Source organism: Silene latifolia, chromosome 6, assembly GCF_048544455.1.
Source record: "Silene latifolia isolate original U9 population chromosome 6, ASM4854445v1, whole genome shotgun sequence".
NCBI lineage: Eukaryota > Viridiplantae > Streptophyta > Magnoliopsida > Caryophyllales > Caryophyllaceae > Silene > Silene latifolia.
The window spans coordinates 83,272,649-83,344,737 of NC_133531.1; the positions used below are offsets into that span (position 1 = coordinate 83,272,649).

Here is a 72,089-nt window from a genome sequence, read left to right on the forward strand (position 1 = left end):
TCCCATGAACTCGTGTGCCTTAAAGGTCGCCATAAGCGGATAGTCGGTTATTGTACACAATAACATCGCTCTCAAATTGAAAGTTTCGTTCTTATATGCATCAAATACTTCTATCCCACTATCCCACAACAATCGCAAATCATCTAGAAGAGGTTCCAAATATACATCTATATCATTTCCAGGTTGTTTAGGGCCTGAAATTAACAACGACAACATCAAATACTTTCTTTTCATGCACACATATGGAGGTAAGTTATAAATAGCCAACACACTCGCCAAGTACTATGTTGGCTACTCATGTTTCCGTGTGGGTTCATTCCATCGGTGGACAGCGCTAGACGTAAGTTTCTAGGTTCATTGCCGAACTCGGGATACTTAGCGTCGAACGATTTCCATTGCTTACCATCTGACGGGTGTCTTAGCTTTCCATCATTTATTCTTCCTGTTTCATGCCAAGTCAACATTTTTGCATCATCGGGATTCGCATAAATCCTTATGACTCTTGGTATCAATGGAAAATACCACAACACCTTAGCGGGGATCCCTTCCTTATCCTTATAACGCCACTCCAAACATTTAGGGCAATTGGTTAAGTTTTGATATAATTTCCGATACAATATGCAATCATTTGGACATGCATGTATTTTCTCATATTTCATACCCACTCCTCTTATTAGTTTTTTCGCCTCATATGTCTTAACGGGTAGAACATTACCATCTGGAAGCAACTCCTTTATCAAGGCTAAAAAACTAGTGAAACACGTGTCACTCACCCCATTTGCCCCCTTGATATTATACAACTTCACCACAAACGACATTTTTGTGAACTTACAACCCGGAGGATACGAGAGGTGCTTGAGACTCACACAACTTCTCATACATGTTGTTAAGGTCATCCCAATTACTAGTGTCATCACCTACATCTTCAAAAGCAATGGACTCATCATCATTCTCTTCATTATCTATAGACCCAACATTCAACTTCTCTACTTCCAACTCTTCCAACTCAAAAAACTCGGCAAACTCAGGATCATCAGTTAGCCTTTCGTGTACCTCAACATCATCTTCTTCAGAGTTACTCTCTTCCTCTAATGATTCCCCATGAAAAATCCAAAGTGTATAGGATCGACTAAATCTCCACTTTTCTAGGTATATTTTAACGTCCGGAAAAGCCATATAGCTAATATTACCACATCTTTCACAAGGACATGCAATACTAGAAGAACCTTTCAAATTGTTCGAAACGAATTCATAAAATTCAGGTAAACCATCCTTGTAGGTGCGGTCACTCATATTTGCATCAATCATCCAAGTTCGAGTCATTATTCTACATTCGTAATAATAGGCAACTAATTCAGAAAATCCAATAATAGGCAAACAAATAAACGAAATTCAGGAAAGCAATTAAGCTAAATTATCAACAAATTAGATAATAACCCAAAAATCCTATATCTATAAGCGTTGCTAAGAAACATATATATACCTGATTGAGAAACACGCGCGATGAGGGAGAGAAGACGTGACAACAGTGACGGAGATGAAGACAGAGAGACGATCAGGGAGGAATGGAGGATGATATAGTAGCAGTATTAGCTTGTGTTTGTGTTTGTAGCGTATAGCAGAATAAAGAAATATGTTGTTCTTAAGACTTTCATAATATTAATAACAACGGTTATTGAGTCTACAACCGTTGTTAAAAAGTATTAAAAACGGGTTCTAATATAACCGTTGTGATTACTTTTCACTAATTTGGCGCCAAACCATTAACAACGGTTAAAATTTAACCGTTGTTATTAGTTTTTTCATTAACAACGGTTGTTTAAGTATGACCCGTTGTTAAAACAAATAACAACGGCTAACAACACATAACCGTTGTAATTAAGTTTGGTAAAATTCGCGGAATAAATTCTACAACGTGTTTTGATGATTTTCGTGAATAAGCGTTGTTAAAGGGCCGTTGTGGTTGCCTGTATTTGTAGTAGTGATTCTAAACTACGATCTGGTTTGATTTCACTTCACGTGAATACGTAGGCAGTCCTTCAAGGACACAACCATACACCTCAAAATCACTTAAGGTCCTAACAACTCGCTTAGGCACACACATTCATAACTACGATCTGGTTTGATTTCGCACACACGCGAATACGTAGGCAGTTCTATTACTAGGACACAATCACACCCCCACACACATTCAATTTTCACACCTTCAATTTGCAACCCATTGCACACACACACGCAGAACTACGATCTGGTTTGATTTTTCAAACACGCGAATACATAGGCAGTCCTATTACAAGGACACAACCGCATACTCCTTTCACAACATTTCCAATTTCAATCCTCAATAACCAGCTCAGAACTACGATCTGGTTTGATTTCGCAAACATGCGAATACGTAGGCAGTCCCCCAACAAGGACACAACCGCACACCCGTTTCAATCTCAACCATCAACATCAATCCTCAAAAGCAGCCCACCCAGCTGCAAAAATTAATCTTATACCTCTTTATTGGGGGCTTCTTCCTTAAGACGTCGCCCATTCTTCCTTTTGCCAAATTCCAGTCTTCTCACTCTGGGGGCTTCTCTTTCAAGACGCCACCCGTCCTTTATCCTCAAACATCTTTTGAGTCTCAACCACAGTCCAAAATAAAATCGCCCATAGCCTAGTGCTCGGTTCGAACGATGATAGGGTCTTGGTTTCGCTCTCCGAATCATCATACCTCGAGAAGAGATCTCAAACTAGCAAATGGCGGCAAAGATGTCTGGAGAAGATAATTGTTTTGGCAGGGATTTTACTGAATAAGAATGCCCTGCCAGGGGTGTATAAGTAGGGTGATCTAACTCAAATAACTTGCCTGACTAGTATAGTTGAAGTGAAAGAACAAATAATAAATAAGGACACAAAGATTTTATACGTGGAAAAACCCTGAGAATAAGGGAAAAAACCACGGGCACCAAGCCAGGAGTGATTGTTACTAAGATTTTAGATAGTCTAACAGAGTGTTGATATATCAGGCGCGACAGGCAAAATTATATTGCTTAAGAATACAAGAGTAAAAGTGAGAGTGAGAGTGTGTTGATTGTCCTTTCTGATTTTGTCTTCTCTTGCATTTATACTCGTTCTCCAAGTCCCTTTTCTGCCGTTTAGGGTTTCCTGGTAAATAGGGCTTGTGCCCTATTTACCCGGAGGTGGTTGCCATTTATCTAGCCGTTGCTTTTGACTATTCTCCATATCTTTTCCTTCTGAATTGGTCTTCCTCATTTGTAGGGAGCATATATAAACTGCTTGGTTGTTGCCTGCCATGCTTGTTCAACGTTTGTTTTATACCTGACGTGTTCTCCTTTCAGGCTGCTGGTTAGATATTGCCTGCCTTACATCAACTCATGTTTGGTGCCTATCCATAATTGATAAATACATGGTTTCAGGTGTCTTTAGCTTGGAACTTGGTTTTGGTTATTGCTTGGCCTCTGTCAGCTCAGGCAAGATAATTCTGGGCCCAACAATTGCCCCTTATCTGCTTATTCCATTATTGGGTCTGGCCAGGAATAAGGAGATAAAAATTTGGGCCAGGTAAAGAATTGTGCAGGAATCTTTTATCGGATCAGAGTTTATGCTTGATTCAGCTTCTTGTGCTATTTATCATAAATAGGGTAGGTTCACAAAACCCTAGGAGAGTCATGATTAACCTCAACCACTTGTTTTCTAGCCGTTTTTAGATTTGCGGCTATAAATACCTTGCCTTGCAGCATTTTGTTTTCATATTCCAATCTCCAAATTTCTTCTTTCTCTCAAAATTCCCTCTTTGCAAAAAATCGTTCTTCAGGAAAAAATAAAATATGGCTGGTGGTAGAAGAAATACGGCAGCTTCCAAGGCTTCTGCAGAGGCTGAGAAAGTTCCTGTTGAGGTAGAAATGGTTCCTGCTGAGAGTGAGAAAGTTCCTGATGTTATTCCTGAGGATGATGTGGTGGAAGTTGTTGCTGCCCCAGAGATTCTATCCATGTCATGTAAGGGGGTTGAATATACTCCTGTTAAGGCAATGGCAGCTTCTTTCCATGAAGCCAATCAGCTAAAACCGACTTTTGAGCATTATATAAAGGGTAAGGGCCCTATTCCCAGTGGGGCTGAAGTTTGGATTCCTGAGAGTGGTCCAGTCAGGGCTAATTGGGGTAGTCCAGGCTGGTTCTGTATTTTTGAATGGGAATTCAGGGGTGGATGTCAGCTTCCCCTTTCTCCTTTCATGACTGAGGTGATCAGGGCTATCAAGGTTCCCCCGTTTCAACTTATGCCAATGGTCTGGAAGATCGTTCTTTCAGTTGAGCACTTGTGTTCTAAGCATAAGTTGGTTATTACCCTGGATGACTTCAAGAATGTCTATCACCTGAAGAGTCATTCTACTGGACGGTTTAACCTTCGAGTCAGGTCGAAGATGGCTCACCTGATTACCAACTTTGATTCAGGGGATGATAAGGGATGGGCTCAAACCTATATGTTTATCAAGGCTGATTCAATTGCCCCTGATCTGGACTATCTCAACTATCCAGCTGTTGAAGGAGGTAACTTTCTATTCTATTGTATTTTGGTTTGGCAGTGATATATTTTGGGAAATTTACTTACTTTGCCTTTGTTTCTTGTAGTAAATGACTGGGTGAATAATCCACGATCTTTGAGGGTCGGTGACCGAATAGCAGCATTCATGGCGTTGCTCGAAGAGGAGAGGGCGTGGCCTGCTGCCTGCGGGGCAAGCCTTTATGCCTCGTTTTAAGAAGGCCAAATTGAGTACGTATAAGCCAGTAAAGAGTGCTAAGGCTTCAGGAGCTTCTTCGTCAGGGAGTAAGTTTTTGCTTTCTTTTGTCTTACTGTTTCATGTGTTGGACATGTGTTTATATTGCTGATTTAGGGCCTCGTCGTGCAGCCACCAGGGCTTCTGCTAGGATTGCTAGCTTTAGTTTGTCCTTGGTGAAGGCAGGGGTTTCCCAGATCACAGGGGAGAAGTCTAAGAGTAGTGAGGCCACAGGGAGTGATAATGCTGTTCAGATTCAGGAGCATGTGCAGGAGGTTCAGTTGGTGTCGCCTGAGAAGGTTGTGGATGAGAGTGATCGTCCTGAGAAGAGGAAAAGAGTAGATGAATCTTTAGGAGGGGTTCATGAGGTCAGGGGGGTTAGGGCTCGGCTGGATGAGGTTCAATTTGCTAAAGAATAAATCCAGGCCCAGGCTTTTATGGTTGACGACCCTTATTATCAGTATCAGGCAGAGGATTCTTCTGCCCGTGCTTTGGCTGCTATGTATCGTACTAGGGATTATGCTGCCAATCTGATCACCATGCTTCAGGAGGTATATATTTTGTCTAACTTTGTGTGGGTGTTTTTGTGTGTTTAGTTGTTTTTGTTTTATGGCTTAGATAGGTATATTTTCTTTGTTAGAATGTAAATGACATGCTGAGGAGCGCCTGTCAATTGGATTCAGTCCACAGCCTGAAAAATACCCTGGATTGGGAGGTACAGATTTTGAAAAAAGATATTGCAAAGTTTAATTTGAGTTGGAGGTGTCTAAGGTGAGAATCATTCTTTAAAGGAGGATAATGAGGCGGAAGGCTCGGTTGGTGGTGGAGTCTTCTAAGTGAAATCGCTCGGGGATGCTCGAAGGCTCTTGAGACCAAGTTTGATCTTTGTTGGGGGAAGAGTTGAAGGTGAAAAGTAGGCCATGCGGGAGAGCGATTGAAGGTGAATGAGGAATTGGCGTGGAGAGGATCAGTACAGGCCAGGTATAAGGATCTTGCACTTTACTTCTTCGGCAGGGGTCGTGTGGATGCCATGAAGGAGCCTGTTGAAGTCAGGCCTTTTTGGAATCCTGACCAGGAACTGGCTAATCTCAACACTACTTACCCTGAGCTTTGCAAACTGCATGCTGATGATGAAGTGGACTCTCCACCATCCAAGGAGAAAAGTGGTGATGCTGAAGGGGAAGGAGGTGAAGATGAAGAAGAAGAGGAAGCTGCTAATGAGGGAATTGGTTCTGCTACAGCTTCCAAGGCAGGCTAATTGTTGTTTTTGCTGTTTTTGTGGGGTTTTGTTTTGTGTAGTTTTGGCCTATCCAGGGGAGATGTTCCCTGGACAAACAATTGGTTTTTGGATTGTTTTTGTGGGTTTGTTTTTTCTTGCCCTGGGAAGGATATATTCCTGGGTAAACAAAGTATATCATTTTCTCCTCTTGATTTCCTTGCTTTGCTTGACTGGCTTGATTTGTACCAGTAAATAATCCATTTGCGTTTTTTTTGTTAGAATAATGCCTGTCAGGAGGGCTTATGGCCCTCATTCCTGTATTTTGGGAAATGGTGGCTCTGTTGCCTGTCAGGAGGGCTTGTTTCTAAAATGAGGGTGGTTGCCAGTCGGAAGGGCTTATGGCCCTCAGCCTGTCAAGAGGGCTTATTTTGACAAGTAGTCTGGTCTATTCCACCATTGTACTTGTCTTTTATGTACTGAGCTTAGTTTAGTTTTTAGGTCAGGCAGGCAGGTGCCAAACTATAGAGCATTTCAGGAATGCTTTTCGGGTTGGGTGGAGTGGCCCTCAATCCTGAATATTTGTTTAAGGCTTAAGTGCAGCATATAATAAATAAAAAGAAGGCGTGAAACAAGTTTTCAGGATTTGGTAAAAAATAATTTGAATAAACATTCTAGGCAGAGCTAAAAGTAATAGGCATGCTTCAGGCAATTTGGCACATAGCAGGAAGGCAGATTTCTTATATACTTTTCTATAAGATTCTATTGACACGTATGTGGAGTGGATAGTTTTACCTGTTTTTGATTTAAACATGAAATAATTTTAAGTGGGAAATGTTCCAGGATCTGGGGATCATTTCTCCTTCCAGAGTTTGCAGCCTCTATGCTCCTTGTCCTACTATTGAGTCAATTAGGTATGGTCCTTCCCATGTGGGAGCTAACTTGCCTGCATTTTTCTCTCTGGTGTTAGGGAAGACTTTTCTTAGGACTAGGTCTCCTTCCTTGAACACTCTGATGTTGACATTCTTGTTGTAACTTCTGGCTACTGCCTGTTGGTAGAAGGCTATCCTGACTTTGGCTGCATCCCTTAGTTCTTCGGTTAGGATCAGGTTATCTTGCAATAGGGGTCTGTTTTCCTCTATGGTATTCGAGGCTATACGGTGCTTGGTACATGAATTTCTTTGGAATTCTTTGCTTCACGGCCATAGACCAGGGAATATGGTGTCGGCCTGCGGGTGTTTTGGGTGTAGTCTGTATCCCCACAGGACTAAGGGGAGTTCTTCAGCCCATCTTCCTTTTCTCCTTTTTAGCTTTTTCTTCAGGCAGCTGATTACTACTTTGTTGCTTGATTCTGCCTTACCATTGGCTTTTGGATAGCCTGGTGTGGATGTGATTAGGTTGATATTTCATTGTGCATAGAAGTATGCTGTCCTCTTTCCCACAAATTGTGTACCGTTGTCACAGACTATTTCTGAAGGTATTCCATATCTGCATATGATATTCCGTTTGATGAATGATATGACATCCTTCTCTTTGATTTGCCTGTAAGAGTCTGCCTCTATCCACTTGGAAAAGTAGTCAGTCATTGCTAGCATGAAAACTTTTTGTCCAGGCGCTTGAGGTAATTTGCCTACTATGTCCATGCCCCATTTCATGAATGGCCAGGGAGCTGAGATGGAGTGTAGTAGCTCTGACGGTTGGTGGATATAAGGAGAATGAATTTGACAGGCTTCACATTTAGAGTTGTATGCTATCTGATCGGCTCTCGGGGTTGGCCAAAAATAGCCATCCGAGAACTTTGCTTCACCTGTGCTTCGCCACCTTTGTGATTTCCACAATATCCGTCATGTATATCTTCTATAACTTGTTTGGCTTCATATGGTTCCAGGCAACGTAGATAAGGTCCAGCCTGAGACTTTTTAAACAACGTGTTATTGATAATGGTATAAGTAGAGGCTTTGATTTTTAGGGCCCTTGCTTCGTTTTTGTCATTAGGGAGTGTCCCCTGTAAGAACCAATCATAGTATGGCTTGGTCCAGGAGGTTGTGTCCTCATGGATTGGACAAGTTTGGTCAGGCCTTTCTATGGTTGGTTCCAACAGGTGGATAATGGGTATCTTATCAAACACAACAGGGTTGAAGTTTGATCCCAGGCTGGCTAAGGCATCAGCCTGGGTGTTTAGGTCCCTTGGTATTTGGTCAATGTCAAAGGTTTTGAACTTTTTGCAAATATTTTTGACATATTCTAGATAAAGCATCATTTTTGAATCTTTTGCTGCATATATTCCTTTGACTTGATTAGAAATTAAGAGAGAGTCAGTTTTTACCTTGAGGTTTGCTACACCAAGTTCTATGCATACCTTAAGTCCAGCTATCAGGGCTTCATACTCAGCTTCATTATTTGTGGCTTTGAATTCACAACTAATAGCCTGTGCAATTAGGTCTCCCTGTGGTGATTTCAGGACAAGTCCTAGACCAGTTCCTGTTATATTTGTTGCTCCATCTACATGTAGGGTCCATTCCTGGTCTGTCTTATGTGTGTCAAGGTGATTGACCTCTTTTATGAGGTCTGGTTCTAGGGTGGGGCTGAATTCAGCCACGAAGTTTCCTAATGCCTGAGACTTAATTGATGTCCTGGGTTCAAAGGTTATGTCAAAGGTGCTAATTTGTACTGACCATTTTGCCATTCTGCCTGATAACTCAGGCTTTCTCAGGACAGATTTGATAGGCATGTTGGTTCTTACAATAATTGTGTGGCTTTCAAATAAGGTCGAAGTTTGGTGCAGGACATGACTAAAGCAAGTACATATTTTTCAAGTAAGCCATACCTGGTTTCTGCATCTAGGAGACTCTTACTTACATAGTAGACTGGATGCTGTTGGCCGTCAATTTCTTTAGTCAGGACTCCACTTACTGCTGTCTCCGTGACAGATAGGTAGACCGTCACGGGTTCTCCTTTGTCAGGTTTGGCAAGCAGTGGAGGTGTGGTCAGGTATGTTTTAAGATCTTGGAAGGCTGTCTCATGTTCAGGTAACCATTTGAATGTCTTGTTTTTCCTGGGTAGGTCATAGAATGCCTTGCACCTTTCCGATGATCTGGATATGAATCTATTCAGGGCTGCAACTCGTCCTGTCAGCTTTTGAATGTCTTTGACTGACTTAGAGGATTCCAGTTCCAGTATGGCTTTTATTTGTTCTAGGCTGGCTTCTATTCCTCTTTTGGTCACCATGTAACCTAGGAATTTGCCTGAAGAGACTCCAAAGTGGCATTTAGAAGGGTTAAGCTTCATGTTGAATTCTTCCAGGATCTTGAAGGCTGTTTCCAAGTCCCTGACATGGTCTTCAGCCTTTTTTTATTTGACCACCATGTCATCAATATAAACTTCCATTGTGTCCCCTATTTGGTCCTTGAACATTGTATTGACCAGGCGTTGGTATGTTGCCCCTGCATTTTTCGTGCCAAAGGGCATTCTTTGTGTAGCAAGATATGCCTCTTTCCGTGATGAATGCAGTATGTTCCTGGTCAGATGGGTGCATCTTGATTTGGTTGAATCCACTTGAAGCATCCATGAACGTTAGGAGTTCATGCCCTGCTGTAGCATCTACCATTGTGTCTATGTGAGGGAGTGGAAATGGATCTTTTGGGCAGGCTTTATTGAGGTCTGTGTAATCTACACAAACTCTCCACTTGTCATTCTTCTTTTGTACTACCACTACATTGGCTAGTCATTCAGGGTACATGACTTCTCTTATCATCCCCATATCCAATAGTTTGTCCACTTCTTCATTAATAATAGCATTTCGTTCAGCGGCAAACTTTCTTCTTTTCTGTTGGACTTGCTTATAAGATTTGTCTATATTTAGTTTATGTGTAATAATATTGGCATCTATACCATTCATATCAAAATGTGACCAGGCAAAACATGAAGATTTACTTTTGAGAAAGCTTACTAATTCTGGCCTGATGTTGTCGGGACATCGATCCTACTACCGACATGCTGTCAAGATACTCAGGATCTAAAATTACTTGATCGTTTTCCATTTTGGTTTCTGCCACATGAGTTGTCTTGACAGGGTACTGTAATTGCTAGGCTAGAGACTTACCTGCTTTGGAAGGTTTCAGTGACTCAGTATAGCATTCCTGGGTGGATTTTTGTTCACCTTTTATGGTTGCTACTCCCCATTCTGTTGGTATCTTGATGCACTGGTGGTAGGTGGAGGGTATGGCCCTTACATTGTGGATCCATGGTCTTCCTAGTATGGCGTTGTAGGATGACAGGCAGTCCAGGACTCGAAATTTTTCGTATGAGGATACTCCTTCCACATATGTGGGCAGGTGTATTTCTCCCAGTGTGTTCCTTGTTTCGCCACTGAATCCTACCAGGACATTAGACTTCTTTATGATTTGGCTTTCATCAATCTTCATTGCTTTAAGGACATTAAGCATGATCAGGTTCACTGAACTGCCTCCATCTACCAGGATTGTCATGACACGTGCAGTTCCTATTTGCATGGTGATGACCAGGCTGTCGTGGTGGAGGTGGAATGCCCGCATATCGTGTCGTCAAAAGTAATTTGAGGTAAATTGTTAGGTTTAAAAGGAGATTTCATTTTTGACTCCCTGGCAATTTTCTTTGCAGCTGAACTGGTCAGGCCACAAATCTCTGATCCTCCATTGATGAATTTGACCTCATAGATGGGTGGTGCAGGGGGTAAGTCACGTTGTTGCCTTTCTGTGTTCTTTCTTGTTCCATCATCTTCCCTATTCTTTGTTGGCATCAGGTCTTTCAGATATCCTTTCTTTAGCAGGTAAGCCACTTGTCTGCGCAATCCCAGGCATTCTTCTGTTGTGTGCCCTATATCCATGTGAAATTCACACCACCTGGTGGTATCCTTTCTTGAGTTGGGGTTGTCTGACTTCTTTGGCCACTTGACAATGTCTCCCATATGGTCAAGTCTCTTGATCAATCCTGCAATGTCAACAGAGAAGTTATATTCTTGGATAGGAGGATAGGTATAGGAGTTACCTCGTTGTTCATGTGTATAGTTGACTTCTGATCTGTTAGGTCTTGTGTAAGGAGATGGCCTGGAACTGCTTCCTCTGTGGTTGGAACTTTTTCTGTTGACTTATATATCCTAAATTCTTTGTCAGCATTGTCGCCTTGTAGCCTTTGTCTTCTTCGACCTAATATAGCCTATGGCTAATGCCTGGACATCTTCAAAGGTATGACAGGGTTTCATGGTCATTGCGTCATAGAAGTCACATCCGGGGTAACCCTTGCTGAAAGCTTCCACTACTGTTCCAACATCACATCCGGGGATTGAAACCTTTTCTTTGTTGAATCTTATCATGTAGGATCTGATTGATTCTCCAGGCTTTTGTTTGATCTGTATAGGTCATGGATCTCTTTTCTAATTCCTGCTGGCGACGACAAACTGATGATTGAAAGAATTGACCAGGTCAGCAAAGGACTTGATGCTTCCATTTGGCAGGTTTATGTACCATTGCAGGGCAGGTCCGTTCAGGGTTCCAAATCCTTTACACATGCAGACTTGGCGTAGTTCACTGGGAATTGATGCTACCAACATCCTTTGCTTGTAGTAGGCCACATGATTTTGTGGATCTGTGGTCCCATCATAGATTCTCATTGAGGGAACCACAAATTTTTTTGGCAGGTCTATTTTTGCTATTTCATCCACAAAGGGTGAATCAGCATAACTCTCTGGATTTGCTTCTTCAATTGGGGTAGGAACTCCAGGAATCTTTTCAAATATTTCATGGAGTTTTTGGATTTCCTGGAGCATAGCCATCATGATAGCTGTGTTGGTTTGATCTGGTGAAGTTTCTTCATTTTGGAATTCTTCTGAATCTGTTTCTTCTCCTGATTTTGACTTTGGTGGGGTTGGAGTGCCAATATTGGAGAAGTTAATGTTCCTGATAATTGAAGAGAATGGCGTGCCATGCTGAACTTTCAACTTTGATCCTGAAGCTTTTTCCCACAGTTTTAGCTTCAGGCTGGATTCTGATTCTTTTAATTTTGCAACTTCTGCTTCAGCCTGGGCCATTTTCTGTTTCAGCTGTTCCATTTCCAACAATTGTTGTTGGGCGGCAGCCAATTGTTGCTCGATGCTATCTCCTGTCATTTCTCAAGTTTTTTTTTTGTGGTGTTTGGTTACGGGTTTTGATTATTTTTGAGCTAGATGCCCCACGGTGGGTGCCAATTGTTTTGGCAGGGATTTTACTGAATAAGAATGCCCTGCCAGGGGTGTATAAGTAGGGTGATCTAAGTCAAATAACTTGCCTGACTAGTATAGTTTAAGTAAAAGAACAAATAATAAATAAGGACACAAAGATTTTATACGTGGAAAGACCTTGGGAATAAGGGAAAAAACCACGGGCACCAAGCCAGGAGTGATTGTTACTAAGATTTTAGATAGTCTGACAGAGTGTTGATATATCAGGCGCGACAGGCAAAATTATATTGCTTAAGAATACAAGAGTAAAAGTGAGAGTGAGAGTGTGTTGATTGTCCTTTCTGATTTTGTCTTCTCTTGCATTTATACTCGTTCTCCAAGTCCCTTTTCTACCGTTTAGGGTTTCCTGGTAAATAGGGTTTGTGCCCTATTTACCCGGAGGTGGTTGCCATTTATCTAGCCGTTGCTTTTGACTATTCTACATATCTTTTCCTTCTAAATTGGTCTTCCTTGTTTGTAGGGAGCATATATAAACTGCTTGGTTGTTGCCTGGCATGCTTGTTCAACGTTTGTTTTATACCTGACGTGTTCTCCTTTCAGGCTGCTGGTTAGATATTGTCTGCCTTACATCAACTCCTGTTTGGTGCCTATCCATAATTGATAAATGTCTGGTTTCAGGTGTCTTTAGCTTGGAACTTGGTTTTGGTTATTGCTTGGCCTCTGTCAGGTCAGGCAGGATAATTCAGGGCCCAACAATAATCAATTCATGTTCCCCAGCCGAGCGAACCTTCTACTCCAGGGATTTGATACGCGTTGTCACCCTTTCTTGGCTATGAGTTGCACTTACATGTGCAAAGTCTGTCAGAGTCACCCCCGTGTCGTGTCGATACTGAGTTGGCATCACGTTCACGACTGCCCATTTGTCAGTCTATCAGTATGCGTCCGTGTGAGTCAATGTCGCAACGGTCACGTGTCTCCAATATATCAAATCACAGATCTACGAGTAACAAGACTCGCCTTTAAGCTTCACAACATTCAAAACTTCTATCTCCCTTCGCGTGAGATATTACATGCTAGCTGCTTATATGCTAACTGCTCACATGCTTATGTGCCTACGTGCTTATATGCTTGTGTGCTTGTTGCTTATATGTTAACTGCTCACATGCTTATGTACTTACGTGCTTATATGCTTGCATTCAACGTGTTTGTCTATGAGACTGCGAATTTGTGTGGTCACTAACCATGCAGGTAATCTTGAGAAGACAAACTCACTCCAACTGAATACTGGGTTCTTCCCAACAAACGGCGACCCATCAAATCCAAGAGCTTTAACCCCGCCGATTACATGGCTTACGCTACCTCCCAGCGAGTAGCAACTCATATTCCCGGCGAGTCCTAAGAAGTTTTTAACTCCCCAGCGAGTGCCGATTTTTAAATGGATATCACACATGCTATTTTCCACAGTCGATCATTCGACCATAGATGGCTGGCGAGCCTTACAACACATATGGCTGGCGAGCCTTTGTCCGCAAACAAGATACAACTCAAGGACGTATCCCGAAGATGCCTCGGGTACAACTCATTTTCACAAGCTGGCGAGCCTTTGTCCGCAAACAAGGTACAACTCAAGGACGTATCCAGAAGATGCCTTGGGTATGACTCCTTATCACAGCTGGCGAGCCTTTGCACGCACACAAGATACAACTCAAGGACATATCCCGAAGATGCCTCAGGTATGACTCCTTCCTATGGCTGGCGAGCCTAAAAACGCACCGCCTTCAACATTGGCTGGCGAGCCTTTGCGCGCAAAAGATTCAAGGACATATCCCGAAGATGCCTCAGGTATGACTCCTTCTTATGGCTGGCGAGCCTTTATACGTAGTTTAGTGGACTTTAAACGACCCGAATCGGAAGTCGACAGACTCTAAAATGTTCCCGACGACAGGTCCTTGACTCGAATCCTCGAGTCGCCTCGACGTCGCCCTTCCCGACGGTAGGTCCTTGACTAAACCTTTTTGAGTCGCCTCAACGTCGCAATAGTCTTCAGGTTGTAATCTTCGATTGACCTGGAGGCCATACTTTGACTTTCGCCCTGTCCAAGCCTCAGTCAAAGTGGGGGCTTTGTAGATATCCAGTATCTGCACCTTCCAAAAAACCACCCGATGATGATCGGACTATAACGTGTTTTTGATATGCGTGCGTGGATTGGCTATACATGATACGGTTTAATGCACTACTCGAATATGAAAAATGATTTCAAAAGTTTTCTAACTTCATTTGCATTAAAATAACACTATTTAGAGTTAAAACCGTCTTCGGGCCCAAAACCGACTTAGAAACCCGCAACTCGAGTCAACCTGAGTCAAATCGAGTCAAACCAAATCTCAAATGTCAAAAATAATGCCATGAATGTCTTTATCATGTCATTTCCATCAAAATGACCCTAATTAGAGTCAAAACCGACACCGGGCCAAAAACCGACTCGAAATTCAAATCCCGACTCACACTGGTCAAACCCGAGTCAAAGACACAAAATACCTACCCCAAATATCACCCAAGAGGAAGCTTACATGGCTAAGCAACCATCAAAGACCACAAATCACAACCAACAAAACATTGGTTAGAACAAATGCAAAATCCAAATTTGCGAAAAGGACAATACACCCATTTCCATCACGAGGTAGCTCTCGCCTCTTTAGGCATGCCCTTGGCCAGCAAGCAAACTTAACCGACTTGCTACCACCCCCATTTCTCTATAAATACCAACCTTCACACACCATAAAACACACGCGAGATTCCGCCCCCTCCTTCTCCCCTAAACTTCTAGACCCGACTTCTTAAGTCACGAAATCGACACGTGTTTACGACCTACCGATCGTAAACACAAGCCTTACACATTTTGTTTGGTACCGTCGCCGTGCATTCGACCGACCTATTCGACCAACTCAATTCATCAATCAACATGTTTTAATTAACATATTTTCAACATATTTTCAAAACAAAAATCCTTTTTTAAGGCACTCTTTTAAACTTCTTTGATCGTGAGTAGTCGCTACGAGAAAACCGGCTCTAACGTCGTCTACATCGCAAACATCAATACACGTAAGTTTGAGGGTGTAAACAACTCATTTAATTCGTGTCTTTACCGTTTTGATGAGTTTATAAGCATGAACAATGCATAACACGATTCAATTATAGGTTAGACGAGCCAAAACCGAGTTTTGGCCCGAGACAGAAGCCCTTTGCTATGCAAAGAGGCTCGCGCCTCTTGTGGGTTCTCGGGTCAGACTCAAACGTTTTTGTTCTCGTCGTTCCTCTTTATTTCATTTCTTATTTGTAATCGGTTTTTACCATTTCAAATGTTCCAAATCATTTTTATGACAAACCTTTTAACCCTAAATTATAATCACCCTTGGTTCCATATACCATGACGGTTTAATCCGTGACTCGGTGATATTAATTGGTTAATTACATTTTAAAGGAAATCCTTTTCTTTTATTTACCATTTTAATTCATTTTTATGATAAACATATTTTGACCATTACAAAAATCATCCTTGGTTCTTTATACCATGACGGTTTCTTCCGTGACTCGGTGATATTAATTGGTTAATTACACTTTAGTGGGTATTTTAACATCCTTTTTCTTTATTTAGCTTTTTTCTCATTTATTTACATTTGCAAACATATTAGTCATAATTCATAATCATCATTGGTTCTTTATACCGTGTCGGTTTAATCCGAGTACGATGACAAACTTGACTAATTACAAATAATTGAACTTAACATAATTAGTTCAAATCAAAGATTTTACATTTTTATTTGCAAACTATGTTTTTCAAACATGCAAATCCGACAACGAATGTTACTAACACAATAGTAATCATTCTGAGTCATGTAAACAACATTTGCAAATCTTTCATCATAAATATGGTTATGAATAACCTTTTCAACAACCAGGAGACGCCCCCTTGGGTCGGCTCATTGCTCGAGCCCCAAGAGGCCGTCTGTTTTCATATTTTAAAAACCTGGGCAGAGCCCCTTCTCTCGCCAATAGGCTCGCGCCCCAATGGGGCTGCCTGGCACTGTTCTGTCTCATTTTGGTACTTGTCTAGGACGATCCCGATTACGGTTTATCCGAATACGTGACGGATCAGATTGACAAGTTTGCATTTTATACTTTGTCTTTTAAACACACTTTTTCAAATAAATGGAATCGCGTTAAGCATCGTAATCCGAATTTGATAAATGGATGTTTAATTTCCGTCTCATATGCAAATCAATCTAAATCCAACTTTGACACCAATTTCTTGGTACATGCATAAACAACCGACTTAGAAAATATTCACATGTTAGGTTAAGACTTTTGGATGTGCATTCATGCATTTACACCGTTTTATCAACTCTTGCACTTAAACAACCACGATCGATCAGTAGAGGCTGCTAACGCGGGCGGGATTGGGTGTCCGATTAAAGGGCTTCCCAATACGTACCCTCACCCCTTGCTCAGAATCTTTGAATAATGGATGGCCTTATTCAGAGCGTACGAGAGTCATTTTAGGCATAGAATGCCAAAAGGGGGACGAGTCCTTATCTTTAGTACCTATGTCAAACACCGCTTTTTGCCTTGATTGACCTAGGTATAAAGTGGATTTCGAACGGGTTCCAAGCATCCCACAAATGCTTGGTGGCGACTCCGAACATCTCTACATCGTTTCGTGACCCTAACCGAGACGAAACCGACCGATCTAAAACGATCCGGTCGAAAACATTTTTACGCCACCGAGCGTGGCTTTCAAAAGATCGCTGCCATTGTCCACAGATCGGCTGGGCATATACAGGTGGGCCCACGTCCACACTTAGAGAACGCTTGGAAGAGGCGTATTGTATGTAATCATAGATAACAGTTTAAATGAGTTTTATAGAACACCTTGCGTTCTCTTTTCCTAAGAAAAGAGAACGCTTGGGTAAGCTAAAAGTTCTCTACTCTCTTGCTTTTTTTAAAAAAAAAATTGATAAAAATTAATATATTCATTTTTAATAAAATTAAAAACAAAATACCAATACACTTGTTTTACAACCAGAGCCAAAACAACCAACAAATTAACTATTAACTAAGTTCTATTACATAACTTCAGATCAATAACATAGCACTACATGCACACATAATCTCATCTTTAATTCATGTTGCAACTTCACCCGCACATCTTACAGCAACGTCGATTGATCACTTGGAAGAAAGGAGAGATAAAAGGGTAAAATGTTTTCAATGATAACCAGCCACTAATAACAAGAACATCCATACTTAAGAGCAGTGAGTACGATAAAGATATAAGTACACATGGATAGTTCTAAAAGGTATTGTCATTTGTCAAATGTCAATGTGAGCGAAGACGATAAATAATTCCACAATGAGATTTAAGAGAACTAAAAATAAACAAATGATAAATACTAGGAAAACTTGACAAGAAAGATGCCTGGTTGCCACCACGGAGGTTATGCATTGTTTAGACGACTAATGGTGGATGCTACTAAATCATAAGGTACGAACATGTATCTTGAATGGTCATTTTATACTTCCCCTAGAATCACACCTTAGATATTTACAGCATTCATGGATTCCTTCCAGCTGAACTGGAATATTGATAATTTTATCATTCATGCTGCTTTTACAGCCTGATGAGATATTCCTTAGACTATTGTCTACCATTTAGAGTTGTATGAATATTTATGTTGAGCATCACATATTTTATCTCAAGGAATTTATATCTTAATTACGTGGCTAGTTGATGCAAATTCAAGGTTTTAAGCTACGAAATTCAAATTTCTAATAAGATAAGGAAGGTTCGTACTTGTCCTCTCAAGCCACCTGAGAGTCGACAGTTGTCGCTCGCAGCTAGTTTGCCATCCACCGTAGCTCGTCATGCCTCGACGGCGCCACCTGAATTTTAAAAAGAAAGTTGCAATTTATTACCATGTTCATACAAAAGAAAAGATTACAAACGAAAGACAGGTTGGGATTACTAAGGTTGGGAGTGTGATCTATGCTGTGCTACAATTTAAACTAATGAGCACCTGTTTTTTTAATGCTCCTACAGTAAAAGATGTTTAAAGATGGTGAGTGATTGGTTGGGTATGGACATTCCATGTCTGAACACTATTCAGTGGTGCAGGGAACAAAAAGGGAAGTCTCTCATGCAGAAATAGACAATATCAGCAACTGTACTAGCATTAATATATCAGCTGTGGATGGTCAGGAACAAAATCAGGGTTGAAATGTCAATTCTGCAACCTGAACTGGTGGAGAAGCAAGTGTAGCAACAAATTAGAGCACGGGTAGCTAGAAAACTATGGAGTGTGAAGCACAAGGTAGATAGTCAATGATGTATTAGGTTGGGGATACAAATCTGATGTAATGAATTGAGTCGTAGCGTGTATATAGGATGTTTATGTCCTATGCAGCGTAAAAGGATGGTGTTGTATTTCAATTTGATATTAATACAAATGTTTTAACATTTCACCAAAAAAAAAGCAAGTCTAAAGAATTCGATGTAGAGGTTTAATCCACAACACTTCTCACAAAACCTAGTGGCACAAGGGTTATGATTGGGGGAGCTTCTGAGGACGAGAGAGCTTGCTTGCGTTACAAAGTGGAACTTCTTTTGAAACTTTGTTCAGGTTATTAGAGATTAAATATTTTGTATAATATGCAACTAGAAACTCTAGCCTATACCCATTGCAAAGTATTCAGATAACTATTAAGGTATTAATAGGATGTTGAACACCATACACCCGATCTTATAAGAGAATCATTGTTTGGTATAAAAAAAAAGTAAAAACTTACTGGCTCATTAGAGTTTGATACTTGTGCCATCTTTAGTCCCTTCTCTAATCTGTCATACGCAAATTTACAAGTAGAAAATTATAGCAGATTGAATTAAGAGATGTCTGGTAAGAATAAACTAAATTGATCAGAATTCGAAGAAATTTAAGAAATTTTCAGAAGTACATGAATTTTTTAGAGATGTCATGCTGTAACAATAAACTAGACCTTCAAATTTATCCGACCCTTCGCAAGAGGACATATTCAGAAGATGCACAGAATGCAATGCTTACTGTATCCATTACTCGATAATGAAATGCTGATGAAACATACAGTTGTACATAGTACGTAGTGTAGGCACCGTGCACCATACATACAGGTAAAATTATACCCTAAACGTGGTTAACAGTATGTAAACTGATTATTTATTTGTTTATTTGATCGGTATATAAGCTCACTATTATACCCAACAACTAAAATGTTCAAGTAATCACAAGTTTAAGGATAATCAACAATTTTAGAGATAGTTGAGAAATAATAATCAGTAGAGATTCTAAAGGAAATTAGAGTAATTAGAAGATTATAATCTAACTAAAGGAAATCATAGCTGAATAAGAGATGTGATTACCATGAGAAAGAATCAGTATCACAGTTAGCAGTGAAAAACATATACCAAACAGCTTAGTGAAAACCTTCTTCATTTGTTCCACAAGTTCATTCCTCATGCTTAACAACTCCCGATGCAGCAATCACCTGTAAAATATGACATAAATATTCATACATAAACGGTACAATTACGATCAACGAGGTCGTGGTGAGCGTAGGATATAATTCTAGTGAGCAACCCCAATGAGTATCTTACAATTACAGTGAACAGTATGGTGAAAATCGCGAATCACGATAAGTACTTGACCACAATAATTCAAGCTTAGAAAATTAGGGTTTAGAATTGAAGATAAAATCAGAATCAGTCCTATAAAACTATAAGAAAAGTGCGAGGCAGCACGGGTACTTGATAATCTCATATCTAGAGATACAATGAGCATTAATCCCATCAATTAACCTCCAATTACGCACATCGTGAAACGAAAATGTTAATCGAGTAATACAAATGCAACTAAAATGTAAATCAACAAATTCTCAACTAATTCAGCTACAAAAACAGAAATTCGAATCGCGATAATTGAAAAGAAGAAAGTTTATACCCATTGTAGGAGAATAAACAAGGAGATCGATAATTGTTTCTGAAGAAATTGGCATGCGCATGTGTGTTGATGCCATACTTGTTCGATTTGGAGGATTTAACAGTTGTAACAATGCACGGTAGAGATCCGAAGACGAGGTAGTAGAACATCTCCATTGTTGTTCTTCATTGTTCTTCATAAGAGAGAGAGTTGTAGAGAGCGGAGGTGAGAAAAGGGAAATAGGGATAGGTTTAGGAATTAGGAAAACTGTAGAAATTGAAATATTGAATGTGTAAATTATCAAGATCTAGATAATTTTAATATTTAATAAATTAATTAATGACAAGAGAACAGTTAAATTGAATGTGCGTTATCTTTATTTTCTTATAAAACGCCTATGTAAACAAACGTTCTCTATTATAAAAGATAGAGAACAGTTGGGTAGGATGACCATTTTCTTTGTTTCTTGAAAACGCCTATTTAATTTAACCGTTCTTTATTAAGGGGGTGTTTGGTTGGGAGGTTTGGAATGGAATGGAATGGAATGGATTTTAGTCATTCTAGTGTTTGGTTGGGGTATTTTGGAATGGAGTTAGAATCCTGATCATTCCACCCCAACCCCTTGGAATCCCATACCCACCTCCTCCCCATGGATTCAAACTCTATTCCTTCATGTTTATTTTTCTAATGAACCAAACATGTTTTGGAAGGTATGGAATTGGAACCCCATACTCCTATGGTTTCTCATTCCAAACCATTCCATTCCTAAGTAGTGAACCAAACGACCCCTAAGTGTTACGTATTGTGATATTTGTAGTAGTGCGATATACAGTATTAATTTTCTTCCGCTATTGACGTTATATGAAAAATTATGTTAAAACATTAATTTTTAGGTTCTCCTATGCATCCAATTTATTAAAATTAAGGAGGTATACAACCAAAAAGGGGATAACATTACAACCTAAAATATAGAGTGATATAATATGATTCTATTTGTCGTATAATTGATTTTGACAAAAAAAAGCAAGAATTTTTAATTTTATTTTTATTTTAGTGTTGTATAATATACTTTAAAAATAAAAAACCAAATTTTAATATTTATTATGCTCTAATTTGTATTTAATAGTACGACGTCTTTAATTAACTTTTTCTTTTTCTTTATTTTTTAAATAATAAATGGTAATAATGTGGTTTACTAGACTAGATATGTTGATGTGGCAATTAGATGTGTTTAGTTTGTATTTTAATTATTATATATAGATATGAAAAGATGTTAACTATTTAACTTGTAATATTCCACTATATTTTGAATTTGAAGTTATAACTTGGTAACATGCTTAAGAGTAGACCTAGCAAACGGATAAATCGGGTGAGGTTTGAGTCGGGTCAGTTCGGGTCTCTCATTGATTTCTGGTTAATTCGGGTCGGGTCAGGTCATTTCAGGTTTTGGGTCTATTTCGGGTTGGTTGGTCGGGTCTGTTTCGAGTTAATCGGGTAAGGTTATTTTGGGTCGGATCATATTCGGGTCGAGGAATAAAAGAGAAAAAGTCATCTTAAATCCTTTATGTCTAATCAAAGTTATGTTTTATCAGGTTATATTCAAGTTAAGTGATTTCGAATCGAGTTATTTTAGGATTGGGTCAGTTACAGATTAAATTGACCCAAACTTCCGCGTTAAATTTCGAGTTATATTATCCTTTCTACATCTCAAAATTTAACGCGGCCATATCATGATTACTGATATTTTAGTGCAATATTAGTGGGTTGGAAACTTGGTAAATGTTGTGGATAAACTTTGGATGAGCCTATATAATCATGCATTCCAATGCCGACATGGTGAACAAATATAACGTGCTGCAACTGTGATCATTGAGAATACCAAGAAGCCACCCATCACCCATTATCGAGTGCCAACGCGCATGCATAAACAAAGTCAAAACTTATAAAAAAGCACGTGAACTTCATGCTACATACACATTTTCCCACCATTTTTTTAATCAATGGCTTTCATGATGAAAAAAAATATATCCGTTTGAAGAATAAATGATAACACGTGAGACAAACCTTTTTCTAATTTCAATACATTGAGTTTTTGTTGTATGTGTATTACCTTATTGGTGTTAATCATTAAGACGAATATGCATATCTAAATGAAATTTTTTTTGTTTTTTTTTAAATTAATAATTTGTCACCACAACCTTGGCTATATAACCTCTTTCAATTCCTCCTTTCTCCTCAAACATTTAAACATCTATCAATAGTACAACATGAGGTCTCTAGTTACTCTAGTCTTGCTCACTTTATTTTCATTTTCTTCCAACACTTGTTTTTCCGAAGCTGCTTCAGCCTCGCCAAAACAACTTATTTTACCGATACGCCAAGATGCAGGTACTAGACTCCTAGTAGCAGACATCTATGGGCGTACTCCACTCGTCTCAAACGGCTTTATCGTCGACCTCACTGCGGAACACTTATGGGCAAATTGCGAGACCAATTACCAATCCTCAACATTTAGTCAGCCCAAGTGTGGTTCGCCCCAATGTATAACCGCCAACACAAGCTATTGTTTCAATTTTTGTAGCAAATTCACTAGACCATTTTGCCATAACAATACTTGTGGACGTTATTTGGAAAATCCAGCAAGTCACCAAACCACCATTGGTGAGGTGTCTCAAGATATCATCTCTTTCCGGTCCACTGACGGATCCAAACCCGGTCCAGCCGTCCAAATCCCCAACTTCCTCTTCACTTGTGCGCCATCGGCCTTAGTCGATATAGGCCTACCCAAGGGCGTACAAGGTGTAGCTGGACTAGCCCAAGGGTCAATTGCTTTACACAACCAGCTCGCGTCTAGAGTCGGGTTCAAGCCTATTTTCACATTATGCATTCCATCCACCTCAACAGGTAATGGACTGATCTTTTTCGGGTCGAATGGACCCTACATTTTCTCAGGCGTTGATGCATCTAAAAACTTGGTATACACACCAATAATCATAGACCCATTTCGTCAGTACTATATTCATGTCAAGTCCATTAGCGTCGACCGAAAACCCGTCCCAATTAACAAATCATTGCTCTCAGTGAGTAACATTGGTACCGGAGGTGGGACAACAATAAACACATTACTCCCTTACACTATCCTAGAAGGGTCAATCTACAAGGCCTTACTCACTTCATTTGCAAAGCAGCTCCCCAATATTCATCCCGTAAAGCCAATAGCACCATTTGGGCTATGCTACGAATCGAAAAGCTTTGCACCATCGCCATTGTGGCCGGTGGTGCCTAGCATCGATTTTGAGCTCGAGGGGAAGGGGAAAGTGTGGTCAATACTAGGGGTGAACTCAATGGTGGAAGCCAAGCCGGGGGTGTTATGTTTGGCGTTTGTGAATGGTGGGAATGAGTATAGAGCTGCAGTGAATGTAGGAAGTCACCAAATGAAGGATGTTATAATGGAATTTGATTTGAGTCAATCAAGGTTGGGTATTGGGTACCCACTTGGTGGATACCGTACAGGTTGTCACTACTTCAACTTCAACAATGCTGCTTGATTTTACGAGTAACACGAGGGATTTGCAACCGATAATGTATAGGTTGCTTATGTTATTTTTGAAACTATTTGTAATGATCGTCACAATTTTCCGTTGTAACAACGCCTATTTCTTGCATTTATAATTTTCCTTGGAATAAACAAATTCGTTTTCCTAATACTTTGGGGAACTTTGAACCTGTGATATATATTGTTCACATTATTATTGTCGAGTTGCTATAAGAGGGCTAACACGACGCTAGAATAGAATAGCAATATAGCCAATTTTGTAGCGTGTATTTGGCCTACCTTTTCAAAGTATTTTAAAATTTTAAAACCACTTTCTAGCTAAATAAAAGTTAAAAATAAATTCTCGGAAGCTCAAAAACATCTTTTTGGCCATAAATATAGAAACACCAAATTAGTGTTTCTAACTTCTGAAAACTACTTTTAAAAAAGGATTTTTTCCATCTGTGCACCTGAAATTTTAACTTCTCCTAACTGTACACTTGCATATGGCATGATACGAATTGCACCCCTAAACTTAATTAGTTGTTCCCAACTGTGACTAAGGTCATGTTCTTTTGGACTAAAATTGTCTGAACTTAACTGAATTGAACTTAACTTAACTTAATGGAGCTGAACTGAACTTAATATAGCTGAACTGAACTTAATATAGCTGAACTGAACTGAAATGAACTGATCTGATCTGATCTGATCTGAACTGAACTGAATTTTTTGTGTCTCAGGATGTCAGGGCGCGCGCGGCTGCTTTTATTTTTACTAGACTTAGCTTTACTATAGCTAGGGGAGTGGGAGCCCAGATTGTATCTCGGCTGCCCACTAATTTCTTGTAGAAATTTGTTTGATCTTAATAAAAGTTCCTGTTTTTATATAAATAATAATAATAATAATAATAATAATAATGGGGACCACGCTGTTTCTAGTATTCACGGTATCTAGGGCTTGTCCTGCTTGCTCTCGGGTTTTGCTGATGATGTTTATGAGGACCACGCTTTTTTTTGTACTGGTACTGTGGGTGTTAAGCATCGGCATAACCTCGTTCGTGACACCTTTTTCGACATCTGCTATAGTTCTGGTATTTCTACGGGTAAGGAGGTTGATATCGGTTTGGTTGACATACATGGTGTGTAGATACCCGTATCCGTCGATATTGAAATTTATAGAAAACCCGACAAACACCCGATGATGATAGGACGACATATATTCACTAGTTGGCATTGTCATTATTTGGAGTTCGTTTTACGAAGTAGAATGGAAGTCGTCGATGAAGCGTTTTATTAATGATATTTAATTTAAACGTTTTAATTCTTCATTTAATTTAAATGATGTTTAAATTAAGTTTTAATTCATTTGATTTATTTAAATTGAATTTATTTTCTCAAGTTTATTTTATTGAAAATAAAATAAATATTTGATTTGAAAAATCATTTTATGAGTGTATTTGATTTGAAAAATCATTTATTTTAATGTGTTATTTGATTTGAAAAATCGACTTCGAAAGTTGAAAACTCGTTTTAATCACACGGTTTGTGAGCGCGTTTTATGCTTGAATTGGGCTCGATTTCCGACGCACTTTCGACCCAATCTCTTCCCCTCATAGCCTGGTGTTCGAACCTCCATAAACCCAGCCAAGTCCTCTCCTTAACCTAGCCCTAAACCACGACCAAAACGGCCCAAACACCACCCGCGCTGCTCTGTTTTGGACAGCACCAAACCCGACTTTCCAAGCCCCAAACCCACTCCAAAATATTAGAAAACCCGTACCCATCAACACCCTACCATACCCTAGTATCCCTAACATATTCCCATGCCTTGCCCACCAAGAAAAACCCTCATACAAACCCTAACAAACCCCCAAAAAGCTGCTGGACAGCAGCTATGCAAAACAGAATCATTCCCGTCTCCCTATAAATACCCCCTTCGAAGGCATTCGAAATCCCTGGACCAACACCGTAACTTTGCTCGTCTAGGCTCTCCACACATACTAACATCACCCACCAGCAGTAACAAGCCCGACCAAAACCCTAATTGCCTCTCAAAACCCTGGACAAAACCGACATACAAAACTGAGAATCAGTTTGTGTGTCCTCCTTGGAACCCTTCGTTCAACCCTTAAACCTCCATCAAAACTCGAGTTTCTTGCTCCTAATTAACCATATAACATCCAACTACATATTAGACAAAGATTCACGAGCCAAATTGACCTGGAGAGCACACGAATCCCCTCGAAAAACAGAGTGTTATACACTCTGTTTTTGCAGCTTTTCTTGTCTGTCCAGTTCTGTTTGTGCTCGTTTTTCGTGCCCGATACCTCAGAACGAGCGTGGTTTATTTTAATATCTCTGTTATACTCTCTTTCTAGTTTTCAAAACATCTTTCAAATCTAATTTTCATTGATAAACGAGTGAGAAATTGTAGTTTGAAAGTTGCTGTCCAGGTGTACAAAAAAACGTGTTGTTGCTTTGTTGCTTCGTCGACGACGGCCCCTCGAGATAAAATCTACGATCGATTACGACCCAAGATGGTATCAACGATATATGTAAGTTGAGGGTGCATAAAAATCTCTCCTTTCTCCCTTTTAATTCCGTCTTTTAATTATGTTTATTACATCGTATTATTATCGTATAAATTGTTAATTATGAAATAATTAGTATAGATACGAGTATGAGTTAAAGTGCTAATTTGAATACCCGCGTTGACTTGAGTTGGGGAAAGAAAGCCGCTAGATTGGTCGGTCGTTTCCCCTTCTCATTTACATATCCTCGTATTCGGATTCGGACAAAACTAAATCAACTGATTTGTGTTAATAAACGAAGTTTATTATATCTTGTTGTTGTCGAATGAAGGAGAACGGGATTAGTATTGTGGATGTGCCGATGAATGGCCTTTGTGTGTGTTGGATTTGTCTTCTGTTAGGATAAGAATTATTCTATGTTTATCGCTTGACGAATTTAACATGTTTAATTGATTTAACCGATTTAATATTGTTTAAATTAGATTGATTTGAGCATGATGATTGAATTTATGAATTACACTTGTCTTAATTTGTTAAATTTTATGTCTTTGATTATTAAAGCATGTTAATTTGATTATCTTAGCATGTTTTATTTAATTAATTCACATGTTTGTTGATTCTTAACATGTTTGGACCGTATGTGTATCAAGTGTGTGTCGTGCGTTGTTGCTTGTTTGTTTGTTTGGGTTTGTTGCAATTGTTTTGTAATCTAATCACTAACGTTTGCTATTCTATCTTATGCTAAGAGTAAGCTATCTCTTTCCCTTATCTCTTTGTTTGTTTTCTTGCTAGAATAGCTAAATGAACTTCATATGCTAAAACAACTTTGACAAAGTTAGTTTAATTCATCCATTAAATAACATAGAAATTGTTGTCACATGTTAGGGTTTTTAAAAGATGTTTGCATATCATATATCGTAGTAGCTACGGCCTTGTTTGAAATCCTATACTTGACTTAGTAGAGGCCGTTATTGATGGGCGGGGTTAGGTGTCCTTATGGGCTTCCTAACACGTACCCTCACCCCTTACTCAAAATCTATGGTTTGTGGATCCGTCTAAATACCATTGAATTACGAGAGTCATTCAAATCGAGTGATATAGGGTACAAGTCTTTATCTTTAATCACTCGTAGTCGATTGGCTTTATGCTTTTCGATGAAAGGTGTAAAGTTGACTTGAACGGTTCCAAGTTCCCATAAAACTTGGTGGTGACTCGAATTTGTCTTAATTCGATTCGAAAGAACCTCGAGTCAATAATGCCCCTGTAGATCCCGCGGACGCAGCTCCCGCGGGCGTTGTCCACATGGTGGCTCTCTTCGTCCAACGGATTTGCTGCTTTATTCCTGGGACAGAGGGCGTGATGTGTATGTCGATTTGACAGGGTCTTCCCCCTTGACTCATACTGGGATGACCGATTTTGTGCCCGGGCGGGTTGTCGCTGATGCTGCTCAGCGTAAGTGTGCTAAGTATGGGGATTTATGCGCGGCAGCTGGTTATGGTTTCCTTCCCTTCTTTTTCTCTTCGCTTGGAGACCTGGGTTCAGATGTTGTTGCCTTGCTCAAGCGGATCCAGAAATTCTCGGTATTTCAGGATGCGGGGGCTCGGGTGACCGCTTATATTTTTACTAGATTTAGCTTTGTTGTTTCTAAGGGGGTAGGGGCCCAGATTGTCTTTCGGCTCCCCACCAATTTCATGTAAACTTTTGTTTTTCTATCTATGAAAGCTGCGCGCATCCCTTAACAACAACAACAACAACAACAACAACAACAACAACAACAACAACAACAACAACAACAACAACAACAACAACAACAACAACAACAACAACAACAACAACAACAACAACAACAACAACAACAACAACAACAACAACAACAACAACAACAACAACAACAACAACAACAACAACAACAACAACAACAACAACAACAACAACAACAACAACAACAACAACAACAACAACAACAACAACAACAACAACAACAACAACAACAACAACAACAACAACAACAACAACAACAACAACAACAACAACAACAACAACAACAACAACAACAACAACAACAACAACAACAACAACAACAACAACAACAACAACAACAACAGTAATATAATAAATATTAAAAATAAATTTTAATATAATAATAAAAATAGTAAATAAATTAATATAATAATAATGATTTCAATAAGAATATAAAATAAGAATAATAATAATAATATTAATGTTGAAGTAAACTAATTTGATCCGAATCGAATCAATTGAATCGATTCAAATCGAATCGAATCGAATCGAATAGAGTGAATCAATTGAATCGAACTTAATAGAGCTGAACTGAATTGAACTTATTAGAACTGAAATTAAGTTAAAAAAAACAGGACCTAAACTACCCAAAACCGTCAAATAGAGGTGTTATGTGCCAACATCACATGAGTGGGTTGCCAAAATGGCCTTTTCCTTTTCTCTTTTATTTCATCTAAACTTTCCCCCCCATCTTTTTCATTGTTTTCTTTTCATAACCTCCTTTATATAATTCATTCTTACCTCCATCTTTATTTCATTAACCACTCCAATATTCTTCACCCTTCATTTGTTTCTTTTATTTTCCATGTTGAAGAATATTGGAGTGATCAATGAAATAAAGATGAAGGGAATAATGGATTATATAATGGAAGTTATGGAGGGAAAACAATGAAAAAATGGGGGAAAGTTTAGATGAAATAAAAGAGAAAAGGAAAAAGCCATCTTGACAACCGACTCATGCCATGTTGGCACTAAACACCTCTATTGGATGGTTTTGGGTAGTTTAGTTACGGTTAGGAACAACTAACTAAGCTTAGGGGTGCAGTTAGTATTATGCCACACGTAGGGGTACAGTTAGGAAAAGTGAAAACTTCAGAATCACAAATGAAAAAAAAACCTTTTAAAAAATTAAGCTTAAGAAATAGAAACTCATTTTTAACAAATACTCCCTCCTAGTCGCTCATTTCTTCCCTCTTTCCTTTTCGTAGCTAGTCGGGTTTTCTCCCCCTTTCCATTTTTAGTAAGTTTTTTTAGTTGTGAAATTACCATGTTGTCCTTGTTTATTTTTTCATTTTACAAAAAATGCCATTTATTAGTGGACCATATTAGACTTAACCCAACCCAATTAAACCCAACTAAACTAATCAACCCAGCCTAAATCCCCTATTAGCCTAATCTCTCCCACCATTTTATACACCAAATCCCACAATATCAAAACCCTAGCAGCCTCCGGTTCATCTCCTTTCTCTCAATCTTCATCTCCCTCAACCCCAACCCAGAACCCTAGAATCGTCTCTTTGATTCATGCATCCCTCTTCCTCTCATCTTTCTCTAATCCTCCCATCGTGTCTCTCTCATCCATTTCTCATAATCTGAGACACAGATCTTCATTTGCAATCTCTCATCTCTCTCTCATCTCATTCTCATCAATCTTTCACCATCTTACAACACATATCACCATGTCGCATCTTCAAATTCACAATGAATCTATCAGACTTGACTCCCTATCTCCATATTTGAGTTATCTTTTCTTTGATTTGGAATATGGTCCTTATTTATTCAATATGTTAGATGTTGTTGTTGATGAAGATGGACATAGAGAGATGGGTATTGTAGATGTTGAGGATAAGTCAATGAAGATTGTTCCTAATTCATATGATGACTATTTAGAGTCATACGATGAGTTTTCTGAGTTGGTCCTTCCTGAATCTGAAGTTGTTCCTCGGTCTAATGATGTCAATGTTGTTCCTGAGACATCCTTGGATTTTAAAGTCATTGTTGTTCCTGAGAAATGCATGCATTCTGAAGAGCAAGTTGTTTACCATACTTGCTTGACTGAGCAAGATGCTTATAATATCTGGTTTAAGAAAGATGTTGAGGAGAGGACTAGGAGAAAATTGGCTAGGTATGAGACAGCTGAGTTTAAAAGATGGTTTCTGGAGGAGAGGTACAAATATTGTCCTGCCTTTAAGGTGCTCTTGGAATAATGAAGGAGGTTGATTTCTTATAACCCTATTTTTTTCAAATCTTCTGTTGTTTTCATTGGTTGCCTTAGTGTATATGGACTAGTGGTGATATTTATATTCATTTTGGCTTTACATCCTTCTAATAATGTCCACTGATCATTTGTTGAGGGCATATTGTGACCATGGGTCACTTAGTGCATGCATTAAGCCACCACAAGTCATTGTGAAGAGGCTATGCATGCATTAGATACCCTGGCATCTTGTACTCATTAATGTTATTGTGTTTTTAAAGTTGTACGCCAAGTTCATTGCAGTTATTTGATGATGTTCATAAAGTTTGCAACCCAGATTACATTTAATCAATGTGCAAAGTTCATAATTAAAGCATAAAATCAGATACTCAAAACATGCTTGTCTTCTGATATTCAAAATATGATTGTCTTCTGATGCTTGTCGTCTGATATTCAAAATATGCTTGTCTTCTAATATTCAAAATGTGCTTCATTGATCTTCAAAATATGCTGAAATGTCTTGTTTTCCTTCTGATGTTCAAAATGTCTTGCTTTTCTGCCTGATTCACTTACTGCACCTGTTCTTCTGTGAGGTCAATAAAGAATGCACATGTTGGTTCATTAGTGCACCCAACTGGTTCAGTAATGCTGCCAATAGGCTCGTTTATATCATTAACAACTGCATTAACAATACAATTAACATGTGCATTTACTGCATCAACTAAATCACTTATGCTAGAAGAATCTCCTACAATGTTCATGCATGCTATACGTACACTCATTTACCAGATGAATGTCAGCAGTTAAATACTGAGGCAACATGCCTGCAGCAACTAGTTTGGTCGTGTGCATGTGTGGCAATGGTTAATCATTTCCTTCTCTCCTTTTCATGACCTCCAACATGCATGCATGTAGTGTTATGAATACATAATCCAGTTTGATGATCTCTAGCTTTTCAAATGCCTTATTAACTTCAATAACAAGTTTATCTAACTTGTAACAATTTGTTCTTTGCTGAAGTGATTGAATTGCTCTGAAAACCCCCAAATCCAAGACATTAAAGTCTGGTGAATTTGGTGGTTGACAACTTAACTCAATATTCCACCCCTCCTAGTTTGTTGCTGTAATGAACTCTGGATCTGAGTTCTTCATGTATGGACGTGAATTATCTTGTTGTATGATAATGTGCTTGCTTTCATTTTAAGGCCATTTTGCCTTAATTGATGGAACTACAACTTTTATTATCATATCCTTAATCACTTGTTTGTTAACAGATTCTATGCACTTAGTTTCCAATGTGCCTGCAACTTTGTTTCTTGAATTTCTTTTTGCTGGTACTTCGACAATGAATGGCCATATGCCTATCTTACCATAAAAAAGAACTTCACCATTTGGACCATACTTTGGTCTAGCAACATTACACATAAACATTATTTTTCCTATAATTTTTTTTGATTGAATACTTCTATAAGGTTTTTTTTCTCCTTTACATAAGTAGAACCTTCTACTTAGTCTGGTTAAATAAAACCATTTTTCATCCATATGGATAACATTACTTTGATCATTGAATTGCACTTGTTTACATACCTCATCATAGTGTAGTTGTGCAAGAGAGAAAAGCAACCTATCCAGTTTTTTTTTTGTCATTCAACTGTGGCTTGATTGCATTTGTGTGAGACATTATTGTCTTATCTGCTACCCACCTTTTAATAGCTGATTGACTTACCCCCTAAAGCTTCTACAGTACTATGTTGAGTGGTCCTTTTTGTCAATGGAATACTGTTGAACTTCTCAACATCAAATACATTCCTTAGATGACATTTCTTACCTTTGAGTTTGCTGTTTACATTCACTGCTTGCCCTGCTTCTATTGCTTCTTTGCTAAATTCCAAATATCTGTGATTGTCTTCCTGCACACACCGAACTGCTTTGCCACCTCTAATATTACACCCCTCTTGAGTTCGACTGTTTAACAAGATTTAATGTGGTAGGAAAGTTATTTTTAGCGCTTTCTTCATGAATGATGTGTTTGGCTGTCACTATTCTATTTATAGCTGACATGAACTTTGGACAAAGTTTAAATTCATAAACTCTCAATTTGGGCGCAAATCTTGAAACATTTTCATTTTGGCTCCTTATTTGAATTTTGGTGCCAAATTTTAAGCAATGTAACTTGAGTGTCCTTTAATTTGACACTTGCTTAATGATGTGCTCACTGATACTGGACGTCCAACATGAAGGTTGCAGGCTGCCTTGAATGATTCTTCTAAAGTCCAAATCTAAGCCCATTTTGTTTTTTTGTTTTTTTTTGTTTTCCAGCATTGTAATTTTAATAGCTTTAAGGAAAAACAGAAATTGTAATTTTGTTAGATTTGACAGACATTTCTAGTTTGTAACTTTAAGTAATGTTGTTTAGGTTTAGTAGAATTTGTAATTTAGTTAGTACTAATGATGTGTTGTAATTTTCCACATAAGTAGAGGGAACTTCAAACACTAATTGTATGCTTAATATTTTGGAGGGAAATGTTAAGTTTATCTGAGATAATTAACCATCTATAATCATCCTTCCCTCTCTCCAATCCCTTTGGTCCACCATGTACTATATTAATTCTTTACTCATTTTCTTAATTTTTGTGCAAAAGATTAAAGGGAAGAATTAAGTGACTAGGAGGGAGTAGATGTTTCTTGTTTACCAAAAAAAACAAAAAACAAATAGATGTTTCATTAAGTCAACCTTACATCATTATTTTAGCATTTCTCCATATTTCCAATGGAGCTAAATACTCATTACTCTTTGGTTCTGGATTATGATGGAGTAAAGCAAAATGGCTTGCTAAAGTGGATGCGCTTCTTTTTCTCATTAAGTAGAAGTCCCTCGATGCAGTTCTCAACGTAGTTTTCATATTGGGTCATTCAGAAACAGACTCTTTCTATTTCTAACACAAGGGTAAGGCTGCGTACATCCGACCCCCCTTACCCCGCAATTTGCGGGAGCCATTGAGGCACTGGGGTAATGTTGTTGTTGTTGTTGTTGGAGAACACTTATGAACCACCGTAGGAAGATTACAAATTTATACAAATGCTTATTTTCGAGTATTGAATTATGAATTATTTTTTTCCTAAAAAACAGTCATTTTATAACGTATATATGTGTTAAAATAATTTGAATAACAATATGTTTCTTGTCCGTTGTATGCTACTAATGTGGAAAGTTTACCCACCTATGCCACGTACATTACATGTCTACACAATCTTATTGACCCGGCCCAAAAAGGTTGACCCGAGACTCAAAATTGACCCGAACTACAACTCTCAACTTTGACACAAAACCCGACCCGACTCAACCCGAACATGACCCGAACTTTGGTGACCTGGTACAGACCCGACCCGAAATGACCCGATTCAAAACCACCTGACCCGAAAACGACCCGAGAAAACACAACTCTAATTAAATAAAAAAACCAAAAATGACTAATTTAAAAGTACACTTAATATTGTTAATGTTAAAAATAAAGAATCAATTAGCAAAACCGAATCCAAAATAGGTAATAATGGTAAACGTACTTTTTTCTATCTTAATCGTTGACCCAAAAATGACCCGAACACGAAATAACCCGACTCTCCTTGACCCGGAAATAAGCCGACCAACATACCCGAAAACACCCGAAACGACCCGAAATAACTCGATAATATGAGAGACTCGAACTGACCCGACCCGAATTGGGCAGGCCCGAACCCGGGGCCCGTTAACCCGTTTGGCCAAGTCTATCTATCATTAAGAAAAATCCACCTTGCATTAAGAAACATTCATGTCACTTCTGGAAAAAAAATTGCAACAACAACAAACAGCCCCTCACCAGGTTTTGGACCATCGTCAAATTTGATGTCTAAAGCCTCCTCCTTGGCTTAAGTCATGAAAGCAACGACTAATATGGACATTTTGGAGAATACTGAACAACTTTATCTAGGATTATTAATCTTAAAAACGAATGACTCAAAAAAGAGCTTAAGAGCACTTCTCAGCTATCCGGATTAGCACGGTTTTAGGAGCAAGTACAATGTCGTTTTCAACCTTCCTCTTTTGATCAAGCAAGCTCTAGGGGATTCTTGTGGAGCCTCTTGGGAGACTTGCTACATCAGTTGGGGCTAGAAAATGTAGCACAAGAAATCAACTTGATGTGACTCATATTTGAGCATATTTAGTCCCCGAATTAACCTCGTTCCCATGCTTTATAGCACATAATTGGATCATTTACTATTTTTAGGTTCCCATTTTGCATATTCTTTGAGGTTTTGTCTCCTTGCTAGGAAAGGATTGTTAACCTTGCATTTATGAGGCGAAATGGAGCTAAATGGATCGCACCTAATGACCAAGCATCAAAGAGAAGACCAACACTAGAGGCCTAAGTAGATAATAAAATGAAATGGGCAATGATTAAAGGATCCTTGCATCCCCAACACGATCCTTGCGGATTGTTAGGGAGCTAAATAAGAGAAGCAATCTGTCCAGGAAACCGAGCGGATCGAGCACGATCCAAGCGTGCCACACTGCAAGGATCCGAGCGGCTTGTTCCCAGGACGAGCGGCTTGAAGTGCCAGGACCCGAGCGTCTCCACCAAGATCCGAGCGGATCACAAGTCAGAGTAGTCCGTGCCACAACACGGGACGAGCGGATCATGGCGGGACTAGCGAGAAGGATCCGCTCATTTCCCTCGGGAGTAGCATTTCCTCAATTTTTCTTAGGGTCTTAATAATCATTTAAGCCCTTAGTAACCCTAATCCTTTTACTTAATCTTTAGTATAAATACCCCATTATACTACCTAGATTAGAACCATCTCTTAATCAACTCTTATGCTCTCTTAATCAATTCTTAATCATCTTAATTTAGTTGTAATACAATTTCTCAATATTAATCACATCTTAATATTTTCTTAATTTCTCTATTGTTCTTCCTTTCTTATGGGTAATTAGAAGATTATATGGGTTTATTTGGAGGATTGACAACCTTCCATCAATCATCAATTACTTCTATTATTCTTTGCTTTATTATTTGGAATCATCTTCATAGGTATAATTTGTCTTTACCCTTGTTTAATTATTGTTAATTACTTTCATTTATTCATCATGTTTTGCTTTGTTAGTATGATTGACAACCTTATTAACATGTTGAACTTGTTAATGAGTGAGTAGTCCTTTAGCTAGGGTTAATGGGGAATTAGGGGAAACAAACATGGGGATTGATTCATGCTTAATCTAATATGTTTTCATAATTAATTTGCTTGCTTGTTGTGATTTCAACTTATGCACATGTTATGTGTTCCGGGTGTAATTCCAGAGCAAGTATCGTTACCACCCGTGGCTTGTAGAGTAATGTCTTTGGTTGGATTCTTCTTGTCCTTATCGTTCCTCTCGGCCTCTCCTGCAACAATGAACGAACTGAGGGCTTGGCTTTGTGCCAAGCGTACTCACTCCGACGCTCAAGTCAGTAAACTCAAAGGATCAAGTTGTGTTGCTTGGCTAGGTATGTATTGTAGATAGATGAGGGAGATATTACCAGATGAATAGTGTATTTAGGTTAAGTTGTGGGATCCTTTCCTCAATGAAGGTTGAGGAGTATATATAGGCTTTCACCTTTTGTCACGTAGTGACCAAGTGGCCAAGTGGCTGATCAGGTGGAAAGACCGTTCTACCCTCAGCCGATGGACCTACGGCAGGCCGGCCGAGGGTCTTGGATGTGAGTACGCGGATATGTGCCCCGGCTGGCGGGTTGCCATGCCGATACCCTGGCTAGCAGGCCGATGGGCTGCATCGGCTAGGCGGTCTAAGTCGTTGACTTGCTGTGGATATCTTTGACCTCGTTCAATATGTTGACTTGGTCAGCGGTGCAGAATATGCCCCATCAATTTGCCCCCAGCGTAGTCTATGCCGTGGTATAGGCTCCGATGTATACTGAGCGTATATTCTGCGGAGTAAGTTTCGAAAATCTCTCTGTACCGGCGTCTTCTTGTGTACCGGCGTGGCTCTTGCTAGGCCGTACCATATACCATATCCCCCCTCCGCATGGATGCGTGAAGGGTATCCGATGTGGAAAAGAATCAAGACGCTGGCCGAGATCAGGGCTGAGGGTGCCGGTTGACTTTGATATGCCCCCGGCCGGTGCTCCCTGGCTTGGTTGATCGGTGGCCGGCGGAGACTAGGTACCTACATATTTGTTTGCGGGAGATGAACAGTCGAAGAGATGTGGATAGGCGTGTTGAAGACGTTTGGTCACTGTTGCATTGATTGACATTCAACTGTTGCGACGATTGACATTCCGCGGTTGCATGCTTGACACGTGTGTGTTCGCTGATTGGTTGACGCTTCATGGGTTTGTGCCTCGATTGGTCCTTCTTCATGGGCTTTTCTCTATAAATAGGGTAGTTATTCCGTGATTTTGGCCTCCATTTTATTTTCGAAAATTTTTCTCTAAGATCTTCATTTCTCCAAACTTTCAAGGGTTTTCTTCTTCTTAATCTTCGGAGTATTTGATCCGGCGTGTGTTTTTCTTTAAGGTAAACAAGCAAACTTTTTATTTTTTTTTTTCTTGCTAGTAATTTGTTGTGAATCATGTCGTCTGCTGATGCTGGACCCAGTGAACCTGCGTCGGGGGGCCCTAAGTCCCCTTCTCCTGAAGTTGATCCTCAAATTCCGGGAGGAATGGGAGGATTCGACTCTTTTGGTGATCTTGGTGATGATTTTGGTAATGATGCGGAAACGTCTCGTCTTAGCGAGGGGAGACGATGACGTCATGGATCACGGCTATGTCCGTAAGATCCACCTTGACCGTACTTGGTCCCGTGAGCTTGCCGTTGTTCGGCGGGAAACTTCTCGAGGGTCATTTTTTCTTTGGTAGGGGATACGAAATTGTCATCCCCGAGGAGGGTCGAGCCGTTTTTGCCCCTCCGTCGGGTCATCTTGGCGTATACCTGCGGCATTTGGAGTACGGGCTCCGGTTTCCGCTGAACGGGTATGTTATGGCCATAATTAGAGCCATGAACGTTGCTGTTGCCCAACTGCACCCGCTGGCCATGAGGACCATAATTGGTTTTGTCTGGCTTTGTCTTTTTAAGGGAGAAACTCCGACGGTGAATTTATTCCGCCGACTCCATCATCTCAAACCGTCACTCTCTGGCCGTGTTGGGTGGTACAGTGTGCAAACGGAGCAGGGTTATGTCTCTGCTGACAAACCTTCTTCTTGCAAGGACTGGCAAGGTCGGTGGGTGTATGTTAAAGTGCCGAATGACTATCCGCTGCCTCGTTCCTTCCAGCACCAGGTTAACTTGCGGTGTGAGACTAGGGCGGAGCATGACAGATGGGTCACTCGAAAGCATCTTAAAATGGATGCTAGCAGGGTTCCTCTTACGGAGGATGAGAGGCTGGCAACGAGGCTCTTTGAGGTGGACAAGCGTGGGATGCCGAAAAGATGGATTCCCCCGACGCAGATCATTCTTCAGGATGAGCCGCTTTGCTATGTCGGCCTCATACCGGCCCTAGCACGGGGTGAGTGGGGTCGGTGTGAGGCCCTCCACCGTTCTCAATGTTTCTTTATTTTCGAATTTTGATTCATTTCTTCTACTTGACTCTTGCTTTGTTTCTTTCGTAGACCACTTTGGACCGGACCTTTCTGAGGATCTTCTTCGGAGAATGGGGCTGCACAAAGATAAAACCGTTGCTGACTTGCATCCCAAGGCTGCAGCCCATGACCGCAGGATGTCGCCGAACGATCTCATGGAAGCAATGGGTGAAGGTCTTGAGCAAAGAGGAGGCGCAGGCGAGGGTTGTTAGCGGCGTGGTGCGTCGGACGCGGAGAACAAGGCCCTTGGTGGCAACGGGGTCGACACCGGCTTCAACTCCCATACCCTCCCCTAAGAAGGTGGAGATTGTTGAGATTCCCGATGAGGGGGGTTCTGACGCAGAGGGATCTCCCCTTATCCGTAAGAGGAAGGGGACGGCTTCTACCGCTGGCAAGGAAGTGCCTTCTCCGGTCAAGAAGGCCAAACATGGTACCTATCTAGCTCGTGGCTTAAATTCAGCCGTGCCACTAGGTATTTCTGATGGGTCGACACGACATCGATGTTTTAACCGATTTCTGCGCAGATCGGCCCGCGATCGGCTATTGCTCACGTTGGGCGGCAAAGGCGGTGGGGTCCTCTCGCACGGGTTGGTGGTCGGGCACCACCGTCAACCCTTCATCCCGAAGGCTTTCGTCTCCCAGCCGCAGCTAGTGGCCAGATTGCCACCACCGTCCCTTCATCCCAGAAGGCTTCCGTCTCCGAGCTTATAGAGGAGGGTACGAAGCTTATTAGGGAGCTGGCGAGGTGGAACGTGGCTACCGCTGCTCGTCTCAGGGAGCAAGAGAAGGCCGTGGCGCGGGCTGTTCATGAGCGTAATGCCACTAAGCAGGTGGCTGCATCGGCGAAGCTGGATCTCCTCAATGAGCAGAGGCTTAGGGAAGAAGCTGGGAAGGCGCTCTTGGCAGAGAGAAAACTCAGGGAGGACGCCGAAAAGGAGGTCCTTGCTGAGAGGGCTAAAGCCGAGGCTGCGGCTGCCGAGGCTGCGGGACTGCTGAGGAAATGTGAGCTCGCTCAGGGGCGCGCCGACCTCTACCTCAAGCAGAGGAACGAGTCCCGGGACCTGTTTAAGGCTCAGGCGGAGGTGGTTCGGGGCAGGGATGCCATCATCAAGCAAAAGGAGGCGGACATCGAGATGCTCCAAACCGACATGCTTCCCAAACTGTGCGCCAAGTTCCGGGATTTGGCCGAAAATGCTGCTAGGGAAGTTATCGGGGAGCTTTTCCCTCTTGATGGCTCCTTCCCGTGGGGCAGTTTCGACGCGTTGCTCGATGACAAGCTCGAGGCTAAGGAGAGAGCCGCGGTGGAAGAGGCCAAGGAGGCGGTGAAGGCGAAGATGGAGAGGGAGGCGGCCGCGGAAAAGGCAGCTCTTGCTGAGAAGGCTAGGGCGGCTAAAGAAGAAGCCGAAAGGATGAGGGCAGCTGAGGATGCTGAGGCCAAGGCTGAGGCTGCTAAAAAGGCTGCTGGGCTGCCTGCTGAAGAAGATGCGGCTTGATGAGAACAAGTTTACAGCAGATCTGCTTCAGCTCCTCACATGCTACCACGTGCTGCTTGATGAGAACAAGTTTACAGCAGATCTGCTTCAGCTGTCCGGGGGCCAATTACTCACCCTTCCTCCCCATTTGTCTCATGATACATGAACATAGTGGTAGTTTTTGTCTTCTTTTTGTACGACCTTGGTAGGTTGTGTTTCGGCTTGTCCCTATGGGGACTACGTTATCGTATTCTTTTCACTTGTAATTTTATAACTTCTAATAATAATTCGTTTCCTTTGCCTTCGGCGTGGCCGAGGTCTTTGTCCCATCTTCGTCAAAGTTGTCTTCCTGTATTCTCGTTTTGGAGTGCGTATCTCAACTGTGCTTTTAACGCTTCCAAGACGCTTCGTCCGTTTTTGCGGGTGTAGTGTGTGATGACCGTTACTGTCGTGGTATCCGCCTTATGAGGGTGATTGCCGCCCTTATCGGTACGACAGTATGAGCCGGCGCTAGTTTTTTGACAGAGAATCCCGCTCTTGTCGGTATGACAATGTGAGCCGGCATCTGTTTCTTGATAGCGTGTTACGTGGCGTCTACCACTTGGAGTGACTGCGACGGCATCAAACCTCTGAGGGTGACTGCCGTGGCGTCTACTACTTGGGGTGACTGCGACGGCGCTAATTTCTTGACAGAGAATGCCGCTCTTGTCGGTATGACAGTGTGAGCCGGCATCTGTTTCTTGATAGCGTGTTACGTGGCGTCTACCACTTGGAGTGACTGCGACGGCATCAAACCTCTGAGGGTGACTGCCGTGGCGTCTACTACTTGGGGTGTTGCGACGGCGCTAATTTCTTGACGAGAGAATGCCGCTCTTGTCGGTATGACAAAGTGTGAGCCGGCATCTGTTTCTTGATAGCGTGTTACGTGGCGTCTACCACTTGGAGTGACTGCGACGGCATCAAACCTCTGAGGGTGACTGCCGTGGCGTCTACTACTTGGGGTGACTGCGACGGCGCTAATTTCTTGACAGAGAATGCCGCTCTTGTCGGTATGACAAATGTGAGAAAGATCTGTTTCTTGATAGCGTGTTACGTGGCGTCTACCACTTGGAGTAGCGCGACGGCATCAAACCTCGAGGGTGGCTCGCCGTGGCGTCTACTACTTGGGGTGACTGCGACGGCGCTAATTTCTTGACGAGAGAATGCCGCTCTTGTCGGTATGACAAAGTGTGAGCCAAGCATCTGTTTCTTGATAGCGTGTTACGTGGCGTCTACCACTTGGAGTGACTGCGACGGCATCAAACCTCTGAGGGTGACTGCCGTGGCGTCTACTACTTGGGGTGACTGCGACGGCGCTAATTTCTTGACAGAGAATGCCGCTCTTGTCGGTATGACAGTGTGAGCCGGCATCTGTTTCTTGATAGATAACTGATGGGAAGAACCTTGCTTTGATGGAAGGCGGGGATGTTTTTGTTTTCACCAGGTAAAAAACATGCGTTGGGGTGTCCACAGCTATCTTGGACACCTCCGTAGCTACATAAAATTTACAAGACTACAAATGCCCTAACGACTCTAAATACCCGAATCAGCCACTAGTCGTATCCATGAGGTCGCTCCCCTGCTGTAAGGACGGACTTTTCCCTTTTTCGGACTTCTTCGCCTCTTTGAGGGATTGCATGTTGCAACCTCGGGCAGCTATCTGGACGTTGACCACCTCATCCTTCTCGTCTTTGGAGACGAGCTTATGCGCTTCCCCCCGGTCCGAGACGTACATCAGTGTTAAGGCCCGGATGGACATCATCCTGCGTCGGCCCGCTCGCCAGGGTGACTCGGCTATGAGAACGTTGTAGGCGGACGAGCCGTCAATGACCACGAACTCGGCTAGGACGTTTTTGGCCGCGTTCTTTTCGCCGAACGTCACCGGGAGTCTAATTGATCCCAGCGGCACCAGGCCGGCCCCAGAGAAGCTGTATAGGGGTTGGTGCGGGGCTTAAGTCCTTGACCTTCAGCCGAGGCCGAGAAAGCACTCCCTAAACATGATGTTCGTGTATGCACCTGTGTCAATCAGGCACCTCTTGACCAAGTGGTTGGATATGTCCAAATTGACTACCAGCGGGTCGCTGTGAGGGGCGATGACCCCTTCGTAGTCCTTTCTTCCGATAGTCATATCGGGGATGCTTGCGGAGGGGATCCTCGAGTTGGGCACAAAGTTGATGGCCTGATATAGCTCGTTTAGGTGCCGCTTGTGCCCATGAGCGGACCCTCCGTTCTCGTTGCCCCCGATGACAACATGAATCACGCCTATTCGCTCGAAGACGGACTTCCTATCTGAACCGCCGGCGTCCGTCTTTTGGCCTTTTGCAACGTACTTGCTGAGGCTTCCCTTCCGGATCAGCTCCTCTATAGCATTCTTCAGATGGCGGCAGTCGTTGGTTAAATGGCCGGTGTGGCCGTGGTACTCACAGTACTGGCTCGTGTCGCCGTCACTTTTTGGCTTGGGGGGTCTCTCCCACTTCTGGCCCTCGTTCTTGCTCAAGGCGAAGACTTCGGCGGCTGATGCGATGAGGGGGGTTTTTTCACTATACCGCCTCTGGTGGTACGCCTCTGAATTCCACCCGGCGCCCGCCGAGTCTTGCTTCCGGTCGGGTCTGTCCGACCGTGACCTATTATGCTCATGGCGTCTTCCATTGGACCGCGAGCGGTGTTGTCGCGCGTCCTTCGTCCGGCGTCCCGCTTGCGACTATTCTTTTCCGAGTGCTCGGCTTCGCGGGGATCTTCCCAGGTCTTGTGGTAGTCTTCCACCTTGATGGCTTGGTCGGCCAATTTTCTGGCGGCGTCCAGGCCCAGGCCTCCGCTCTTGATGAGCTCGTTTTTTAAGGCTCCCCTTGGGAGGCCCTTCATTAGTGCGAAGGCCGCCAGCTCGGGTATATTTCTCGAATCTGCTGGACCTTTCCGTCAAATCTCTTCACATAGCTCCTGAGAGACTCGCCCCCCTCCTGTCTGATAGTCAGGAGGTCGGATGTCTCTACGGCCCTTCTCTTGTTGCAGAGAGTCGGGCTAGGAAAGCGCCTTTCGGTCGGCGTAATAATACACCGAGCCGTCGGAAGCCCTTTGTACCAACTCTGAGCCATCCCATGCAAAGTTGTTGGGAAAATTCGGCACCAGACCTCGTCGGGCTGCTCCCATACCGACATGTAAGACTCGAAAGCCTCGGCGTGGTCGATCGGGTCGCCATCTCCTTTGTACGACAGAGGTGGCAGCTTGAGCTTGTTCGGCACCGGGACTTCTAGGACGTAGGCGTTGAGGGGCTGTCTAACCATATGTCGAACGACACGCGGCGATCGGCTCCTTGCGTCCCTAACCTGGCTTCTTCCCACGTGACGGGAGGGGCTCCTTCTTCGACTCGGGCTTCTTCTCCAACTCGCCGAGTCGGACTTCTGACGGCTCCTCCGGGGTGAGCCTCGTTCGTGTGGCGGGGACGCTGTCCTCCCACGAGTGCGGGAAGGACTTAGGTCTACCGCGCCCACTTTGGGCTCCCCCGGCGTCTTGACTGGGTCGGCTTCTCCTAGTGCTCCGTTCAAATTTTTCGGAGTCACATTTTGGGCCCTGGTCTCCCGGACAGTTTCCGCCGCTCTTGTCGGCGTGACAGTGTGAGCGGGCGTATTACTAATTAGGTCCAGGAGCATTTTCAGCTTTGCTATGTCAACCATACGTCCCATGATGGTGACCTGGTTGGCTGGCAGCGGCGTGTCGGGTATTGGTGGCATCCCGAACTCCGGTTGGATTACACCGCCGGTGGCGGGCTGTATGACTCCAGAATTGTTGAAAGTATCATCTTGGTAAAATGCGGTTTCGTCAGTTACGACTGCATCTTGTTGTTTCGACATTTTCTTAGCTTTTTGGGTGGGTTCTTGTTGGTTTTTTTTTTTTTTGGGAATGAATGTGACTAGCTTCTAGTGTCGCTCCCCACAGACGGCGCCAATTGTTCCGGGTGTAATTCCAGAGCAAGTATCGTTACCACCCGTGGCTTGTAGAGTAATGTCTTTGGTTGGATTCTTCTTGTCCTTATCGTTCCTCTCGGCCTCTCCTGCAACAATGAACGAACTGAGGGCTTGGCTTTGTGCCAAGCGTACTCACTCCGACGCTCAAGTCAGTAAACTCAAAGGATCAAGTTGTGTTGCTTGGCTAGGTATGTATTGTAGATAGATGAGGGAGATATTACCAGATGAATAGTGTATTTAGGTTAAGTTGTGGGATCCTTTCCTCAATGAAGGTTGAGGAGTATATATAGGCTTTCACCTTTTGTCACGTAGTGACCAAGTGGCCAAGTGGCGATCGGTGGAAAGACCGTTCTACCCTCACCGATGGACCTACGGCAGCCGGCGAGGGTCTTGGATGTGAGTACGCGGATATGTGCCCCGGCTGGCGGGTTGCCATGCCGATACCCTGGCTAGCAGGCCGATGGGCTGCATCGGCTAGGCGGTCTAAGTCGTTGACTTGCTGTGGATATCTTTGACCTCGTTCAATATGTTGACTTGGTCAGCGGTGCAGAATATGCCCCATCATTATGTTTGATGAAATGCGAGCCTATGAATCCTTGAATTTTTTGATCCATCACCCCTATCTCTTCAATGAGGCTTGTAAGCTTATAAACCAACTCGAGCCTCATTAGACCATGCATAAAGTTGAATAGGAAGGATTAAGTCGACTTGTAGGTGTTGTACAGTCTAGACGACTCGGCTCCAGGACCCAAGCCTTCTTAGGGATTATAATATATACACTAACTCGATCCCATCACAATAATAAGTGCTTGCATCTAGTTGAGAACATGTTTGTATGATCAACTCTCATGAATCCCCTATAAACCCATGACACCCTAGTGCTTTTAATCAATTATTTACACCCCCTTTTAATTACCTTGCTTTGTTTTCATTACTTTACTTTTATCTTGTTAATTAGTTTAGACCAACTTCATCTCAACCCAATTTGTGACATCCTAAGACATAGCTATTTGCAATTGAGAATCCTACATCAATACCCGTCCCTCGGGATCTGACCTTTACTTGCCTCTTTACTAAGAGTAGTTTGTGAAGTTATAAATATTGTTTATGTTGGTAGATTTTGACGACGAGTTTGAACCACACTAAAAATGGCGCCTGATACCCGTCGTTGTGAGTACCAAAAATAAAATTTATAATTCCTATTAAAACTAACCTAGGCTAGTGGTAACAGGGTCGAACCACAAGGAGGCGAATGTAATTTCTAATTGTCTAATTTAGTCTTAAGGTAACAAAAGTGGGGGTTTAATTTGATTTGGTCTAAAGCTAAGAATAAATAAAGACAATAAACTAAAAAGATGGATTAAACAGATAAAGAAGGGGTACTAGGATGATCGGTTCATTATAGCTTCGGCGGCAGCAAACTAAGTCGGTCTAATTCAAACACAAGTGAGGCGGGAAATAAAGAGGTCCTCTCGGTCCACTCTTAACAAACATCATCTTTCGATCTCGCTATAGGCCCCTAATACCACTAATACTGACTCTCGTCCTGAAAAGTGACTAACGGTCTAAACTATACCTATCTTTCGATCTCAGCACAGTTTAGTCGATTTAATTGGTGATCAAATAACTTACCCTATCTTTCGATCTAATGGGTCAGTCATAAATTAAGTATCTAACTAGTCGCATGCATTCGATTTGTTAAATACAACATTAAAATCAATTAAAACGAGAATAAAACCCCACGAGGTCAGTCGATCGACCAAGAATGTCAGTCGATCGACTGACACGCGAATCAGTCCATGTTCAATCTAATGCCGCCTGTGCTATAAATCGCCTACATCCTAGCACAAACTATTTAGCTACTCATGCTACTGATAAAAACAACAATAATACTAGGGCATAAAAGCGTTGAATTCATAATTAAAGCGGTAGAATGAACAATTAACATGCAACAATAAAGATGGGTTTCGGGAATCTATCTAGCAATTCTACACTAGTGATAAAACAAAGCAATAAACTGAAATTGGGGTAGATGAATACCGAATTTGCAGAGGAAAGATTGATAAGAACCAAAGATCCAATGCTCAACAATAATTCCAAACCCTAATTAACTATAAAGAACCGTATGCGAAACTTGATGTAAAACTACTGAATAAAACTTGATTAAAAACTAGATACTGACTGAATGTTTCTAGGTTACGTTATATAGCAATTAACGTAACTTCTTATTTCCTAAACCTAGCATCATGGGCTTGCGTTTCCTCAGTCTTTTAATTCTCGTCTGGAATAGCATCGTGGTCGATCGACTGAGGTGAGGGGTCGATCGACTGCTTGACAGTGAACAGTAGCTTCTGTAACCCGAGGGTTGGTCGATCGACTGAAGGTGATGGTCGATCGACTGCTTGAGCTGCTACTTGACTTCTTAAAACTCGTGGACTTGTCTTTTGGGTCTTGAAATGCGCACCAAGATCGTTCCTTAAGCAAATACTTCTCGTCACATGCAATGCAGGATACTCGGGGACGGATTTAGCTTGATTTCCGCTATATTCTTCACATTTCTGCAATAATGTACAAAAATACGAAAGTAGACGGAAATAGGGAGAAATGTAGCATAAACCACATGAATGAGCTCTGAAATGCGTGTAAAATGGGATGTAAAACATCATATTAAAGGCATGCATCATCGCCGTTGCCGGGGACGTTATTAAATTGATTTGATTTTCATTAATTGTTTTTAGTTGTGTCTTTCTTTACCTTGGGGGAGAGCACTTCCTCAAGGTACTTCTCACCTTTTTCTCTTAGTGTACTTTGCAAGATGGATATTATAGATTGTTGTGTAGAGGACCATATGAGTACTACTTTCATCAAAGACCCTTTGCAAGCATTGGAAGCCTTAGAAGCAAGTGAGGCCAAAAACAAGCATTGGGAATTGGAAGTAGATCTCCTTGAAGCCGCTCTAGCCAACAAAGAGCTCACCTATGAGCAATCCGTGTTGAGAAATGACATTCTCGAGGAAGCATCATAATCCACTAAAGAGGAACAAGCAACTGAAGATCATACCATATAAGCCGAAGAGCTAGATGAATATGTCATGGAATTTGAATACGATGGGTATGATGAGCTTGAGGAACAAATCGAATATGCCATAAGGATGGAATGTATAATGGAGATGGAGCATGTCCTTAATGAACCTTCAACGGTAGAAAGTGAGGTACAAACTCCAACTCTAAAACCCCTTCCCCCAAATTTGAAATATGCTTACCTTGATAAGTCTAAAACCAAACCCGTGATTGTTAATGTTAAACTTGATGAGAATTAATTGGAAAGTTTGCTTGATGTGTTAAAACAACATGAAAAGGCTATAGGTTATAGTCTAGATGACCTTAAGGGGATAAGCCCCAATTTTTGCATGCATAGAATTCATCTACAAGAAGACCATATGCCCACCATTCAAGGGCAAAGGAGACTAAACCCCCACTTGAAAGAAGTTGAAAAAGCGGAGGTTTTGAAATTACTTGATGCGGGAATCATTTATCCTATATCGGATTCTTTGTGGGTTAGCCCCGTTCAAGTGGTACCTAAGAAAGGATGTACCACGGTGGTAACAAATGATAAGAACGAGCTAATACCCACAAGGAAGATCACCGGTTGGCTTATGTGTATTGACTATCGTAAATTGAATTCCGCAACAAGAAAGGATCATTTCCCCTACCATTCATTGACCAAATGCTTGAGAGGTTAGCCTCTAACAAATACTTTTGCTACCTTGACGGGTACTCGGGATTTTTCCAAATCCCGATACACCTGGATGACCAGCACAAGACTACTTTCACATAACCCTACGGTACTTTTGCATATAGGAGAATGCCTTTCGGGCTATGTAATGCCCCCTCTACTTTCCAAAGATGCATGATGAGTATCTTCTTCGATTACTTAGCACCCATAAAGGAAGTTTTTATGGACGATTTTAGCATTTATGGAAAAGACTTTGACTCTTGCTTGCATAATCTTTCTCTTGTATTGCAAAAATGTGAAGATGTTAGCCTTGTCTTGAATTGGGAAAAGTTTCACTTCATGGTTAATGAAGGTATTGTCTTGGGTTATTTAATCTCGGAAAAGGGAATCGAAGTGGATAAAAGCCAAAGTTGAGGTGATAGAGAAACTCCCACCTCCCGTGAATGTTAGAGGGGTGCGGAGCTTTCTTGGTCACGCGAGTTTCTATAGCCGTTTCATAAAAGATTTTTCCAAAATTGCGAAACCCCTTACTCATTTTGCTTAACGATGCCCAATTCCAATTCACTAATGAGTGTGTTGAAGCCTTTGATAGAATCAAGGAAGCACTTGTCTCGGAACCAATCATTCAACCACCCAATTGGGAATTACCATTTGAGATCATGTGCGATGCGAGTAACTACGCCGTTGGAGCGGTTCTTGGCCAACGGGTGGGAAAAGCCTTGCATGCTATCTATTACATAAGCAAGACTCTTGATGCCGCCCAAGTGAACTACGATACTACTGAGAAGGAACTCCCTGCCATTGTCTATGCTTTAGACAAATTCTGTTCTTATTTGCTTGGATCAAAAGTGATTATTTTCTCGGATCATCGTGCTCTTAGACATCTCTTGATGAAGAAAGAAGCAAAACCAAGATTTTTGAGATGGATTTTGATGCTCCAAGAATTTGATTTGGAGATAAGAGATAAGAAGGGAGCCGAGAATGTAGTAGCAGATCACTTGTCAAGGATTCGATTCCACAATGATGAGGGAGAGACACCAATTAATGACTCTTTCCCTTACGATATCTTAATGGCCATCCATTCACAACTTGAGAGGCACACCACACCATGGTTCGCCGACTATGCTAATTATATTGTTGGAGGAGTTCTTCCTCCAAACTTGAACTAAAATCAAAGAAAGAGATTCTTGTTTGAAGTAAAGAGATATTTTTGGGACGATCCCAATCTTTACAAGGAATGCAGTGATGGACTTTACCGAAGATGCATACCCCAATGGGAAGTTCAAGGTGTTTTCGAAGGATGCCATTCATCACCTTATGGAGGACACCATTGAGCACGAAGAAATATTACTAAAGTCTTTCAATCGGGCTTCTTTTGGCCTACCATGTTTGAAGATGCTAGAGAATTTATTCTCCATTGTGATCCTTGATACGTGCATAATATATAGTATTTTTAGCCTATTTCAGCACGTATTTCTATGCATTTTCATACTGTTTTTATGGTATTTTGCCCCGAATTGGCTACTTTGGTTCGTTTTGTCCATTTTGTAGAAATGAACGCGAAAGTAGTGGAATCGTACTCTATTTCGTCCTTTTTGCATGCATTTAGAGGAGACGGGATTTTTCTTGAGTGAGATACTGCACTTGAAAGCGTCATGGCATGGATTACGAGGTATTTAGGCGCGGACTTGAGCTGAAATGAAGACCAAGAACTCGATCGAGCAGTTTAATCACTCGATCGAGTGATTTTTTGCGTCCCAGATTGGTCGATCGAGTGGTTTTCCACTCGATCCTTAGCCTGCAGAAAGACCAGTTAGTCGATCGAGTAACTTTCTACTCGATCGAGTAGATTTGCTGAGGTGTTTACTCGATCGCGTGGTTTTAATCCACTCGATCGAGTGGTTTCGCTGATTATGGGCTTTAAACAGCCCGTGTGTTGTCTAATTTCGTAAAACTAAAGTACTTTACTATTTAAACCTCCGTTAACTAGGTTATTAGGACCTTCCTTTTTATCTACTTTTCAATTATCAAACTTTTACTGCGTACTTCATTCCTCTCTACTGTAACTTTATTTCAGGATTACTTTCGCTTGGATTTTGTGTTCTTTACGCCGGATTCGCATCGATTCTAATTCTTTCTCTTCTCTTATTAATAATTAATCTCTTGTTGCTTTAATTCTTCGTTTCGTTACATTTATTCTTCTGCCCTAATTTACTTTTATGCAATTTATTGTTTATTTCATTATGTTTACTGCTGGAATTTTATCTGTTGTTAGTTTAATTAGCGACATGAGTAGCTAAACCCCTTTCATGATGGGATTAGGGGATCTGCGGTAGGAAAGTGACGATGTAGTAAATGAATTAGATGAATTGATTATAAGACTCTGTCACCATAGCAATTTAATTGTATTTATTCGACTTAGTTGAGTGCACACTTCTGAGTTAACCTTTAACCTGGCTAAAATTAATCCTAGATCAAAAGATTGGACTAAATAGGCCTGCTATGAACAGTAGACTACCCTTACGAGAATGAAAGTTAAGTTAGTGGTATTTTAGGATAGAAAGTGGACCGAGGGGACCTTTCAACATCCGTCTTACATTAATTCGTCTGAGTCATTTACAGCTGAGTCACTGGACTACCGTAGTGAACCGAAATCCTGACATGTCCCTCTCTATCTGATAGTTTTTATCCTTATTTCTCTGCTTTTATTGTTCTTGCCTTATTTCTCTTCCCTTTAAATCTCGTAGTTTAGATAACAAATCAAACAACCCCCCCTCCCCCATTTGTGACCAAATAGACGGACTTCTACAAATATCTTGCCTCCCTGTGGAGATCGACCTGACTTCCCTAGCTATATAGTTAGTTGAGTTAGTTTATTTTTGACAGGTACACGACAGACGTGTCAAATTTTGGCGCCGTTGCCGGGGAGGCAATTGCCCTATTTGTTTTTCGTTCCGTTTATTTTTCCGTCTCAGGGAATTTTTATTCCTTGAGGCAGTTCTTATTCATTTCCTTTAAGTGTATTTTATGCCCAGGTCAGACAGGTGTGAATTAGTTTCAGCTGATTCAGAGCCGGAGAGATTATTCAGGCATAGACTCCGTCTGCGAAGGAAATCCTAAAAGGAAGACTTAAGTACTTTCGAGCCAGAGCTTGATCACTTTCTTTTCGCGGAAGACAGTCCGATTTCTACAGTAAAGATGCCTAAACTTTCTAGTCATTCAGTGCCTAAAACATCCTCTATTCCGAAGGGTTTCAATCTCCAGACTGAGGATGGGAATACTTTTGACATCCGTCCTTCTTATATCAATCTGGTGAAGAGAAACATTTATAGAGGTGTGGCTGGTGAAGACCCGAGAAAGCACATGGAGGTCTTTATAGACTATTGTTCTACTATCCCCGCCACTAAGGGGGTAACTCAAGACAAGATTAAGGAGGTTCTATTTCCTTTCTCTTTAGCTGACTCAGCCAGGGAGTGGCTGACTGACTTGGACCGCACAACTGCTGGGGTTACAGATTGGGAGTCTCTTGCTCTTGCATTTTACAAGAGATATTTCCCTCCACAGCGCACCAATCTGCTGAGGGCCAAGATTACAAGTTTCAGACAGGCTCCCGATAAAAGTTTCTATGAAGCATGGTCACGATTCAAGAAGTTGGTGAGGTCTATCCCTCACCATGGTTTTGACCCATGGTTTCTAGCTAATCAGTTCTACAATGGGATGTATGACGACCAGAGAGCCATACTTGATGCGGCATCTAGTGGAAGATTTCAGGATAATACAGATGATGATAAGGGATGGTCCCTTATTGAAGAGATGGCGAATCACAGTGCTGAATATGGTAACCCGAGGGATGGGATTAGGACAGTTCATGCAGTTGATAAGAAGGTTTTGGCTCAGCTGGAGACCAAGAAGGCTAGGTTCGACAAGTTGGAATTACAAGCTGTTGGGGAGCCTCAGACGGTCCATGTTCTTATTAGGGGAGAGACCGTTTCATGTGAGAGATGTGGAGGTAGTGATGGCCACTCTGCTGTTGGCTGTCTTGTAGAGAAGGAACAAGTCCTTGCCTTTCAGCAATATAGGCAAGGAGGAGGTTCCTATTATAATAATCATGGGGCGGTCCATCCCAATTTGAGGTGGACTAGCCAAAATGTGCTCAATCCTACTCCTCCTCCGTACCAGCAGTAGCCTTATGTTCCTCCACATAAGAATCAACAAGGCTTTCAAAAGCCTCATTCCTTTACTCCTCCTAACCATGGTGCATCATCTTCCGGTGAGGTGAGTGAAATTGGTGAGCTTAAGTCTATGTTGCAAGCCTTCACGAAGCAGTGGCAATTGAGTGATCAACAGAAAGATGCATCCATAAAGGCATTTGAAACTCAAGTTGCCCAATTAGCCACTAATCAGTCCACAAGAAAGCAGGGTCAATTACCGACTCAAAATGAGAAGAATCCACACGAGATGGTAAACTTGATAAATCTGAGAAGCGGTCGTTCATATGAGGGACCGGAAATGCAAAAATCAGACCCTAAGAATGCTAAGACTGATGGTGAACAGTGTTCTGTAGAAGAAAGTGAGCTCACGGCAAAGCAAGTGCTCGATCGACTGGTTTCAGGTGGTCGATCGAGCAGATTTGGGGAAGAAAGTGCTCGATCGAGTGGTTTTTCCACTCGATCGAGTGATCAAGGAAATGGTATTGGTCGATCGAGTAGTTTATCTGCTCGATCGAGTGAAGAGAAAAATGGAGTTGCTCGATCGAGTTGAAATTTCACTCGATCGAGTGATATTGATGAAGATTCTACTCGATCGAATGGGTATATTGGTCGATCGAGTAGTTTTGATGACGGGAAGCTTATTCGAGAGCCTGTTAGTGCTCGTTTAAGCGATAAATCACCGGAAAGACCTCGTTCGAGAGGTAAGAAGCGTCCAAAGGATACAGAACTTGCTCCGGAAGATACATTGGAAGAGAGAAACAAGGGACTCGAGATACCTATCACGGTTCCCTTCCCGAGGCGGTTGCAGAATACTAAGGCCAATCAACAATTCGGCAAATTTGTCGAACACGAAAAGCTTGGAAGTCGTGCCGTTCAGTTCGAGTTGTTGACAAAGGTACCCTCTTATCTTAAGTTTATGAAAGAAATTTTATCGCGTAAGAGGAGTATTAGTGATAGTGAGACCGTAGCTTTGACTGAGGTGGGGTCAGCCCTATTTCAAAATAAGTTACCTCCTAAGCAGTCAGACCCGGGTAGTTTTTCAATTCCGTTTCATATCGGTAACTATTTGATTGATAATGCGCTATGCGATTTAGGCGCTAGCGTAAGTGTCTTACCATTGTCTACGGCCAAGAGACTTGGTTTGACAAAGCCGAGTTGCACTAACATGACAGATCCGGATAGCCGACCGTAGTATATCACGGCCACTAGGCATAGTAGAAGACGTACCTGTGAGGATCGGGAGGTTCTTTATTCCCGTTGATTTCGTTGTCTTAGACATCCCTGAAGATGCACACACCCCTATTATTTTAGGGAGACCATTTTTGTCCACCTTTGCCGTGCGAGTTATAGACGTCGGGGAAAGACTTTGACCTTTCGGGGGTAGGGACGAGGAGCCGATTTTTCATCATGTCTAAGTCCCGGAGGGCTCCATGCAAGCTCAGCCTTGCAATGTCCTCTCTTCTATTGACCCTATTATTGACACTCCAAATGAAAATTTGGAGTATTGTGCTGCAATTGCTACCCCTCCGCCTCAGACTGAGAGCGAAAAGGAGGAAAGTTCGTCTGTTTTCTTTGCTGTAGGTACAAAATGAAAGCAATGAAGGAGCTGTCAAGGGACATGGTGCAATTACTGTCAATCGAATTGGAGATGATGACGCTACAGCCGGTGATAGAGGATCAAGGACGAGGAAAGTTCGCGCTTATGTGGATGTGAACTACTCCCCTCCTACCGTTTCAAATGATAATTCATGCTCATGGAAGTTGAAGAGGACAGTCAATGTTGCTGAGGTGACGTCCTCCAGTCAGGAGCCCTTCAAGGGGCTACTGAATTGCATTGGGAATTAAACGGGGAAATGCCCCGTGTAACACTTTGTAATAGAAAATTTTTGATTTTCCGTTGAATTTACTTTTAATTAGGACAATTAGTTTATAGACTGCTTTTAGCGTAGATTTAAGACTATAGACTGTTCTCATGCGTATTTGGTATTTTGGGATATTTTTGCACGTATTTTTATGCAAGTTTGGGGAAGATTTACGCATTCCAAGGGTAGAATTGACGAAATTCAAGAGCTTACGCGAGGAAAGAGCTCGATCGAGTATTTTATGTACTCGATCGAGTGAAAATATGGTCGATCGAGCACTTTTTCCAATCGATCGAGTAAAGTAATAAAGGGGATTTCTCGATCGAGTAGATTTCTACTCGATCGAGTAGATGGAGCATCAAAGTGCTCGATCGAGTGGTTTAAAACCACTCGATCGAGTGAAATGAACAGGACGAAGGGAGCTTCTACTTTAAACTCTTTCTTTTTGCTTCTAATTTCATTGTTTCCCTAATTTTCGTCTAACACTCCCCTAATTGCGATCAAATAACCCCCAAATCCCCATTTTCTTGCCCAAATCACCAAATCCGCCTCCTACAATCTCTTGTTTGCATTTTAATCTTTCAAAGCCCCTTAATTTCCCCCTTGATTGTGCTCGTTTTCACGGCTTTAAAGAAGGGTTAGGGTTTGCGGTTTTTAGTTCGAAAAATCGCTTCTTGTGCTTGTTTATTTGAAGATTAATTGCTTTTGTAAGATTTCTATCATCAAGTAAGCGATTCCTTCATCCTCTATGCATTTTAATTTCGTTTATTTTGAAATTTATGAGGAAAAATTGGAATTAGGGTTCCAAATCTTGCTTTAGTCGAATTTTTTCGACTTTACTTGCCTTTGGTTTCCCTTACTTGTCTTGTTTGGTGATCAATTCCCCTTCCTCACTTTGCATGCTTAATTCGATTTTTACATGATTTTTTTTATATGGGTTCAGGACAGTCGAGATTTTCGACTGTCACTTTGGTTATTGCTGCTGTAATTTGTCTAGCTAGCATCTTTGTTGCGATATTGCTACTGATTGTAGACTGTTACCACACCCCTGTCAATGCTTAACATGCTTCTATTCGAATCTTGCGCGAATTTTCGCGATTAGGGATGTTCAGTCGAAATTCTTGACTGTCAGACGGGTTTGCATGCCTTCTTGACCTAATTAACCTCAGTGTTGTTTACATGCTGTTGTTGTTGACTGTTATGCCTGCCTTATCGCCATTTACATGCTGCTTTTCGATTTTGTTTGAGGAATTGTTGGGAATTTGTTGGGAATTATGTGCTGTAGGTCGGAAATTTTCGACTGGTAGGGGAGTTTTTATGGTTTAACATGCTGATTTCTGTTGTTTTAGCCCTCGTTAGCCATTTTTTTCTTATCATACCCTCACCCTTTGTTTACGGGATGGATTCTAGTTCTTTACCCTCTACTAGTTCATCCTCTAGTCCGCCTTTATCGAGACAAGTGGCCCTATTGTTGCCACGCCTCCACTTTAGTGACTCTCGCGGCCCCAGTGTTCCTAGTCTCATTTGCAGTCGAGTTTTTGCTCCGGCTAGCTCTGCTGCTAGCTCGATTCAGTCTGCCACTTCCTCTACGGTCACCACCACTACTAGCACTGCTGCTAGTCCCTCTTCAGTGGTGACCACAGCAGCCACTACCTCGCACCGACCTCTACTTTCACACGGTGGCGGACTCGCCGGCGATCCGGCTTTGCCGCCGAGAGCGACCCCGGTTCCTCACACACCCCATTGCCGCACGGGCTTCGCTTTGAGTTCCAGAGGCCGAGGTCGTAGATGATCCGAGCTACGCCAGCTCCAGTCACCTCTACTTCCGCTCCTAGCACTTCTAAAGCTGTCGTTTCTACTTCTATACAGCACGATCACGGTCCGAGGTGACACTTCCCTCGACCCTCACCCAGATTACCCGCAGGTACTTTTCGTTAACGCCTTACATCGTAAGAAATTTTATAACCTAACCCATTTGTGTGCATGTACCTTCCCGATTTCTAGAGAAATCGGCACTTGAGAAACTCGGTATCTACGAGTCGGTTTGTGACTTGCTACGGGGCACGGGGATGGTCGGGCTCATCACTATGAGCGGCCGTACCTTTTTAGAGCTGAGCCTCGAGTTTCTCAGCTCTTTTACCTTCTCCCCGGGGCACACGAGGCCGACCCCGATAGTTCTTGGTGTCCTTCCGGTTGTTTAACCGGACTTTTCCGATGACATTAGGGGAGTTTGGTAGGTTACTTGACCTTTCCTCTACGGGCCCGATCACGCCCGAGGAAGGTCTACCGTCACTTTGGCGGTGTCCGGCCCCACCACTTTTAGGGAGCGAAAGCTCCATCGTGTCCACCTTCCCCCGTCCGTTGTTTCATTAGGCGATGGGGAGCACTATTTTCGGCCGAAAGGAGCCGAACAACATGACCAACACCGAGCTCTCCATCCTGGGCGGTTACCTAAACATCGACTGCGAGGGTCCTTTTACCCTCAACATAGCTTACTTGACCGCCAAGACCTTCGAGCCGGGGAAGAAGGAGACGGAACCATTACTGCGGTGGCATAGCCACCATTCTTGCCCGTCGCCTTTTCCCCGTTTGGCCTCGTGACTTGCAGTACCTCAAGGGAGAGAGGCTACCGAGTCCCGGACGTCATGCTTTCTCAAAGATTGGTCGACCCCGCACAACCGGACTTGGAAGATTGACGGCTCCTTGTCCGTAGACTTACCTTGTGACACTCTCCCCATCTTGAGCCCCTTCCTACGTTGCTAGGGGCGCCGTCTGCGACCACTACCTCACCTTCTCCTTCCACCTGGACCTACTCGCCGCACCCGCCGCGAAGAAGCGGCGTCTTGAGACCGGAGAGGGGTCTACACCTTCAGGGAGTGCCCAGCCTTCCACGGCTACTCCCGATCCGACCCCTACTCCCACAACTACTGCCACTCCTACTCCTACTCCCACTCCCACTGACCAGACACAGACTTAGCCGGTCTTACTGGCTACTTTCGTACCACCTCCTCCCTTTGTGGTGCCCGCGGTCATGGACCAAGGGGGCGGCGTTTACGGTTTGTTGCTTGAGATTGCAGCGCGTCAGGCTCGTATGGAGAGGGACATGGCTCTTGCCTTGCATCCTCTGTACGAGTACCACTTGCGGCGACACCGTCCGATTCCAGAGGGTTGGCCACACCCTTCCTTCTTCCAGTTCCCAGCTGAGGGGTACCCGGAGTCTGCTGACGAGGAGGAGGACGAGGACCCGGAGGTGGCAGTGGAGAGTGCTTGAGCTGAGGAGCAGAGGAGGATAGAGGAGGAGAGAGACCCGGAGTTCAGGGTGGAGGAGATCCGTGACAGCAGTGACGACGACGACTAGTAGCTACTGGTCTACTCACTTCCCCAGTTTTCTGGCTGGTTTGGGGAAGTTCGTATTTTTTATGTATCTTCTACTCTTTTATTTCATCTCCTTTATATTTATTGTTTTTATTTATTGGTTGTATATTCCCGTTCCCCTGTATATATCTGTTGGTGTATGCTAGAGGACAACGAGGGCGTTGTCCGTTTTGGTTTGGGGAGGGTATTGTATCCTTTTGAGTCTGCATTTGCATTTGTTTTGCATTCACGTTTATTTTTCAGCACTTGCATTGTTGTTTATTTTCATTAAAAATAAAAAAAAATATCCAAAAAATTAGAAATTTTCAAAAATTCAAAAAAATATTCACGTTTATTTTTACATACAGGTTGAGTCGGAACGGTAGATTTCCGTGATGATAATGCACTATAACTTGTCATTTTACTTGAGCCTTGCACTTCTTTTGATAGTTATTAGCTTTGTCATACGCATAGTCTACGAGTTTCTGTTCAAATATAGCCGACTGTCTAGACTTGACCTGATAAATTGGCAAACTACTTGAAAAATTCTGAGTTTTAGAGCCCATAACTGGTGACATTCATGACCAGTTCATTAGGAATTGAGAGTAGTACTCCTTGCATAACATGTTCATTATTTTTGCACTTTTATGACATTCAATTTCTCGTCAAATGCACATATTCGGGTTTGTGGTTGGTGTCACATGCAGGGAGGTGCTTGCAAATTTCCCTTTCTTTATATTTTTCACCCATTTAGCTCCACACTAGCCAAATTTGCCTTTTTGACCCATCAGCTACATCCCAAACTAAGCCTGCCTAGTCAAGCTAGTTAGTATGTTCTTTTGTGGTATGATTTTCCGTTGCATTTTGGCCCGTATTTCTTGTTTGGAGTTGGTGTAAGTATAGAGGAAGGAGGAAAAGTAAGAGAAAAAAAGAGAATTGAAAAAAAAAAAGGAAAAAAAAACGTGAAAGTGAAGAAAAAAAAAGAAGAAAAAATGAAAAAAAGAAAAAAAAAGAAAAAAAAAGAAAAAAAAAAAAAGAAAGAGCTGGAAACGTGAACAGGAGAAGAAAAAAAAGAAAGGAAGTTTGAAAAAAAAAGAATTGTTTTATTTGAGTTAGTTATTTCAGACGGTGTTTAAAAAAGGGAATTTTGTGACCGTCTAACTCCTCTATTCTTATTCCATACTTTTTGAGGAGATTGTGTTTGAGTTTAGTGAGTTTTGTGCCAAATGAAGGGCACTTGTACTTAGTTCTTCAGTCAGTTGAGATTCGGATGGCTTTTATTATGGTCCTGTTAGGAACTAGCTTGACGCTTTTACCTCCACACTTCCATAACATGTTTTGCCTTTCTCATCTGAACCTCACTATTCTCAAATTATTTGTAAGCCCTCGGCTGTGACGGACATTATTGGTTGGAGTGTGTGCATTAGTACTTGAATTGTCTTCATTTTTGTTGCATGCATGCTATGTAGGTCGCAGTTAGGTGAGTGACTGTCTTTTCTTCTCTCTTTTACATATAAAATTCACCCTTTGCTTCATGAGAGAAGAGTGACCACGAGAGAGTCCGATTTTGTTGGTCTTGCAAGGTCGATATGTTGGCTATATTTACGAATGACTTATAATTCGTTTTGCGTATTGACTGCTTAGCTTTAACTGTTAGTTTTTGTTGCATTAAATTGGTTCAAGTAGACAAGTTAAGCTAGCTCTGAGTTATCATTTCCGTTCCATTAGTTTAGTTTTGAGTTTACTCGAGGACGAGTAAAGGTTCGGTTTGGGGAGATTTGATACGTGCATAATATATAGTCTTTTTAGCCTATTTCAGCACGTATTTCTATGCATTTTCATACTGTTTTTATGGTATTTTGCCCCGAATTGGCTACTTTTGTTCGTTTTGTCCATTTTGTAGAAATGAACGCGAAAGTAGTGGAATCGTACTCTTTTTCGTCCTTTTTGCATGCATTTAGAGGAGACGGGATTTTTCTTAAGTGAGATACTGCACTTGAAAGCGTCATGGCACGGATTACGAGGTATTTAGGCGCGGACTTGAGCTGAAATGAAGACCAAGAACTCGATCGAGCAGTTTAATCACTCGATCGAGTGATTTTTACGTCCCAGATTGGTCAATCGGGTGGTTTTCCACTCGATCCTTAGCCTGCAGAAAGACCAGTTACTCGATCGAGTAACTTTCTACTCGATCAAGTAGATTTGCTGAGGTGTTTACTCGATCGAGTGGTTTTAATCCACTCGATCGAGAGGTTTCGCTGATTATGGGCTTTAAACAGCCCGTGTGTTGTCTAATTTCGTAAAACTAAAGTACTTTACTATTTAAACCTACGTTAACTAGGTTATTAGGACCTTCCTTTTTATCTGCTTTTCAATTATCAAACTTTTACTGCGTACTTCATTCCTCTCTACTGTAACTTTATTTCGGGATTACTTTCGCTTGGATTTTGTGTTCTTTACGCCGGATTCGCATCGATTGTAATTCTTTCTCTTCTCTTATTAATAATTAATCTCTTGGTGCTTTAATTCTTCGTTTCGTTACATTTATTCTTCTGCCCTAATTTACTTTTATGCAATTTATTGTTTATTTCATTATGTTACTGCTGGAATTTTATCTATTGTTAGTTTAATTAGCGACATGAGTAGCTAAACCCCTTTCATGTTGGGATTAGGGGATCTTCGGTAGGAAAGTGACGATGTAGTAAATGAATTAGATGAATTGATTATAAGACTCTGTCACCATAGCAATTTAATTGTATTTATTCGACTTAGTTGAGTGCACACTTCTGAGTTAACCTTTAACCTGGCTAAAATTAATCCTAGATCGAAAGATTGGACTAAATAGGCCTGCTATGAACAGTAGACTACCCTTACGAGAATGAAAGTTAAGTTAGTGGTATTTTAGGATAGAAAGTGGACCGAGAGGACCTTTCAACATCCGTCTTACATTAATTCGTCTGAGTCATTTACAGCTGAGTCACTGGACTACCGTAGTGAACCGAAATCCTGACATGTCCCTCTCTATCTGATAGTTTTTATCCTTATTTCTCTGCTTTTATTGTTCTTGCCTTATTTCTCTTCCCTTTAAATCTCGTAGTTTAGTTAACAAATCAAACAACCCCCCCCCCCCCCATTTGTGACCAAATAGACGGACTTCTACAAATATCTTGTCTCCCTGTGGAGATCGACCTGACTTCCCTAGCTATATAGTTCGTTGAGTTAGTTTATTTTTGACAGGTACACGACAGACGTGTCAATCCTTGCCAAAGAACCGGGAACATTTCTTGGAGAAATGAGATGCCACAACGAGGAATATTGGAGGTAGAAATTTTCGATGTATGGGGAATTGACTACCAAGGACCATTTGTATCATCTCAAGGAAACAAGTACATTCTTGTAGCCATCGATTATGTATCAAAGTGGGTAAAAGCAATTGCTACTCCAACCGATGATGCCAAAACGATTACTGAGCTTCTCAAGAAAGTAATCTTTCCAAGATTCGAAGTCCCTAGAGCAATCATTAGTGATGGAGGAACAAACTTCCATGAAAAGAAGCTCACCTCTCTTTTGACAAAATATGGTGTTCAACATAGAATCGGTTTGGGATACCATCCTCAAACAAGCGGTCAAGTTGAAGTTTCGAATAGAGAAATCAAACAAATTCTTGAGAAGGTTGTTAACAAGACTCATAAGGATTGGAGTATGAAGCTTGATGACACTCTTTGGGCTTATAGGACGGCCTATAAGACTCCCATAAGAGCCTCCCCTTACAAGCTAGTCTATAGAAAGGCATGCCATTTGCCAATTGAGCTAGAGTACAAAGCCTTTTGGGCAATCAAAGCTCTCAACCTTGACCTCAAGTTAAGTGGTCAAAAGAGGATAATCCAAATTCAAGAGTTGGAGGAATTCCGACTAAAATCCTACGAAAATGCAAAGATCTACAAGGAGACGACAAAATTGCTTCATGACAAGAGAATCAAGCAAAAAGCCTTGCACAAGGGATACAAAGTCCTTCTATTTAACTCCCGATATCGACTCTTTCCCGGGAAGTTAAATTCAAGATGGATGGTGCCCTATGTAATCACCGAAGTAGAAAAATATGGCGACTTCGAAATAAAGTCGGAAGATGGAAACAAGTTCAAGGTCAACGGCCAAAGGTTGAAGCCATACTATGTAGGAGCATTCATCGGAGAAGTAGAGGTCATCCAACTCGAGCCTATCCCACCATGAAAACATCATCAAAGAATGAGAGTTTGGTGGAGTCCTACCTAAACCACCATTTGTAAATATACTAACTCTTCTCACTTGTATTTTTAACTTTATTGCATTTACATATAATTTCAATAAAGCATGATTTTCGACATGAGTGTTGGTGAGGGAGTGTTATTAACTCTTTTGATGAATGAAGGATTTAACAATTCAAGTGTGGGGAAGCACTCTTATTAATAAATATAATGAGGAGAAAGAAGAACAAAAAGGAGGAAACCCCACGGGTAGATGATGTGTGAATTTTATATAAGGTTTTTACCTCATTTTTACACGCATTTCTTGATTATTTATGTGGCATCTGGGTAAAAATTCCCCCGAATAGTCTACTTTGGTTTGTCTTGTATTAATTGCAGGTATGAACCGGAAAAGGAGCAAAATCAGGCCTGAACTTGTCCTGATCGCATGCATTTTGGAGAATAAGGAATCGGAGGTGTATATCTATCACTTAGAGATGCGTGAAGCGGCCTCGGAAGGTGCCTAGGATACCACACGTGTTTATATAGCTCGATCGACCAGCTGGTCGATCGAATGCTTTATCCATCAAGAATCACTCGATCGAGCTCTGCTGTTGCTCGATCGAGATAGATGTTTTTCGAAGTATTCGATCGAGCTCCATCTTCATTCGATTGAACGGATTTCCAGGATTTTCTCTCGATCGAGTGGTTTCAAGTCACTCGATCGAGAGCTTATGTGTCTTAGGCGGGCTTTGAGTTAATTTCGAGATTTGCTTTTGTAATTTAGAATATAAGGTTATGACGGCAGTCATAATAGACTCTCTTCTTCTTCTCTCTTTTCCTCCTCTTTTCCTTGGACACTTTTCTCTCTTCTCTCTTAGACTTTTGCTCTAAAACCCTAACTACGGATTTCTCTTGCTTGTAATCGGTACTCTTATTCTACTCTTTACTCTTAATCTTAATCTTTTATTCTATTCTATTACTTTCCTCTCTTTAATATCCACTATTGTTGTTAATTTCCCTTTATCCTTTATTATGTTGAATTTCTTTGGTTTATGTATTGTTGTTGTTTGCCCAATAACGATACTTAGCTAATTCTCCCTTGCTAAGACATAGGGGAGCCATGATTTTAGGGAAATTGTGAAATAGGTGATTAGACTTGATGCGAATTTGATCTATGTTGTTAATCGTTACATATAACTGTTCTTGTTTATTTGAGTTGACACAAATAGGTAATAAATCACGGTACACCTTGACCTATATCGAAATTTTGGTAGGGGTAAGACCTGTAACGAACATTAGGACACTCTAGTGAGGGCGAGAGCTAAGCTAATAGTGCCTTAGGGTGAATTGAGACCGAGAGGAGATATTTGCTACCCTGTATATCGAGTTTGCATTAACCTGAGATCCTAGATTATGTTTCCCGAGGATCATGGTGAACCAACTGTCTTAGCTGCTCTCTCTCTGCTTAACTGTTATCAACTCTCTCTTTTAATTCTTTTACTCTTTTTCTCCTCCTTGATCTCCTTAGATTAGAATAATCAATCAAAACCCTCCAAGAAACTGTGACTCAGACGGACTTAGTTTAGCAGACATTTTCCCATCTCCCTGTGGAGATCGACCCTACTTATCGCTAGCTTCTGTTAGTTATATTTAGGTATTTATTTTTGGTACATAACGACCGTATCAAATTTTGGCGCAGTTGCCGGGGAGGTGGCGTAATTTTGTTGCTTATATTAAGTTTGTCTCTCGTTTCAAGGAATTTATTCCTTGAGATTGATCTCATATTTTTCCAAGTGCTTAATTAGTTCTAGAAGAGAATATCGTCATACCTGCTCTTCTGTGCTCCCTATTTGCTGAACATGCCGAATATTGCCAGCCATTCATAACCAACGGTGGATTCTCTACCTAAAGGCTTCCTGTTTCCTACTACAGATGCAGGGACCTTTCGAATCCATCCGTCTTATATACAGCTAGTTAAGAGAAATCTCTTCAGAGGGGTGCCTGGCGAGGATCCATGTAAGCACATAGAGCTGTTTACAGAGTATTGTTCCACCATTCCCTTATCTGCTGGGGTGACACAGGATAGAGTCAAGGGTGTCCTTTTTCCCTTTTCTTTAACTGATGACGCCCGGGAATGGTTGCGAGATTTGGATAGGGAAGCTGTCAGTGTTACTGACTGGAGTTCCCTTGCCTTAGCTTTCTACAGACGATACTTCCCACCACAGCGTACTAATGCGTTGAGAGCTCAAATTACTGCATTTGAGCAATTGCCTACTGAAGATCTGACTGGAGCTTGGACTAGGTTCAAGAAACTCGTTCGTTCTATACCTCATCATAGCTTCAAGCGTTGGTTCTTATGCACCCAATTCTACAATGGGTTATATCCTGATCAGAGAGCCATTCTTGACAACGCAGCCAGAGGAAGGTTCCAGAAAAACGTTGAGGATGATAAAGGATGGGGCTTAATTGAAGAAATGGCCATTCATGTAGCCGAGTATGGAAATCCTAGAGAAAGTAGGCACGTAAATGAATTTGTAGTAGCTGAGGTGGAAAGTCTCAGTGGAAGGTTAGATAGTCCGAAGGTTTTACAAATTACGGGAGCGTATGAACAAGTTTATGCCATAACTGAGCAGGAGATGATTTGTGGTAGATGCGGTACGGAGGGGCATGACCCTATTACTTGTATGGCGGATGTAGAGCGCGTTCGCACTTATCAAAAATGCAAGCAAGGAGTGCCATTCTCTAAGCTATATGAAGAATTGACAATAACAAGTACTTCTAGTCCCTCTAAACCAACGCCACAACCAGTTGATTCATCCTCTACAATTGAAGAATTGAAGTCTCTAATGCTGAATTTTACACTTCAATTAGAAAAGAAATCTGATAAAAATGACAATGCTATAGAGGAGCTGAAAGGCCATGTTGCGCACCTTTCATTCACGCAAAATCAAGTGAATCACTCACCTCCATGTGACCAATCAATGCCATAAATCTCCGAAGCGGTCTTACTTATGATGGACCGAAAATGTCGGAAGACGGGGTTGTGACAGCTGATGAGACCCCGGATTTTGTTTTTAAGGAACTTAGTAACGATGTCCCTGCTGCACATCATCCTGCAGCTCGATCAAGTGATTCTTTAACTCGATCGAGTGATTTATCCTCCATAAGTACTCGATCGAGCACCATCTCTACTCGATCGAGAGATGCCCAAATTGAAGGATTCGATCGAGGAGATCATTCCTCTCGATCGAGTAACTTGACCAAAAAGACTGCTCGATCGAGTGATTTAGGACCTCGATTGAAATATGCTGAAACTGAAGAACTCGATCGAGAGGTGCACATTACTCGATCGAGTGGTTCGCCTGAAGAAACAGTTCGATCGAGTGAGAATAGTGCTCGATCGAACACTTGTGGCAGCGAAAGTTCAATTTCAATGCCTAATTCCGCTACCGTGTCATCTTCCCCTGTTGCGGAGATGTCACGTAATGCTAAAGGTAAAGAGAAGGTCGTAGGCCCGCTTATTGCTACGAGGGTTCCTTATCCGAACGTCTGAAGGACGCCAAGGTCGAGCGACAGTACGGTAAATTCGTGGACGTGGTCAAAAATCTCCAGGTAACCGTCCCCTTCAACGAACTTATTACCCAGGTACCTACTTACGCAAAATTTATGAAAGACATTGTGACGCGTAAGAGAGAGCTTAATGAATTCGAGACTGTTGCATTTATGGAAGAGTCTAGTAATTTACTTCTTAATAAAGCTCCACGAAAAATAAAAGACCTGGGTAGTTTCTTTATTACCTGTACCATAGGAAGCGAAGTGATAGATAAGGCTCTTTGTGATTTAGGAGCCAGTGTCAGTGTTATGCCCTTTTCTGTCTGCAAGAAACTTAACATGGGTCACCTTAAAATGATCAACATTACCTTACAGATGGCTGATAGATCTGTTAGACAACTCTTGGGTATCTTAGAAGACGTGCCTGTCAAAGTAGGAAAGTTCTTTATTCCAGTAGACTTAATTATTTTAGACATAGCTGAGGATACCCGAACCCCAATTATACTAGGAAGACCATTTTTATGTACAGCTGGGGCCATTATTGATGTCAAACACGGGCATTTGACTCTGGCAGTGGGGGATGATGCCATCACTTTTAGTCTGACTGGTACACTAGCTCGGCCAATGATAGAGGATACTTGCTATTCAGTTGATATTGTTGACGAGTCTGTTTATGAGCTCTGGTCGGATTCCTTCATAAAGGATCCACTAGAGGCTTTGATACTTTTGGATGAGTGTGCAGATAACCCAGAGAACAATGATGTTGTGTTGGATTTGCTACAAGCTGCCTTAGATGAGCGTGAACTCACCGACGCTGAAGGAGAGAGAGTGGAGCAAATGATCAATACACTTTGAGCCATAGAGGTAAAGGTACCTGAGCGTAAGCCTCTTCCTTCTCATCTTAATATGCTTTCTTAGACGATATAGAGCAATATATATCCAGTCATTGTTAGTGCTAAATTGGATGATAATCAGCTGACCGCTTTGTTAGCTGTTCTCAAGAAAAACAGGAAAGCCATGGGCTATTCATTGGATGATATTAAGGGCATTAGTCCTGACATTTGTATGCACAAAATTGATCTTGAGGAAGATCACAAGCCTTGTAGATAGGGTCAGCGCCGTCTGAACCAGAAGATGCAGGACGTTGTGATGGCTGAGGTAATAAAGCTGCTCGACGCAGGTATTATCTATTCTGTTGGTCATTCTAAGTGGGTGAGTCCAGTTCAGATAGTTCCTAAGAAAGGAAGGGCTACTGTGGTCAAGAATGATAAGAATGAATTGATACCTACTAGAGTAGTGACTGGTTGGCGGATGTGCATAGACTACAGACAGCTAAATGCCGCCACAATGAAAGATCACTTTCCCCTTCCTTTCATTGATCAGATGGTAGAAAGGTTAGCTTCTCATAATTTTTTCTGTTATCTAGATGGATACTCAGGGTTCTTTCAGATCCCTATCCATCCAGACGATCAGGAAAAGACTACTTTTACTTGTCCTCAGGGTGTTTTTGCTTATCGCAGGATGCCTTTTGGTTTATGTAATGCCCCTGCCATCTTTCAAAGGTGCATGAGGGGAATATTTTTTGAGTATATAGAGTCTATTATGGAAGTCTTTATGGATGATTTTAGTGTCTATGGAAGTGACTTTGCTAATTGTCTGTCTAACCTTGATAAAGTGTTGCAGCTCTGCATTGAGGTTAATCTTGTGCTTAATTGGGAGAAGTGTCACTTTATGGTCAACGAGGGAGTTGTCTTAGGGCACTTAGTTTCTTACAGGGGCATTGAGGTCGATAAAGCAAAGGTGCAAGTGATTCAGCAATTACCTCCTCCTGTTAATGTCAAAGGAGTGAGGAGTTTCCTTGGTCACGCCGGCTTTTACCGCCGGTTTATCAAGGACTTTTCAAAAATTGCTAAACCACTTACACAGCTGTTGCTTAAGGATGCCCCCTTTGCATTTACTGATGAGTGTCTTTATGCTTTTAACAGGTTAAAGCAGGCCTTGATTTCAGCACCGATTATACAGCCTCCCAACTGGGACTTGCCATTTGAGATTATGTGCGATGCTAGTGATTATGCACTAGGAGCGGTGCTTGGCCAGCGGAAAGACAAAGCCTTGAATGCAATATACTATGCGATCCGAACTCTGGATGAGGCTCAAGTGAAGTACACCACTACTGAGAAGGAGCTATTAGCTGTAGTTTATGCGTTAGAAAAATTTTGTTCTTACTTGATAGGGTCCGAAGTTACTATTTTTACTGACCATGCAGCGCTAAGACACATTCTTGCTAAGAAGGAAGCTAAACCACGGCTGTTGAGATGGATACTCCTCCTTTGGGAGTTTGATTTACAGATTAAACAGAAGAAGGGTGCTGAGAACGTAGTAGCTGATTATCTGTCGCGACTATCGCAGCAAGAGGGAGAAGATTCTTTACCTATTGAAGATTCTTTTCCCAATGATTCCTTATTTGCTATTTTGTCTTCTATTATTAACCATGATCCATGGTATGCAGATTTAGCTAACTATGTTGTCAGTGGCCAGTTGCCACCTGATTTCTCCTATCAGCAGAAGAAGCGTTTCCTCTATAACGCTAAGCAGTATTTCTGGGATGATCCTTATCTGTGTAAGGAATGTGCAGACGGTCTCTACAGACGGTGTATTCCGCAGTGGGAGACCAAGGCAATCTTGGAGGGCTGTCATTCATCTTCTTATGGTGGTCACCACGGTCTATCGCGCACCGTCGCTAAGGTACTTCAGTCTGGTTTCTATTGGCCTACTTTGTTTGCTGATGCTAAAGTGTTTGTTTCAGCTTGTGATGCTTGCCAACGCTCTGGGAATATTTCTAAGAGACATGAGATGCCACAAAATGATATCTTAGAGGTCGAGGTCTTTGATGTCTGGGGCATTGATTTCCAAGGACCCTTCCTATCTAGCAAAGGTAACAGGTATATCTTGGTAGCTGTAGATTATGTGTCTAAGTGGGTGGAAGCTGAATGATCATAGATCCATATTAGAATCTCTAATAAAAATTAAATCATCTCATAATTTATCATTTTAGTGATCTATGTAACATGCATGCAAATATAAAAGCATAAAAATGAAAGTTGAGGAAAAACAATTTCCTTACATTGATTTTATGGTAATATGGGCACAAACTAGATCACCTACCTAGTTTGTTCTTGAGCTAAAAAGAAATGGATGATCCTCCTTGAAAAACCTTCAATAAGAAAGTCTCCTTCAAGTTGCACCCAAGAACAAATCACCCAAATAATCTTACAAATACTAACTAGATATTTGTAAAACTTACCCTTGATAATATTTGTAATATTACTAACACTCTTAGTAATAATATTTATTTTACTAACAACTTAGTAAATGATTTTATTGGTTTTTAGAGAGAAAGACCAACAACTTTTTATTCACACATGCAAAATGGTGTACAAAATGAAGTAGTGAATAAAAGAACAATGTGTTGGTCTATATGGAGGGGAAAAGGACGGGTGGAGTAGTAGCGTGTGGGAGTGGATTTGTTTCAATATTGTCCAATCTTTTGTCACATGCAAAAAGATGTTATGACAACTTATGGAAGAAAACACAAGTAAAGTGAAATGATTATAATTATAATCATCCACTATACTCCATTTACACGGTCCAATGTCCCATTTACGGGTCCATTTTGGTTCTCATATTTGTCGCACAAATACGTGTAAATTTTATTTAAACATCGTTTCATGTTTAAATGCTTCCAATTAATTTCGTCCAAATCACTCCGTAAATATACGTGTACCGCTACACATATTATTTTACGTACTAATATTAATCACATTAATCAATTAGTATAATTTTAGTGAATTAACAATTAATTAACTAAAACTCGTCTCCCATAATTTATTATTCAATTATCGCATAATTAAATAATAATTGTCGTGCCTCGAGTTCGCAACTCGAAATCTCTCTAAAATAATCGACTAACCTTTTAGTCTATAAATCAAGGGCCTAAATAAATTGTATCTCATACCATTAATTAGCTGTCTATTGGGGTTCGTTCCTTTAGGTGTGACCGAAAGGGGTCAGTTGATCACCGCCGTCTCACGACAATAACGTCAAACTCTAGTCAGCCAACCGTTATCGATTCATGTTAATCAACTGACGAGGATCAAATAATTAAATATCTGATAATATTCCTTTAATGAGATTTATTATGTAAACGCACTATTGTGGAGGACACTAACTCCAACAGAAGCGATTGCTTCACCTAATTGTGATGCCAAGAACGTGATTAAAATGTTTAAAAAGATTATCTTTCCCCGATTTGGTGTCCCTAGGGTCGTCATTAGTGATGGGGGAATGCACTTTAAAGAAAAGAAACTTACCTCTATTTTGTCTAAGGTTGGTGTCCAACACCGGCGTGGTTTGGGGTATCATCCCCAAACTGGTGGGCAAGTCGAGGTCTCTAACAGAGAAATAAAAGAGATTTTGGCTAAGGTATTTTATAAATCACGGAAGGATTGGAGTCTAAAACTTGAGGACACATTATGGGCTTATCGGACTGCCATTAAAACACCGATTGGTGCATCACCATATCGGCTGGTTTATGGGAAGTCCTGTCATTTATCTGTTGAGTTAGAGTGTAAGGCTTGGTGGGCTATTCATGAACTAAACTTTGATCCTAAGTTGTGTGGTCAGAATCGTTTATTGCAGCAAGATGAGCTGGAGGAGTTTAGGCTAAATGCCTACGATAGCTCACGCATTTACAAAGAAAAGACGAAGAGATGGCACGACAAGCGGATAATACCTCGAGAATTTCATGTCGGGCAGAAGGTTTTGCTGTTTAATGCCCGACTGCGCTTATTTCCTGGCAAGCTGATGTCCAGGTGGAGTGGCCCTTATACAATGACAGCTGTCACTAAATTTGGGTCCGTTGAATTAGAGTGTTCCGACGGTCAAAGGTTCAAGTTCAATGGCCAGTACGTGAAGCATTATCATGAAGCAAATGATGCAGGCAGCAGAGTCGAAGTTCTCTACTTCGACAATCCTGATGAGCCAGCTAATTGAAGTCAGAAAGGTCGTGCGGGACCTCTTAAACCTGCGCTATCCGGGAGGCAACCCGGACCGTTTTGTTATACTCTTGTTTAAACTTTTTGCTTTAGTTTTTGTGTGCTTAGACTCTCGTTTTACAAACTTTTTCTGAGCTTCTACGTACTTTTGTGAGTTGCATAGTATCTTTTGTCGCGTTTTGCAGGTTTCCTACGAAATTGGGTCGATCGAGTAGTTTTCTTACTCGATCGAGCACTTCTGCTGAAGTTTCTACTCGATCGATCACCTTATGCCTTCGATCGAGTACCCGCAGAATCCCTATTCTCGATCGAGTGGCACTTCTGCTCGATCGAGAACCTCTGGCACCAATTCTACTCGATCGAACCCTTCTGCTCTCGATCGAGTACCTACGGAGTCCTGCTACCATATCTCGCATGCTGCGATGATTCGTGGGCCATTTGTGACCTCCCAGGTTCATGGTCGGTTTGCGGAGGTCTCTACTTTACGTCATCTTATAATTTCTCCGACTCCCGTTCTTCTTTTCTCTTCAGCTTGCATTTCTTTCCCCTGTTTCTGGTACAATGAGGGCATTGCACGGTTTGGTTTTGGGAGGTATGCATCCATATCTGTGTCTGCATGTTTATTTATTGCATTTTGTTTGCACGTTTATTTGTTTTCACACGCATTGTTGTTTCTAATTCAAAAATACAAAAATTTCCTAATTCAATTTTTTTTATTATTTCTGCATTTAGGTCGAGTGAGAACGTTGAACTTTTACGCTACTTTGAGTCCCTTTACCCTTACCTTGCATATTCTTGACATTTTGTCAGCGCGGCAATGTGCATACTTTACGAGTTTTTCTTTCATTTTTTTCTGAACGAATAGACTTGACTCTTATATTGGCAAGCTACATTTACATTCTAAGGTTTAGAGCTTGATAAACTCATGACATCCATCTGACCAGTTTCATATAGGATGTGAGTAGTACTCTCTATAAGGCATGTAACGTCAAATTGCATAAGCATGAATTTAGTCTACTTGGTACCTGTATGCATTCGGTCTGTGGTTGGTGATACATGTTAGGAGAGGCAGTTCCCTTTATTTCATTCTACCCATGAGCTCCACATAGCCAAATTGCCCATTTTGTCCCATATAGCTACAATCTATAATTTTACCTACCCTAGCCGAGCTAGTAATTAGTAGCTGTTGGGAATGTTCCATTGCAATATGGTTATATATCTGTTTGAGAAGTTGGTGGATATGTTGAAGGGAATGAAAAGAAGAGTGAAAAATCACGAAAAGAAAAAAAATTGAAATTCAAAAGGGAAAAAAAAAGTATGACAAGAAAAGAAATATTACGAAAAATCATGAGCCAAAATGTATATTATGTTGTGATTTACGCTCCCACGTTCCATTTATACTTTAAGGGGATTTGACGATATCATGGTGATAGTGAATTTTGTGCTGCAAATTAGCACTATTTTGTATTGATCTATTGCGTTTGAAGTTGGGAAGTATTTCTAAATTTGGATCCATTGTTGCTAGTTTGGCTATTAACTCCACGTCCCCAAATTCATTTTAGCCTCTTCTTACCCATTACCTCACTTACCCAAATGTAAGTCATCGGCATATGTCTTGGTCATTAGTTGGTTGGAATGCATATGTATGGTTGTAGAGACTTTATTAACGTTAGACTGCATGCATGTTCTTATAGGTCGAGTAAGGTGAGTGTCTATATTTCTTTCTATCTCTTACTTATATACTCACCATGTGCTTTATTTGTGTGACGCGCGACCCGTGAGAGTCCGATATCTATGAGTCTTGCAAGGCCGACGGTTCGGTAGTTTGAGACATTGGTTTAACTCGTTTGCATTTACCAATTGCTGCTTTGTTAATTATTGCATTAAATTGGTTTGGGTGGATGATTTGTAGTTGATAAGTTGGTCCCGTTCCATAGCTGTCTTTAGTTGCATTCATTGTTTGCTTGGGGAAAAACAAACGTTTGGTTTGGGGAGATTTGATGCGTGTATTTTATATAAGGTTTTTACCTCATTTTTACACGCATTTCTTGGTTATTTATGTGGCATCTGGCTACAAATTCCCCCGAATAGTCTACTTTGATTTGTCTTGTATTAATTACAGGTATGAACCGGAAAAGGAGTGAAATCAAGCCTGAACTTGTCCTGATCGCATGCATTTTGGAGAATAGGGAATCGGAGTTGGATATCTATCACTTAGAGATGCGTGAAGCGGCCTCGGAAGGTGCCTAGGATACCACACGTGTTTATATAGCTCGATCGACCAGTTTTGCTACTCATTATGGTCGATCGAATGCTTTATCCATCAAGAATCACTCGATCGATCTCTGCTGTTGCTCGATCGAGATAGATTTTTTTCGAAGTATTCGATCGAGCTCCATCTTCATTCGATCGAACGGATTTCCAGGATTTTCTCTCGATCGAGTGGTTTCAAGTCACACGATCGAGAGCTTATGTGTCTTAGGCGGGCTTTGAGTTAATTTCGAGATTTGCTTTTGTAATTTAGAATATAAGGTTATGACGGCAGTCATAATAGACTCTCTTCTTCTTCTCTCTTTTCCTCCTCTTTTCCTTGGACACTTTTCTCTCTTCTCTCTTAGACTTTTGCTCTAAAACCCTAACTACGGATTTCTCTTGCTTGTAATAAGTACTCTTATTCTACTCTTTACACTTAATCTTAATCTTTTATTCTATTCTATTGCTTTCCTCTCTTTAATCTCTACTATTGTTGTT

At 41.4% G+C, this 72,089-nt stretch overlaps 1 protein-coding gene, 1 long non-coding RNA gene and 1 other non-coding gene across 3 annotated transcripts; 1 reads left to right on the forward strand and 2 right to left on the reverse strand.

Moving 5' to 3' along the window:
• Window positions 1-17,205: 17,205 nt before the first annotated feature.
• On the reverse strand, window positions 17,206-20,567 carry LOC141658827 (uncharacterized). Its single transcript, XR_012549460.1, has 4 exons — window positions 20,218-20,567; window positions 19,641-19,765; window positions 19,034-19,082; window positions 17,206-18,130 (listed from the first exon to the last, which is right to left on the reverse strand). It is a non-coding gene; the product is annotated as an uncharacterized LOC141658827 (long non-coding RNA).
• A 1,896-nt stretch (window positions 20,568-22,463) lies between these two features.
• On the forward strand, window positions 22,464-23,744 carry LOC141588301 (gamma conglutin 1-like). The gene has a single exon (XM_074409749.1). The coding sequence runs from the start codon at window positions 22,464-22,466 to the stop codon at window positions 23,742-23,744; it is 1,281 nt and encodes a 426-aa protein (XP_074265850.1).
• Window positions 23,745-50,652: 26,908 nt separating this feature from the next.
• LOC141588919 (small nucleolar RNA R71) lies at window positions 50,653-50,759 on the reverse strand. Its single transcript, XR_012519885.1, has one exon. It is a non-coding gene; the product is annotated as a small nucleolar RNA R71 (small nucleolar RNA).
• Window positions 50,760-72,089: the final 21,330 nt, after the last annotated feature.

Coding starts and splice junctions, on each gene's coding strand:
- LOC141588301 (XM_074409749.1), top strand. CDS start 22,464: ATGAGGTCTCTAGTTACTCTAGTCTTGCTCACTTTATTTTCATTTTCT.